At 34.0% G+C, this 71,861-nt stretch overlaps 5 protein-coding genes, 1 long non-coding RNA gene and 1 pseudogene across 12 annotated transcripts; 4 read left to right on the forward strand and 3 right to left on the reverse strand.

Annotated features, from left to right (window-relative positions):
* Nucleotides 1–2,587: 2,587 nt before the first annotated feature.
* LOC120181521 (syntaxin-71-like) lies at nt 2,588–4,960 on the reverse strand. Its single transcript, XM_039186621.1, has 9 exons — nt 4,682–4,960; nt 4,475–4,600; nt 4,205–4,373; nt 4,029–4,114; nt 3,804–3,872; nt 3,638–3,682; nt 3,271–3,333; nt 3,114–3,190; nt 2,588–2,771 (listed from the first exon to the last, which is right to left on the reverse strand). The coding sequence occupies exons 1-9, from the start codon at nt 4,838–4,840 to the stop codon at nt 2,759–2,761; spliced, it is 807 nt and encodes a 268-aa protein (XP_039042552.1). The 5' UTR covers nt 4,841–4,960; the 3' UTR covers nt 2,588–2,758.
* A 2,091-nt stretch (nt 4,961–7,051) lies between these two features.
* LOC120181524 lies at nt 7,052–11,621 on the forward strand. 3 transcript variants are annotated; one of them, XM_039186626.1, is made up of 8 exons: nt 7,052–7,612; nt 8,291–8,349; nt 8,595–8,697; nt 8,796–8,899; nt 9,175–9,243; nt 9,759–10,347; nt 11,122–11,293; nt 11,481–11,621. In XM_039186626.1, exons 1-6 carry the CDS (start codon nt 7,429–7,431, stop codon nt 10,131–10,133), a joined length of 894 nt encoding a protein of 297 aa, XP_039042557.1. In that variant the 5' UTR covers nt 7,052–7,428; the 3' UTR covers nt 10,134–10,347; nt 11,122–11,293; nt 11,481–11,621. The 3 variants fall into 3 exon arrangements, with proteins under 3 accessions (XP_039042557.1, XP_039042558.1, XP_039042556.1); XM_039186627.1 differs by lacking the exon at nt 11,481–11,621 and having other exon boundaries at nt 9,759–10,182; nt 10,286–10,347; nt 11,122–11,463; XM_039186625.1 differs by lacking the exon at nt 11,481–11,621 and having other exon boundaries at nt 11,122–11,463.
* Nucleotides 11,622–12,911: 1,290 nt separating this feature from the next.
* On the forward strand, nt 12,912–20,971 carry LOC120181525. The gene is made up of 4 exons (XR_005521766.1): nt 12,912–13,054; nt 13,146–13,272; nt 20,535–20,684; nt 20,772–20,971. It is a non-coding gene; the product is annotated as an uncharacterized LOC120181525 (long non-coding RNA).
* Nucleotides 20,972–21,234: 263 nt separating this feature from the next.
* Nucleotides 21,235–23,732, reverse strand: LOC120181535 (calmodulin-binding receptor-like cytoplasmic kinase 2). Its single transcript, XM_039186632.1, has 6 exons — nt 23,436–23,732; nt 22,774–23,006; nt 22,516–22,684; nt 22,346–22,435; nt 21,955–22,256; nt 21,235–21,696 (listed from the first exon to the last, which is right to left on the reverse strand). The coding sequence occupies exons 1-6, from the start codon at nt 23,695–23,697 to the stop codon at nt 21,436–21,438; spliced, it is 1,317 nt and encodes a 438-aa protein (XP_039042563.1). The 5' UTR covers nt 23,698–23,732; the 3' UTR covers nt 21,235–21,435.
* A 5,770-nt stretch (nt 23,733–29,502) lies between these two features.
* Nucleotides 29,503–31,509, reverse strand: LOC120181494 (annotated as a pseudogene).
* Nucleotides 31,510–31,986: 477 nt separating this feature from the next.
* Nucleotides 31,987–34,933, forward strand: LOC120181508 (probable E3 ubiquitin-protein ligase RHB1A). 3 transcript variants are annotated; one of them, XM_039186611.1, is made up of 6 exons: nt 31,988–32,123; nt 32,218–32,222; nt 33,126–33,247; nt 33,773–34,136; nt 34,301–34,410; nt 34,764–34,933. In XM_039186611.1, exons 3-6 carry the CDS (start codon nt 33,185–33,187, stop codon nt 34,794–34,796), a joined length of 570 nt encoding a protein of 189 aa, XP_039042542.1. In that variant the 5' UTR covers nt 31,988–32,123; nt 32,218–32,222; nt 33,126–33,184; the 3' UTR covers nt 34,797–34,933. The 3 variants fall into 3 exon arrangements, with proteins under 3 accessions (XP_039042543.1, XP_039042542.1, XP_039042541.1); XM_039186612.1 differs by lacking the exon at nt 32,218–32,222 and having other exon boundaries at nt 31,987–32,123; nt 33,121–33,247; XM_039186610.1 differs by lacking the exon at nt 32,218–32,222 and having other exon boundaries at nt 31,988–32,128; nt 33,128–33,247.
* A 12,520-nt stretch (nt 34,934–47,453) lies between these two features.
* Nucleotides 47,454–53,399, forward strand: LOC120181522 (AT-rich interactive domain-containing protein 2-like). 3 transcript variants are annotated; one of them, XM_039186623.1, is made up of 3 exons: nt 47,454–47,627; nt 52,396–52,963; nt 53,075–53,399. In XM_039186623.1, the coding sequence occupies exons 2-3, from the start codon at nt 52,492–52,494 to the stop codon at nt 53,290–53,292; spliced, it is 690 nt and encodes a 229-aa protein (XP_039042554.1). In that variant the 5' UTR covers nt 47,454–47,627; nt 52,396–52,491; the 3' UTR covers nt 53,293–53,399. The 3 variants fall into 3 exon arrangements, with proteins under 3 accessions (XP_039042554.1, XP_039042555.1, XP_039042553.1); XM_039186624.1 differs by lacking the exons at nt 52,396–52,963; nt 53,075–53,399 and adding exons at nt 48,416–49,018; nt 49,858–50,177; XM_039186622.1 differs by having other exon boundaries at nt 52,396–53,399.
* The last annotated feature ends 18,462 nt before the right edge of the window (nt 53,400–71,861 follow it).

Below are 71,861 nucleotides of genomic sequence, written 5' to 3' on the forward strand. Positions count from 1 at the left end.
GTGTACATACTTTGCATTCTCTTCTTCCAACATGTATGAGCTTCGCCGTTCTATCTGCTATCAGGTTACTTTCCCACTGGATGTGTTCGACACTTCCCACCTTTCCATTATCTCAAAAATGTGTGACTCCCCGATTTTAACTCTTTAGGTAAATTATACACTTAGTACTTAAACTATTAGTTTTGATCCGTTTTAGTAATTAAATTTTAATTCTTTCAAAACTATACCTAAAGTCTAATTTTTATTTCATTTTAGTACTTGCCATTAAAAATTTAGAGCGTTTTGTACATAAACTGTCAGTTTTAGTGCGCTTTAGTACCTAATCTTTCAATTTGTTTTCAAAACTTAATGTTAAATTTTGAATTGGGGTATTTAAATGAAACAAAACTAAACTTTAGGTATGATTTTGAAAAAAATTAAATATTTAAATACTAAAACAAACTAAAATTGATAGTTTATGTACTAAATGCATAATTTACTTCTTTTTTATAGCCGTTTACATACAGTAAAATATTATATGCGGTCGAAAGTTAAAAAAACATTTTGCTTTTACGATGGTTGCTGGGAGGGCTGTAAATAAATTAAGTTGTGTTTGAGTATTATTGAGTTTAATTTAATTTAAAAATTATAAAATTATGACCTAATTTAAAAATTTATGAGTTTAAAATAATTAAGATCGATTCAAACCCGAAATAAAAAAATTAAAGTTTGTCTCGAAAGCTCGCTAGTTTAGTTCAAGTCCCACTCGAAAATTAAAGCTCGATTCGAGCTCGAACATATACTTTAAGTACATGAAAGTCTTGCATTGTATTTTTTAAAAGTAATATGCAAATATTAATATTATTAATAATTTAATTTAAAAAAATCTAAAATTTTATTATATTATTTTCTTTAAATAGTTTGCAAAATTTTCGGTTTAAGTATCAAATAGTTCATTTTAACTCGTTAAGAATTCGAGTCGAATTTAAACTCAAATTAAACCTATTCAATTCAAATATTAACTCAATTTTAATTAAATTAATCTCGAATAAATCAAAATATGTTCCGCCTCATTAACGATCTATGTTTGTAGGGGTTGGCTCAAGGGGCACCAAGTGCGCATGTCCACTCCCCCGTGCACTGTTTTGACACATGACGTGTTACAGTCTACAACTAAAATGACGAGTACATGTAGAGATGGATAGAATGTGATGTCTCAAAATATAATTATATGTTTTAAAATTTTTAAATTTTATAAAATTTAAATACGTTTATACGTTTTATTAATAATTTTATTTTATATCCCTTAAAATTTTATAGTTCCACGTATTTACATTTTTTATGACTTTATAAGGTCATATATTATGACATATAATTTTCCGGTTATCCCTTATATAAATATGACACGAGACAGATTTTAATCGTTTTAATTTTAATCTAAAAATAAAAATGTGATATATAATTATAGTATGCTATTCACTTCGAACTCATTCCGAAATTTAAGATGTAAGCTATTCATGTTTTGATTCGATTCAAGCAAATGAAGAACAATAGCAAACTGTGCACAAAATAAGAAACTAAATAAAAAAAATAAGTTAATAAACACGTGTAAGAATTAAGAAAATTAAAATATTAATGAAACTTAGTATTATTTTTTAATCATATATGGAACTAAAAAAATTAAAATCATAAAGAATTTTTTTGAAAAAAAAATAAAAAATATAGAGAAAAGTGAAAATTAGTAACCCTTGACACTTGACATTAAGCAAAATAAAGCTTTGAAGCTTCAGCATTTTCTGTCATTAGTGTGGGAGAGGTCATGCATCATCGTCTATTATATTACGAAAAACAACATAATGTTACATTCCTAAACCATTCCCCCTTTCAAGACGAGTGCTTTGTTAACATAGCTGGGACAATTCAAGCAAAACCCGACATGCTAAGCAATTTCAACACACCTGTACAGCTTTGTTGCTCCAAGTGGCATCTTATCATATTAACAGGCCCGGAATAAGACATGTATTACTAATGTGAGCATGGATAAAAATAGTGTAATAAATATCATTTTGACTTTGTTCTATTCATCACATAGGTCCCTGTTACTATGGTACACCTTCACTGACACCAATTTGATTAAAATTTAAAATTCTATACAATTCTTTCTAATAAAATTATAATATTTTTATATTTTAATTTATAAGTATAACATTATTGCGGTGAAAACAATAAAATTTGACATTACGATAAAAAATAATTTTGCATTTACATTTCACAAATATTTAAAAAATTTATGCAAAAGTTGCAAAAATGTTTAAAAGATTATTTTGTTCATACTCAAAATTTTAATACTTAAAACGTGTTTAAACAAAAATATTCAAACCAACTAATAATAGCTTTAATATTTTGGATCAAAATGTTAACATTAAAAACATAAAGAGACTAAAATGTTCAATTTCAATATAGGGATTAAAATAAACTTTAAAGTATGACATAAGAACTAAAATATCTTTTATATATATATATATAAAGATTTAATACGAAAACTTCTAATAGAGTTGAACTCCCCATGTAATAACAATTGCCATGTTCATATGTACCACATACTTTATAACTACAACATTAGGTATAAATACATATAAAAATACGTACAAAAAATATCAAGTCAGATTATATAATACCGGTGTAAAGTCGAGACTCGAGAGTTTATTTAAAATCCATACAAACTCGTACGCAATAATGGAAGGAGAGTAATCCTCGTCATGTAGAAGAGACGAGTTTCTCATTTCAACACACTGCAGCAGAGAATAGTGTCAAAATACTTATGGTCATAGTAATAATATTTATGTTACTCTAACAGTCTAACTCGAATGTAACCGTCGGATATGGATATACTCGATTCATTAAAAAACAAAGTCCGAATTATACCTCCACACCTATGTCTACTTAGATGCTCGGATTTATTAGACATGTGCCCCGCACATGAAAAGCAAACTCGGAAATATATTAGCCAACGGTATTTCTATTCCCTACATGCTTTAGAGACGACGCCCGAATACTTTTCGGAACATCGAAAGGCAAAACTCAAATACTAAATGCTTAATACCATATAATTCAAGTAGATTCAGAAGACTTGCTTGTATAAAAATGCAGCGATCCCGAGAATTATACATAAGAGGATGATATCAATGCAGAAGTTGCGACTTGATCTCAGCTGAACAAAATCAAAATATGCATTAAGATATAGAAAGCATCTTCCATCCAAAATCAAAAGATATAAGGCAATAGAATTACCTTGTGCACGGTATCCTTAAGTCTCACATTCGTGCTTTTCAGATCCGAGGCTGCTCTATCTACCTGGAAGACACCAGAAAACAGTGTCAAGATTGGAATTCTAATCTGCCGAAACTTTCAGATGAAAAAGGATAAAGATCCAACCTTACCTTTTTATCTAAAAGAGACTAAACATCAATAGCTAGTAATCATCTTCGGATATTTTGAATAAGTCTTAAAGAAAATTTCCTCTTAAGGATGTATGGTTAACCATTAAAAGGCTTCATTTATGAATTTAATGTTTTCTAGAATGCTATTATCAAACTAACAGAAAAGTTGCCCATGTCCATGACAAACAAAGAAAGTTAACTTAAAACTAGAAAATCACCTTGTCATCTATTTCATCCATAAGTGGCACTTGTCTGTCCAATTCCTGTCATAAGAAAGAAATGGAATCTTAGGACACAAATAACCAAACACAACTAGCATACGATCCCAAAGTTAAAGCTATGATTTATATCAAATCGAAAAGAACAATATAGGACAAAACTAACCTCGTTCATATCGTGAGCCATGTTCTTCAATGTGTCCAAACCTTCAGCTATAACCTCCAAACCTTGATCCTTAAAAAAAAGAGTATTGCTATAAAATATAATCATTAGAAAGGAAGATGAATTACTACAATCCTCCAAATCCGATACATTACAGCCATTAGAGTTATAAATGTCAATCTCTTAGCAACAGTAAGACAAACAACAACAAAGAAAAAGAATTACTACCTGCTTCATTCTGCGCATTTCGTATTCTTGCCTGAACCGATCAGACTCTTCGGTTTGTTGAAAGTACTCACTGTCAAATCTCCCATCTGATTAATCCAATTACAGAACATTCAAAACAATTGATCATAGACGGATATCTTCAAAATAATATGATCCAAAAAATAACTTGTTATTACCTGAAGATGAATCAATTTTAATTCCAGTGTAGGAACTCGAAGTTGCCCAACCACCAGTACTTTGTTTAGTTGCAGCTGTTGATCCATCTGATATTGCTTCAATCTTATCTTTCAGTGCAAAAACCAAATCGTTTCGAGCTTCAAGCTCTTCTTTTGAAATCCCCTTTACCTATAACGCCAGAGATAAATAATAACGGTTAACGAATTCTTAGTCTAATCAAGCAAAGGAAAAATAAAATTCTTTCAAAATAATGAATGTAAAGGAAAGACCTTTTTTTGAGTGAGTCGTTGTAATTTGGGGATTTCTTCAAGCAATCGAGCTTTGGTTCTTCGAACTTCCGCGTTCATAGCAACCGCCGTAGCCCTGTTCTTTTCCGTTGCAACAGCTTCCGATTTCTAAAGGATTTTATAGAAAAAGGTAAGGACTTTCTTAACACTAAGAAGCCAAAAAAAGTCACTTGAGGAAGAAGATTACACCTGAATAATGGCGTCGACTTGGGTCTCGAAGACGCTGTAAAGGCGAGCGAAAGCGTCATCGCCGCCGGCGACGTTGGCCTCTTTCTGCTTATCGATGTCGTACTTCTCGTATTTCTTGCAAATCGCGTCGACTCTCGTGATCAAGTCTATCACCGTCATCTCCTCCCCTTTATTGCCTTTCAAACTACACCGTTTTACGCTCCTCTCTGGAAATTCCTTTATGCTTTTCGGAGCAAACTCTCTGTCACAGTTTTTGTCTTTTTGAGTTTTGAAGTGGGAGAAGAGAGACAGAAGGGACTGAAACAGTGAGAGTCAAAAGAAGAAGAAAAAAAGGAAGAGGGAAACGAATACTGCCGTTCGATTTTTGCCAACTGTGATTCAATAAGATCTGACGTTTGAAAGAAATATATTAAAATGAGATCGGATTTAGAAGATTACATCTCCCTTAATCTTCTACAAGTTCACTACCAAACATTCAGTTGAATTTTTTTTTCTGTTCTTTAAAAGGGGAATGTCTTCTTAAATGAATATTTTGTGAGCTTAACTAAAATGGTTTGAAATTTTATATTAATTTCGAATAAAATTTTATATTTTAAAATTAGAACAATTCTTTTACAATTTTAAATAACAAAATATTAAAACAACTTAAAATAATACAACAAAAATACTTGTCCTAACTTATGTAGGTCTCTAATTTTATATTAAAAAAATGATTATTCCACATTCGACGATCAATGATGAGCCCGGCCATGTGATGATGAGTACCGAAAAATTAATTTATAAAATGTTAAAATTTTAAATGACTCAACGTATAATTATAAATTAGTTGAAAAATTTAAAGGTAAATTATTTAAAATAAATGTAAACTATAACAGTGATCATCTAACTATTACCCTTTTCATTTTGACCATCATTTAAAAAAAATCAATCAAGTCACTCAAGTATTATTTAAATGCATTCAATAAAATCACTTCCGTTAATATTTAACAGAAAAATTGATGTGGAAGTTAAAAATATTTGGTATACTTACACATTTAATCATTGTTACTTATATATTTTATCAATTTGGTCCTAATTTTAATAAATTAAAATAAATTTAACCTTCAAATATGATAAAGTAGCTAGTTGAAGAGGAATCAATTTAATGTCAGACAGTACAAATTTTCTTTTCTGGTTTTTTGACTTTTATTATTTCTAATAATAAAGTAAAATAAACATGACAGTGTTTTGTGATGAGACGTTCCAACATTTTTCCATATTCTTCATTTTTTAGCTTAAAATAATATATTTTATTTTGATACACGCAAGACAATTAGTGTGACAAATTCATGTGTTTAAATTATATTTTTTAATGATTTTAGGGATTTAAATTAGATGTTTTATTCTATTTTGTAATTACTTTTAGATTGTATGTTTAAAAATATTTTTTTATTACTCATCTATCCAAGTATTGTAACTTTATTTTTACCTAATTCGTCACATTATAAGTAAAATCTAATTGTTTTGGATTAATTTTTAAGAGTTTAAATTTTGATTTTACTTAATATAGATGCATTTTTGAAATCAAAGCGTTTGATTTTTTTTTAATTTCTCAAAAATGAAATCAATTTTTGTAAGTTTTCTTTTCTTTTATTTCTTGTTTGTTTTCCTACAAATTGAAAGAATAAGATGAATAAAGACTACTTTGGCACCATTTGATTTGAGCATTAATTTTATTTTAATTTATTAAAATTAGGATAAAATTGATAGAATATATAAGTAATATGGACCAAATATGTAATAATATCAAATATTTTAACTATCACATCAGCTTTTCCATTAAATATTAACGGCAATTGGCTTAATTGAATGTATTTAAATAATTGAGTGACTTGATTGACAAAATTTCAAAAATAGTGGTCAAAATAAAAAGGAACAATAGTTAGGTAGTCATTGGTACAATTTACCTTTTATTTTATATTATTTACCTTTAAATTTTAAACTAATTTAATTATTAGAATTTGAAATTTTATAAATTAAATTAATGGTGCTCATCGAACGTTGTAGATTTTTTTTAAATAAAAAAGAAATTTATGATTTTAAATATTATATTTAATAAAGGTTAAATTCTTTTATTAATTTATATATTATATAGAATTTATAAATTTAATTAACGTGCTCTAATTTATTCATATTATTAAAGTGTAAATTCTTATATTAATAATTTAATCCACATTTCAAATAAATATCCAAAATGACAATAATCAATAAAATTAATTGATAGTTGTAAATCATCAAGTTCTTGTTTTTTTTCATTTATAATAATAATAATAAAATTCCAAACCTTAGCCTTTAATCTTGTTAAGAGAACAAATTGCTTTGCTATTTATCCTCGCTTCACTACTTGTGGCTTTCTGGATCCAATGAGTAGTGGCAAAGAGCATTGTATTCTTTTGAACGCCGGTGACGCGTGTTCCTACACGCTCCTCCAGACTGAGCGTGGCCTTGTCTTGGACGTTGCTTTTGCTGATATTGACTCGCGCCATAGGCAGCAGTCAACAGATGGCCATTTTTTGAGGATATTAATATAATTTCAGCAATATCCCACTGAATAAGGGACTTCAAAAACAGTCCGGAAATTAGATCCTTTTTAACCACCGATAAACCAAAAAAGCTTTATGCCTTTAATTTCTTCGTATAAATTTTCTCTTTATTTATTACTATTATTATTTATGTTTTAGCTCCCTATTAAGAATTACCCCCAGAAAATGGCAGAGAATTCGATTCGTTGTTGGCTTTCCAGCTCGATTCTAAGTATTTTCACCCTCTTTTCTTGTTTATTTGGACATTGTAATTCGGTTGAGCAACTTGGTAGATATGATACCTTTACGGTTTCAAGCTTCAATTACCCAGAAACCCAGATGAGACCTTTTGACATGCGTTATGTAAGAGGTATGGGAAACCGATTTCTTTTGTCATTCTAATTCTTCAATCTGGCATTTTGGTTTAATGTTTTTGATCCTTTAATTGTGCAATGCTATGAATAATGGGTTGCTTGTTTGAATTTAAACTTCACCAATAAATGCACACGAGATACGGTTGCTGTTTCTATTCTGTGATTCACCCCGGTCTTATAAATTTCGATTTTAGAATTATTATTATTCTGTTCTGTTATGTCTATTATAATGATGAAAGCAATCAGAAATTTTCCTAGTCAGTTTAACTTACACTAAAAGAAATATATTTAAAAAATAACTCAATGAATTACGTTTCAAACTGTTTCAAACTAATTTGCCTTAGTCCGCTGCTGAAACAGTGTTACAAGTAATTCTTTGATTTTTTTAACTAACAGTGGAATTTGACCTGGAAAAATTCTAATTTCTTCAACATTATAATATTTTCTCCGCCATGATGATTATTAGATTGCTTTCCTTTTATGGAAAGCTACTTCAGTACTGTTGTCCTGGAAGTTAATTTCCCTCTTCTTGTATGCAAGAGAGAAGAAAACGCTATATATTTTATGCAGTGCTTAGGTGAAGAAAAATGGCAATGAACTAGATTCTATGTGTTATTGTTTGAATCATATTAGTTTGAAGAGTCTCACTGGGTTTACTATTTGCCTTGTATCAGTTGATTTACCCCTATGGTTCTCTTCAATGTCAATAGCACTGAAGACGAGTGTCAATCTTGTAAGTATGGTTGTCCAAGTTAATTAGTCTTTTATGTCTATTAGGTTTCTGTTCTATTTTTTGGCTATCCAGAATTGCTGATTCTTGAATTTCTTTTGTTTGTTCATAGTACATTTCTACTCTTTGTTGAGACAAATCATGAAAGAAAAATCACATTTCTAATCACTGATTTCTGGAGTCTAAACTTGTAGTTTCACCACTCGCTCTTGTTCATCTCTTTTGCTGATGCTTCAAAACGCTTCCAGGATATAAACAGCATCGAAAAAATTCCTAGAAATGTGCTTCCGATGATGTGCTTCAGATATGGCAGCCTCCCGTTACCAGATGTCTTGAGCAGTTCAATGAAAGGTATCCTGCAAGCATACATCAAATCTTAGTTTCTTCTTTCAGTCACTGAATTCATTGACCAGGGTGAATCTTAGACGTTTCTATTGTTGGTGCACCAGTTGCACTATCTAACAGATCTTTTGAAGGAATACAATTACTTCAAATTTCGGAGCAGTGCTATCCTGTTCCAAGAAATCTGACAATGAAGTTGACGAACGAGCAGGTTTGATTTCATTATCAAATGAACTTTTTATGGAAGAAATGTCATCGATTATGTTCTTAAAAATCTTGCTTTGTCGTGTAGTTTGTTTAACTGAATTCTTAGGCGAGTATTACACTACACCGTCCATTTGACATTTTTTAACCCACAATCAGGGGTGTGGGGGTAAAATGTTTAATTTGGAACATAGGTTATCCCCCAACATCCTTTTTATTTTCTTTCATATTATTATTAGAAATTCAACTGTAGGCATTATAACTTGAAAATTTGCTGTTCAGATATCTGCTGGGGTTTTGTATTTTGGTCTTTTCAATGGTTTTGGGCCTACAAGAACACAGTTGAAGATGGTAAATGACTAGCTCCATTCTTTTGCACCTTATTCAGCACTTGATCTATTGCATTAGGGGTTCCATAGTTGCGTCTACTGCTCGTAATCAATTCTCTCTCTCCCCCCCCCCAAAAAAAAAACAAGTCATCTGTTTAAGCCTTTTACCATCGATATATACATGTGTGTTGTGTAATTCTCTTCTGAAGAAAATAACCATGCTCATAGATGGATATTCTAATTTTAAGATCGGCACAATGGAAACTTGTTGGTTGGTTATTAGAAAGACATATCTAGATCGGCTTTTGATCCCATACAACAAGGTTTCTCAGCAAAATGTATTTCTCACTTGCATTTAGGCTTGTGGAAATCATATGAAAATCAAACTCCTGTTTGAAGAATGTTTGTTTTTGTTCCTATTCATATCATTGTTGTTCTTCACTGTCAGCTTATTCTTTTCTAGGAGAGTTCCAAGATTTTTTTTGTACGTATGTTTAACAAATAAATTGAATTCACGGCTACTGCTCTGGACTACAGATAGTTCAGATCCCTGCTTACTCCTTTGCAGCCAATATAAGCGTGGAAGGATGTACCAACTCATTAATGCAAGGACAGTACTGCAACCAAAATATTGAAATGCTTTCTTGTGGTCGATCTGGTAATGGTTCAAGAAATGGTTCAGTATCTGTCTTCAATCAAAGCATGGTTATGTGCAGGAACAATTTTGAGACCTCTTGCCTCGGGGATGGAGAAATGAAAATCTATGCCTTAGAGAGACTACAGATAGCCGAATCCTTAACACTTTCAATACAAAATCCAAGGTTAAGGCCCCTGAACAGCACTGAGAATAGTAGCAGAGTTGACTTAATGTGCTTTGCTCGTTACGGTGCAATGGTCAGCTACCCTACATGACTATTCTGGTAACCTAAACCAGTCCCCTCTGGTTATTCGCTTCCCAAAGGTTGGTCTCTGGTATTTTTCTATTATAGCCCTCAACCTGTCAAAGGAACTTGGAGGGGCTCCCAGTAATGCTTCAAATATTTGCTATTCCCTGGAACTGAAAGAGCTTGAATGTCCTTCGGGAAAGGCTGGACCAAACTGTTCGTCTGAAAGATACATGCTTCAGGTGGGCATTGTTAACACATATTTATCTTATGTATCACTTCTTTACGGATTTCATTGATTCATTTTTCCTTTTGCATTATACTTGGTGTTTGTCAGTAAGTTTTAGTTTTATATTTTGATCCTATTAGATAATTATCTGCCTATTTGAAATTAAGTGCCTTAGATAATATGTAGCCATACACTTCCTTTTAGTTGTAAGATAATATGTAGCCATACACTTTCTTTTAGTTGTAAGATAATATGTAGCAATATAAGTTTACACATTAATAATAATTTCTTTACAGGTTTTAACATGTTCACATATTTTTGTAGTATCATGTTATTTTTGTCATATTGTTTTAATTAATTTCCATATGATTTTCATTATATGTTTGGTTCATTTTATTTGAGAAGTTTCTATGGTAATTCAATTTTGATTCTAAATGCATATAATGAGAATTAGATAACAATACAAGAGATACATTATAAATATTTGTTCAAAGCTTTGACCAGATTTTCCAAAGCATGGTGAGGGCATATTCTAGTTTCCTTAAAAACTGAGTAAATTCATGTTAAAATGCAATCCTTCTGAAACCAATAGGGTCGATTTCAGTTTGGAAATTTTGATTTTGAAGCATTCACTTACACATCGAGCAACGGGATGCAAACATAGATTTATTTTAATTTAGTTTCTTTTTTTAACTTTATGTTTTCACTCTCTTTCCTTTCTGTTGATGCTTTAAGAAACTCATTCGCAGGATTATTTTATTGACGATCTGAGAATGGTTGTCTGCAGACTGTTGTCAGGAAATATTCCGCCCCTTTTGAATCCTATTATATGCCAGATGGTGGGAACCTGATGTCAGATGCTACCAATTTTCAGCTCGAGCCCCTTTTAAGCAACTACTCAATTGGAGAACTAGATACCTGGACATATTTTCTTCTAAATGTTCCTCGAGGTGCAGCTGGTGGAAATATCCATGTTCGGCTAATGTCAGATAGAAGGATAAATTATGAAATATATGTTAGAAATGGTGGATTGCCATCACATGTTAATTGGGATTATTATTATGTAAATGAGACAAACAGTAGTAACTCCATGTTTTTTGAATTATACAATTCAAGTGATGAAAAGGTCGAATTTACATATGTTAGAGAAGGAATCTGGAGTATTGCATTAAGGCATCTAAGCGGAACTGGTGTTATTTCCGATGGCCGGACTACTATGTCTATTTCACTTGAAAGATGCCCAAAAAGATGCTCCCATCATGGTGATTGCAATTCTGCTCTTGATGCAAGTGGATTGACTTCATACAGGTATTACATTTTTCAGTCATCCTTTTTTTCTACACACACATACATATATTCTAATTCATTTTTATAATCTTTCAAAAAAATAATTTCCATTTTATAAATATTGTTTCTCAGCTTTTGCACTTGTGATCGGAACCATGGAGGTTTTGACTGTAGCATTGAGATTGTATCATATCAAGGTAAATGCCTTTTAGGAGTTGAATGCAAAAATATAGATGCCATTCCTGCTACATGTTTTCATCAACATTATTGTTTATGGTTTCAGTGTAACTATTTCTTCACTCTTTTTAGGCTCCAAATACTTTTTTGTCGGGTTTGGGGGGATTGGCAAAACTATAATCATCGGCTCGGGATATGGCCATCTAATGTTTATGATTCGGAGCTGTAACCTTCAAGTTTATTTGCATTTAAGTGATTTCTGGACTTGTTTTTATTGTAATGCTATAAAAAAACAAATTTAGGATTAGCAAATTATCTTGATACGGTTCCACTGCCAGGCAAAATCTCAATTACTTGGCCTACACAGTCCCAGTGATCTACAGGATAGGAGTTCAAGTCCCACCTTAACTGTCCTCTATGTTCTAACAATTATCAGCTCTGCCATGTTTCCTTCCCATATTTTATAGGAATTTAGCTTTGTTTTCCAACAGATAACGAAATTTTGCTTCTATCACATCTGCTTGGAAACTGATGCAGGACACGTATGGCGATCTATTGCTTTAATCGCATCTAATACAGCAGCTTTGCTTCCTTCTTTCTGGTCTCTCCACCAGAGGGTAAAGCTCCATTTTTCTCATGGATTAACTTGAAGATGTTTCTGAATGATAGCAAAGGGTGCTAACCTTTTGTGATGAAATATTAGAGGTTTCTCTAAATTTTCCAACCATGTCAATGTCAGACCTAACCATCAATCATTGATTCTGTATTTAGTTAAAAAAAACTTAATTACTAGTTTATATGTAGGCATTTGCAGAATGGGTGATCTACACATCGAGTGGAATAGCAAGTGCATTATATCATGCATGTGATTCGGTACTGGTGCATTATATCCTTTCATGTTTTGCAGGTATATGTTATGATTTATTTCTAGAAGGGTGACATTATTGGCAATGAAAAACTTGGAAAAATCATGTTGGAAATCCATATGCAAAACATGAATCCAATTTATATAAACATGTATCACCTCTATTTGTCTTTCATTGTCGCTAGAGTTCTCTTATCATATTTTCAGTTATTAGTTTGAACTAATATTTAGTAAATTCGGAAATGTTTCAGTTTATGGACTTTTGGCTCTCTTTCATGGCTTGTAGTGACCACCTTTGTATACCTCACAATGATGATGAAGCCCTTAAAAGGGCAATCCACACAGCTGCGGCTATCATTACTTCCCTGATGGCTGTAACGAAGGCAACCAGGTATATGGATCTGGCAACATTTGTGTTATTCTGAATTTATGACCCTGTTCTAGCAGCTACGGAAGGTATTTGACCAAGCTAAGCTGTGCAGCACATCCAATATTATCATTGTGTGGCAATCGGGGCAATCGGTCTTCTTCTTGGGTGGATGATAGAGTTCTCTACCAATATCGACCGCTTTCCTGTTCAACGAATTTATGTTTAAGCAGGCTCAAAAGGTGAGTTTCTTTTGTAGAAAATATAATTTACTGAAAAAAAATACTAGAATTTACTTCAATTCACGTTGAAAAATCAGAATAGTACAAGACTGTTTTATAGGTGTAGTTTAAGGAGTCCTAGTTACAAATAGAATAGAATTCTAGGTCAAGAGTTCTAACTAATCTAAAATTATTTTATCTAAAATGTAGGCCGCTAGAGTTAGCGTTAGGGTGAAACACTAATTTACAAGAAATAATCGTTATATAACTCACATCCCCCTCAACTGAGGAGTAAATATTACAAAACCTAGCTTGGATGTAATTTCGTCGAAAGTAACCCTTGGAGGTGCTTTGGTCTAGACATCTGCTAGCTGATTTTTCGAAGAGTCGTAGTTTAGTTTTGTTGTTTCACCATTCACCTTCTCAGTAATAAAATGTATGTCGATCTCCACATGTTTTCTGTCGTGATGTACTAGATCTTAGCAATGCTTATGGCTAACTTACTGTCACTCTGAAGCTCAAAATGGTTGCTATCGCACACCTCTAACTCAGTTAGAAGCCTTTGTAACCAAACTCATTCACAAATTCCTAGTGCTATTGCTCGAAACTCTTCTTCATCACTACTTCTGGAAACCACAACTTGTTTCTTGCTTCTCCAAGTCACCAAGTTTCCCCAAACAAACGAATAATAACCCGTAGTCGACCCTTGATCCATTAGCTCTTCGGTCCGGCTAGAATCTGAGAAAATCTTTATCGTCCTATCTCCATGTATTCTGAAAATCAATCTGTGTTCCAGTGTTATTTTTAAATAGCTCAAGATTTGATTCACAACCTCCAAATGTTCTTCTCTAGGATTATTCATGTATTAGCTCACAATGCTAACAAAAAAGGTTATGTCCGGCCTCGTTAGTGATAGATAAATTAATTTACCTACTAACCTTTGATATTGTTCCTCATTTATTGGACTCCCCTCTTTTCTTAACTTCATATTCGCTTCCATGAGAATTTCCAAAGGCTTGCAACCAGTCATCCCAGTCTCAAAAAGTAAGTCCAGAATATACTTCCTTTGATTTATAACAATTCTCTCTCTTGATCTTGCCACTTCCATGCCCAAAAAATACTGCAAGGTCCCTAAATCTTGGTTTAAACTCTCTTGCTAGCAATGCCTTCAATCTCTTTATTTCCACTAAGTCGTCACTCGTGATGATGATATCATCAACATAAACAATTAAGATTATTTTTTTCTTTTTTGGCGCAGTCTTTATGAATAGAGTGTGATCAGATTAACATTGCTTATAGTTGCCTAGAAAAAGTACTTTTGTGAACCTGTCGAACCAAGCCCGGGGTGACTATTTTAGTCCATATAAAGATTTCAACAGTTTGCACACTCACTGGTTTTCGAATTTCATTTGTACTCCCGGTGAAACCTGTATATAAACCTCTTCTTCGAGATTACCATTGAGGAACGCATTCTTGACATCTAGCTGATGAAGTACCCAATCTTTATTTACTGCTAAAGATAGTAATACCCTCACAATGTTGAGTTTCACAACCAGAGCAAAATTCTCTTGATATTTACTCCATAAGTCTAAGTGAACCCCTTTGCCACAAGTCTAGCCTTATACCATTCAACATTGTTATCCGCCTTGTATGTTATGGTAAAGGCCCATTTGCAACCAACTGTATCTTGTCTTTAGGAGATCGATAATAATCCAGGTTTTGGTTACTTTCAAGGCCGAAATTTCTTTTATTACTGCCTTCTTCCACTCGGGACTTTTTAAAGCTTCTTCCACTGTGTCTGGAAAGTGAATGTTGTCTATTTTAGCTGTAAAATTCTTGAAGTCAGGCATTAATTTACCATAGGCAACAGAGTTATTAATGAGATATGTTGTACACTGTCGTACTCCTTTTTTTAGCAATTGATAACTCACTAGTATCAACCAATACATCCAACTTACTCTGATAATCTTCTTCACTTTCCAAGGAATTCAAACTTGGTTCGGTTCTTGACTGTGCATAGGCGGTGTGGAGACTGGTGGGACGTGTTTTGGTCATCGTTTGTATGTAAAAAGGTCACTTTGGGAGATAAACGGTGACACAGATGAGCTTGTGTTTGAGGAGAATTCAACGAGTTTATGGTTTTTGAAGGTCTATATGGCCTTCAGGATCAGAAGTGGCAGTGGTGTTAAGTGGTCGTTGAGTTTCGGTAGTTCCAGAAAGAAATAAGGTGACTAGTAGTTTAATATTAACCGGAAAAACCTGAAATTCATACTTACTGTCCCCCAGAATTTCAGACTTAGAGAAAAAAGGGTTTATGTTCAAGGAAGGTAACATTCATTGAATAAAAAACTTTCTTAGTAGAAGGAGAGTAACACTTATAACCCTTTTGAAGATAACAGTATCCAACGAAGACACATCGGATTGTCTTTGGATCAAGCTTAGACCTAGAGTTGGTATGATCATGAAAAAAAGCAGTACAGCCAAAGATACGAAGAGGAACACTAGGAAATAATGGTTGAAAACGAGGAGAATTCAACGAGTTTATGGTTTTTGTAGGTCTATTTGGCCTTCAGGATCAGAAGTGGCAGTGATGTTAAGTGGTTGTTGAGTTTCGGTAGTTTCAGAAGTAAATAAGGTGACTAGTAGTTTAATATTAACCGAAAAAACTTGAAATTCACACTTACTCTCCCCGAGAATTTCAGACTTAGAGAAAAAAGGTTTTTGTTCAAGGAAGGTAACGTCCATTGAATAGAAAACTTTATTTTTTTTATAGGAATAGGAAGCCTCGTTAAAAACCTCCCTCATAGTTGACCCTTTCCTAACAGAAAGGATCAAGTAGTGGAGGGAGGAAAAGAGTGCCTCATTTTATTACCAAACCGGAATTACATAAGACTTAACAATGCAGCAGATGATTTTACATAAGACTTAACAACTTCAGCTACTTCAAAAACCTACAGCCACAGAAAAATAAACTATAACTAAAACATACAATCAACCGATCCCATGCTTTGCTAAACTATCTGCCTCCCCATTACAAGACCTTGGAATTAACCTAATTAAAACCACCTTTTCAGAAAGGATCAACAAAATTTCTTTAACAAGAGGCAACATGAAAACTGGTGCCAAAGACGGGGAATGAATCCACTCCACTGCTGACTTACAATCACTCTCAACAACCAATCTACTGGCAGCAGACCAACTTGAAGCTAAAAATATTTCGATGCCTCTTTTTATAGCCTTTAACTCTGCAACTGGTGGGGGACCTTGACCAATATTCTCTGAAAAAGTCAAAAGAGTGCAGCAAATACAGTCCTTAAAATGCCTCCAATACCTCCAATCGAGTCATTTAACCTCACAGCTCCATCAACATTCATCTTTAAGAAATCAACAGGTGGAGGAAGCCAACCAATAACAGAATGATCCTTAGGTTTAGGAACAGAAATACCATTAGCAAGTGATGGATCCCCAATTAGCAGATCTTCCTGAATAGGGAATTTAGGATACTTGGCTAGGAACCATTTAGATAACCTAAATCTCACAAGGAAAAAGAGAGACAGCTTATCAAGGTTTAAACCTTCAAACACAATCGCATTCCTTGCTTTCCAAATAGACCAAAAAACGACTCCCGGGATAAACTTCCAAATCAATGAATTCAACCTCAAACTTCCCCACGAATTATGTAAGGAAGGAGGGTCCTGTGGTAGCACAATAGACAAATCCCAGAAGCTTGTCAGTTTATTCCATAGTTCCCAAATTACAAAACACGAAATGAACAAGTGTTGCACAGATTCCTCATGTTCCTTGCAGAAAGGACAGAGAATATCTTCTTCTAAGGACATTCCTCTTTTCACTAACTCCATTTTAACTGCAACTTTCTGGTGAGCTAACTACCATAGGAAAGCTTCTACACGAGGCGGAGACAAACCCAACCACACCCCTTTTGACCACAAATCAATACCCCCAACTTCCTTACCAAGAGCTTTCATGTACGATTTTACTGAGAATAACCCATCACCACTTGCAGACCAAGAGAGAAAATCTTCAACCGAATCAGTGAGTTTTATTTCCTTTAATTTCATCATCAAATCCAACCATTGTTCCAATTCCCAATCAGATAAATTCCTCCTAGTAATAATGTTCACTGCCAACCATTCAACTCAAAGCTTCCAAAATCAGCAACCTTACCCCATTTGTTAGTAGAGAGTGCAAAAATTCTAGGGAACAGAATTTTTAAAGGAACCTCATCAACCCATGGATCAGTCCAAAAAGATATGGACTTACCATTGCCTACTTGCAACTTCGAAAATGATCTAAGACACTCACCCTCCGAATCATTCTTCAAAAAATTATTAGCAACACTTCTCAAATTCCAACAAGATTTTGGAGAAATGACCTTACTAATAGACATAGTATTACTACTAATATTTTGCTTACTACATAACACTCTTTTCCATATGGATTCCTTTTCATTTGCGAACTTCCACACCCATTTCCCCAATAATGCCCGATTAGAAAGATTCAAGTCAAGAACCCCAAGGCCACCACTGTTCATTGGTTTGCATACTGTACCCCAGCTAACCCAGTGGATCTTCCTTTTATCCGCACTGTCACCCCATAAAAATCTGGCCATTAAGGAGTTTAATTTATTCCCAACTTTGCAAGGCATTTTAAAGAAAGATAGGAAAAATATTGGCAGGGAAGTCAACACTGACTTTAATAAAACTGTCCTGCCAGCCAAGGACAGAGAAGAAGCTTTCCACCCAACTAGTTTTGAATTAAAATTTTTAAGGACAGGATCCCGTAAAGCTTCAGAATTCTTCTTAGCACCGATTGGAAGACCCAAATAATCTGTGGGAAAACGATCAACAGAACAACCCACTTCCAATGCCCAGTCTGATAAAATATCCTCATCAACATTTACACCAAAAAGTTTACTCTTCTTTAAGTTTAGATGCAACCCCGCCATTATACTGAAAATCCTCAACACCTTTTTGACATTTTTAATCTGAGTAAGTGAAGCTTGGCAAAAAATGATGAGATCGTCGGCAAATTGAAGATGAGATAACCGAAGTGAATCTGCAGAATTCCCAATCACAAAACCTTGGAAAAGTCCTTTGTCAACTGCTTTATCTAGCATCAAATGCAGCAACTCACCTACAATATTGAATAGGAGCGGAGAGAGACTACAACCTTGTCTTAGTCCTTTAGCCATAGTAAACTCTTCCGATGGGGAACCGTTCACCAGAACCGAAATTGAAGCAGAAGAGAGACACTATGAGATCCACGAATAGAAAACTTTATTAGTAAAAGGAGAGTAACACCTATAACCCTTTTGAAGAGAAGAGTACCCAACGAAGACACATTGGATTGTCTTTGGATCAAGCTTAGACCTAGAGTTGGTATGATCATGAACAAAAGCAGTACAACCAAAGATACAAAGAGGAACATTAGGAGTTTTTTTTTTTAAAATAAACATTAGGAGTTCATAGTTGAAAATGAGGAAAAATTGAGTAAGAACATCCCGTGGACACTGAAATCGTAGAACTTTACTAAGCTTGTGATTAATGAGATAAATAGTAGTTAAGATAGCCTTACCCCAAAGATACTTAGGAACATGAGTAGAAAAAAGAAGTGACCTGGTAACCTCAAGAAAATGTCGGTTTTTATGCTCAGCCCCGTTTTGTTGAGGTGTATTGACACATGAAGCGAGATGGACAATTCTTTTATCCAGAAAGAAAGATCCAGAGGATTGAGACAAATATTCACTACCATTATTAGACTTAAAAATCCCAACAAAACTCTGATATTGGTTCTCAATCATTTTATGGAATCACTTAAAAATGTCACCAGCCCCAGATTTATCGCGTATGAGAAAAGTCCATGTCGTACGAGAATGGTCATCAATAAAAGAAACAAACCAACTAACTCCATTCAAACTTTTTACACTAGATGGACCCCAAATATAACTGTGTACAATCGCAAAAGGTTTACAAGAGCGATATGGGGAAGGATTATATGTACTGTGAATTTGTTTGGCAAGATGACAAATATCACAAGAGAAAGATGTAGGATTTTTTTTATTAATGAAGAGTTTGGGAAACAACTTTGCAAGATAGAAAAAAATTATGATGACCTAACCTAAAATGCCATAAAACAATCTTAGCAGAAACATCATTAGGTGATGGAGATATCAAAACAATAGAAGACACAATACTAGAGTTTGCTTGGGTATGAACTGGAGGGTGGGCTTCAAGGATGTAAAGTCCACCACGACGCCTAGCACTGTCAATCACCATCATGAGTTCGAATCATGAAATTCGCAAATATCAGAGTTAAAGTTGATCGTGCAACACAATTCCGCAGACAATTTACTAATCGAAAGAAGATTGCAAGCTGAATTCAGAACATAAAAAAGCAGAAGATAAAACAATATGTGGATTGATTCGAATAGATCCATTGCTAGCAATAGCCGAAAGCGAACCATTAATAGTTCGGACACTAAGTAAGAATGTTTTCTGAAAATTCTAAAATAGTGTGAAATCACCCGTCATATGATTACTAGCCCCGGAATCAACAATCCAAGAAATAGAACCAGGCGAAGAAGATAATGCAACATCAACCGTAGCAAAATTACCAGTGTCGGCAGGATTCGGGTGAGAAACAGAGGTCGCAGCCTCAGAAAGAAGCTCAAAAGAGGTGGGGAAACTATCGTAGTCAGAATCTAACCTAATTGATACCATGTAGAAAATATAATTTACTGGAAAAAAATACTAGGAATTTACTTCAATTCACGTTGAAAAAACAGAATGGTACATGACTGTTTTTATAGGTGTAGTTCAAGAAATCCTAGTTACAAATAGAATAGAGTTTTAAGTCAAGAATTCTAACTAATCTAAAATTATTTTTATCTAGAAATTAAGCTGCTAGAGTTAGTGTTAGGATGAAACACTAATATTTACAAAGTAATAACCGGAATATAACCCACATTTTTCTGTACCATCATGAAGTACTCAGGGTTTTTGAATAGCAGTGCATAAACCGCTTTTAGTACCGTAAGAATCCAACTATTATTATTATCTTGATTTAGCATCTAATATTTAAGTTCATGATTTCACCTGAAAGCTTACACAGGAAGCTATGCTTTGTCATTAGAGAAACATGACCCTGTAGAAGCACATCCTATTAGATATGTTGTAGATTCAAACTAAGATAATGCATTAGTATTTAGATGAATTGTTAAACTTGCTCTTCTAAGAAATCTGACTAAGTAATTTTTACTGTAGATGGCCGAGCACGGAATGGGTGCTGAATATTGTGAACACTGTAAAGAAACAATATCGATTGGATTTCATGTTTGCTGGTTTTATTGGATTAGCCATGGCAGCACTAAGCTGGAACCTCGAAAGCAGTGAAACTTACTGGATTTGGCACAGGTTGGAATTCTTTCCCTTCTTTTGGTATATAATATTGTTTGATTGCTGTCGCTCTCAGTCTCTCATAATTGTAAAATTCCCGTGCAGTATTTGGCATCTCACCATATATTCGTGTTCTTTCTTCTTCCTCCGTTCAAAAGTAACAGCCGTAAATAGCAGGAATGAAACACCGACCAACAGAAACTACCAGTTAACTCGGCGGGATTCTTTCTCTCGAGGTATAGGAAGAGGGAAGAATTCTCATAGAATTGAAGTTCAAATAAGAATGAAATAAGTTCTTTTCTAGACATGTAGAGTAACATCATTATCTTCCAAGATTATATTCTCTCTTTTGTAAATAATGTATACCCCAACAGGTAGAGTGAAGAGCTGTGACCTTTTTAGAGTTCAGAGAAAGCAGAGCAAAATGAGAACAACAGATGCAGGTATTTCCATTTTCCATCATGTAATTGTAAACGGTATTTGGATTTTTTTCAATGATTATTTTTTATTTATCAATATGATCTATTCTGCACTTTAGATGGAGGGGTATATGCATATCTTCTAAAATTATAAAAAATAATTAAAGAAATATATAAATTTTAGATACACAGTTTTACACTAATCAAAACTCACAAAACACATTTTCTACAATAATCTTGCAAAAAATCTAACCTCCCTTGAAGGCCCTTACAGATGTAACATTAAAAAAAACACTGATACAAGCAGACAACAGGACTTGTACTAGGTTTTGTGCAAATCATACCCGGGTTTATTCTTCTTTAACTGACACACTCCTTTGAGAAGACGAAAGAGAGCGAAAGCCTAAAGCTGATTGTTCTCTGTAATCCTTACGGATGCTCCATAACACCTCCCCACAGCTCCTCATACTCGGCCGACTTTGCCTACGGGGAGCCAGGCATTGTAAGGCTAGCTCGAGGATCTTTTCGAGGGCTAAATTAGTTCTGGCAGCCGGTTCTAGACAAGGGTCCAAAGCTGAAATGGCATCACCATCAGTGAACTTCTTCATTGCCTGCAATTGCAAAAACAGGCAGGTATCAGTAACTTACATTTTCACTACAGAATCCGAGTTCTTCATTCAAGTTTAGTTCTCTAAAAAAAATAAAGAATCGTTGCATCTAACCGATGAATAATTATGCTGTTGGTTTACCTATGGTATAAAAAAATTTTGTTCATTTTAAAAGTTGAGGATCAAAATGCACTCTTTAATACAACGCAAGGATCAAAATGAACAAATGAAGTGAGACTGGAAAAGAATTTCAATGCATACCCATCTTGGCGTTATCCGCTCCTTGTGTTCCCTTTTAGATTCAATAGGGCGCCTGCCTGTGACTAGTTCAACTAATAATACTCCAAATGAATAAACATCACTCTTTTCTGTAAGTTGATAGGTCCTGAGGTATTCTGGGTCCAGGTAGCCGGCGGTTCCTTTAACCTGCGTCGACACATGGGTTGCGCCGGAGTCCATATCAGCAGCCAGCCTAGCAAAACCGAAGTCGGCAACCTTGGCTCGAAGCTTTTCAGTAAGGAGAATGTTGGAAGACTTTATGTCTCTGTGGATAATTGGGTGATCTACACAAAATTCAGTTCCATGATCTAATTAAATTCTCTCAAAGAACATCAAATCACTTGAATTTTAAACCCCCAAAACAAAAACAAACCTGCATACATATGAAGATAGGTGATTGCATGGGCAATATCAATGGCTATATCAAGCCGCGCGGCAAAGTCAAGTTCTTTCCCATGAACACCTGCAGCAAAATTTTCTATTTTTTTATCAATTGAAGTCTTAAATATTCCAGCAAAAGAAGAAGAAACAACAATAACTCACCATCCAAGTGCTCCCTAAGAGTACCATTGGTGACATATTCCACAACCAATATTCTTTCATCTCCCTGCTCTAAATACCCATAAAATTTAACCAAATTCAGATGCTCCACTTGTGCTAGTGTCGTCACTTCACTTTGGAACTCCGCACCCAAATGCTTATCATACACACACTGCAAAAACAATCCCACAAATTTTTTTTCCATCAAAAATCAAAAGAAGAAACCATGTTAAAATTAACTTGATTGTTCGAGATCCGTACACTTTTGGCACGTTTGATAGCAACAAGGGATCCATCATCAAGTCTTCCCTTGTAAACTGTTCCGAAACCACCCTGCCCGACCTTGAAAGCAGGGGAGAAGTTCCTCGTGGCCTTGAGAATTTCGTCCATTGTGAATTTCATGTTCCCAGGCCCACTCTCCTTTCGTGCATTGGAATAAATCCCTCCATTCGAACCCCGCCTCCCGCTAGTTGTTCTTGACACTTCCGATGAAACTACGAGTTCATCAAATTATAAGTTTAAGTGGTTTCTTTTACGTTACTTGATTATCGGAAGGTCGACCAACAATGTGGATTTCATCATGAGTGAAATTTCTATTACTTATGACTAAATCAAAAACTAACCCTGCATTCTTTCTAAAAATCGATCAAATAGAAAATTCTGGGTTTTTTGTTCGGTACGAAACTTTTAACATGTAAATTAGTAGAAGCAGAGCCTGATTGCCGGGATGTTGTTCGGTTGTCGAGAAAATTTCAAAACAAGGAAATAAAAAAGCACCAGTAAGAAAAAAAACAGAGCAAGAACAACATTCACGTATAAGAAAAACACTGAAAGATCTTCAAATAACACTCGAAAACTGGGTTTTTATGGATTTCTCAGATCCGAGGATCGTTTTTAAACTAAAAAAGAGAAACTGGACATACCAGAAGGAGTCCGAGACTCATTGGAAACTATTAAGTTCTTCCTTTCAGCTGTCTCAGGCGGCGTAAAACACGAGATAAAAGCTCCAGCAATGGACCGGACAGCAACCGTTAGTGGATTCCGACCTGAATCGGGTTTCCGAGAGTCGGACTCAGGTGGTGCAGAGTTGGAAGAAAAGCTAGAAGAGTTAGCAAATCGATCCGGCGTTGATCGTGGGCCGGAGCTAGGATTCCGGCTTCTTGAGCTGCTGGTAGAGCTGGTCATCACGAAAAATAAGACGAGGTAAAAAGAAAAAAGATTGTGTACGTAATGACTTGGTAATGGCGGGTAGTTGATGGGATGGAGATAGTATTAAAGAGACTACTTTTTTGAATTCATTATTGTATAAAAGTAGGTTACGCTAACATGCGCCGTGTATGTTCAGTTTGCTAAATACAACTTCAAACGAGGAGGATTGTAACAAATGATTAGTAGGGCTACGGATTAATAATAAGAAACAAATATTGGTTTCATTTAAAGTATTTTCGCAATAATTTGATGTGATGTTTTAGGGTAAAATACACAAATGGTCTACCAACTATAGGATGTTGCTTTGTTGAGTCTATCGACTATTAAAAGTTACAGGCTGATCACTCAACTATTTGTTATGTTCTAACCTCGTCCTTTTTCATCAAAAAATTGACGGTCATCTGAATTAAATGTTAACATGATGACTGAAATATGATAGTTGCTTGAGATTTTTGACTCATATTTCATTATATCACAGTTAATAGATTAACGTTCAACTTAAAATGTCATCAATTTTTTAACGAAAATGATGGGTTTGGAATACAATGAATACTCGAGTGACTATATTGTAAACTTTAATAGTCGAACGACTTAACAAAGTAACATTCTACAGTCAAATGATTATGTTAGGATTTTCGGAAGCTCGAATCGATAACCGGAACGGTTTGTAAAGAGGGGTCGGAACGGTTTTGTGTTTAGGGAGTAAGGAGATTGAAAAATTGAAAGTAATTGCACAGCGATTTAGAGTGGTTCGATTTTCTCAATCAAAGTCTACGTCCACTACCTTAGCTATCCACACTAAGGATTTTCCAACAAATTCACTAATTTGTTCTTTCTTTTGAGGCCAAAGAGATAACCTTACAACACCCTCAAGAATATACCCCAATTCTTGAGAACACTCTTTCCCAAAGAGAAGATTACAAATTTGCAAACTTACAAGGAAAACCTCACAAGGTAAGATGTTTGCACAATTCTAGAACAAGAAAAGAACACTCAAAGATAATTACAAATGAGCACAAATGGTGTTCTTGAAAGCAAAATGAATATTGAAAGGAAAATTGGCTTGATTTGCACAAACTTGGTGTTTGATGCTTTCTCTCTTGTTTCTCTATAATTTCTGCTTGATCAAGGGCTTCAGAACTTGTTTAAATACACCTTGAATCACTTCTGAACGTTGGGGATAATTAATGAAGATAATATAGCCGTTTAAGTGTGAAAACATTTAATAAAAATGCTTGGAGCGTGGGGGGAATCGGTTCCCCCTCATAGGGGATCGGTTCCCTAAGTGTAAAATTCAAATATTTTGACCGTTAAACAGGGGGGAATCGGTACCCCCTATGGGGGAATCGGTTCCCTCCGAGCATTCTGGAAATCTCGGAGCCAAACCATTCAGGGGGGAATCGGTACCCCCTTGGGGGGGGGGAATCGGTTCCCTCTGAGCAATCTGGAATTTTTGGCTTTGAAATGGTCCGAAATACTTTGAAAGATTATTTTGAAATTGTTTAAAGATTAAAACTTAATTTTACACTTAAGTAAGAATTAAAAATGATTTTTGAAATATTTGGAGTAATGTTTTGATATTCGAATAATTATATCGAACGGTTTGCAAAGAGGGGTAGGAACGGTTTTGTGTTTAGGGAGTAAGGAGATTGAAAAATAGAGAATTGCACAGTGATTTATAGTGGTTCGACTTTCTCAATCAAAGTCTACGTCCACTACCTTAGCTCCTCACCAAGGATTTTCCAACAAATTCACTAATTTGTTCTTTCTTTTGAGGATAAAGAGTAACCTTACAAACTCCCTAGTTTTTCCGGGCTAAACTAGAACCTTTCCCTAGCTTTTACACGGGCTAAGCTAAAACCTTTCCCCTTTACAAAAGGATAAGAAATGTAAACAAAAAAACCTCTCTAAGGTAGGTGTTTACAAGATTGAGCTCACAAGAACAAAATATATACAAGAGAAAGATGAAATAAGAATGAAAAATTCTTCTCTTGTGTTTGATTGCTTGGATAGTTGTTCTATTACTTCTTCAAGTGTCCTTAGCTTGTATTTATAGCTTGGAATGTGTTTGAAGTCATATCTAGCCATTGGGGATGTTTTGGAGCCGTTTGGGAATGATTTTTCTGCAAAAATAGACTGCCCAGAATGAGGGGAATCGGTACCCCTTCATAGGGAATCGATACCCCTTCATAATATTCAAATATTATGACCGTTGGGCTGATGAACAGTGAGGGAATCGGTACCCTCAAGGGGGGAATCGGTTCCCTCCGAGTAATCTGTTATTTCTCAGAGCCAAACCATGCAGGGGGAATCTGTACCCGAGGAATCGATACCCCTGGGGGAATCTGTTTCCGGGGAATCGATACCCCCTGGGGGGAATCTGTTCCCCCTTGGGGGGAATCTGTAGCCCCTGGACAATCTGATTTTTCTTGAAACCCTTTAAAAAGAAAATTTTTTGCCTCGATTAAGGCTCGAAATACTTTGTAATTTTTTTTAAAATAGTTTAAGTATAAAACACAATTTTACACTTTAGTAAGGATTAAAATGAACTTTGAAAGACTTGGAGTAATATTTTGATATTCAAATAATTATATCGAATATACTTAGAAAATCATTTGGAAAATCTTAAAATTCATTTAACTTAATTTGTTATATCGAAATATCAAAATGTTTTCAACATATTATTTTATAAATTTTAATAGTCAAGAGATTTAATAAAGCAACACCTTATAGTTGTGGGACCATTTGTATACTTTACCCATATTTTTATTACTCATATTTTTCTTTATTCATAAATAAAAAAAATCAAATGTTAGATTTTACATTTATTATGTATCATATTAACGACAATATTAATTGAATTAAATTTAATCAATAATTGTATTAAAATTTAAATATTACAAAAAATAATACTATAATTAAACTTGTTTAAATTAGTATAAGTTAATATAAATATTATACACGTGTCAAAACAATATTAATGATTGAAAATAAAAAAATTTGATTAATCTATGATGATTACAAGTGATAATATGTCTTAGAAACTCGCAACTATTTAATAACGAATATTCAAATATCCTACAGTCACGGGTAGGAGTGTTCAAATTCGAGTATTCACATTTTTGGGTACCTAAAATATAGGGTACCTGAGATATTCGGGGACTAAAATGTCGGCTTGTGCCCCGACCCGTTAAATTCGAGAATCTGTAAGTCGAGTACTCATAAAACCCAAATATCCTATTTTCGGGTCACAAGTGTCCAATTTATATTTATATTTTATTTTTTAAAAAATTATATTATTTATTAAGAAAAATTACATAGAAAGAAATCTAAAATTTAAAATTTAAACGTTTACAATATATAATTCACTCATAAAATTTAATAAATTAAATTACATAAATTAAAAGATAAAACTTAAATATAAAATTAAATAAATATAATTATATTTAAAATATTTTGAAGTTAAAAGAAATAATTTAAATTGTTGGGGTGAAATAAACTAAGAAATTAATAATTTAGTATGTTGTGGTGAAATAATTTAAGAAAATAAAAATTTAGAATGTTAGAGTGAAATAACTTTAGAATTAGGAGTAGAAAATCTGATAAAAATAAAATAAAAAATAAAAAAATACATAAGAAACCAAGTATCGAGTCAGTGGTACCCTGTTAAGCATTATTTTATGACCCGGACCCGACCTAAAAACCCGCCAAAAATAATTGGTCGAGTACTCGACCTGAAAGTTCAATTATTTTTACATAAATACCTGGCTAAACGGGTCAACATGCGAGATCATTCGGGTTGTGTTTTTTTTAACATCACTAATGCTTGAATCAAAATTTTTAAAGATAACAACCATTCCGTAAACTATTGAGGTTGTTTGATTAGTACAAAATATCAAAATTTTAAACACTAATAAAATATGTTTAAATTTAATATATCTCTACTTGTTAATTCTTTTTTTTCCCATACCGTATTCAGAAGTGTAAAATTTGTAATTAAAATATAATTTATAAATTAACGTATGCGATAAATTTAAAAAAATGATATGCTGATTCAAATTTATTTAACTAATAATAATAAATATTATATTTAAAAGGATTTATGAGTATTTGACTAAAAAAAAGGTTGCCCGTTGTGGAAGTGCACTTTATACGGTCAAAGTCAAGCAATACTCACAAGAAGAGTAAAAGAAATAAAATTCTTCAAAATTGAATACTATTTCCTATTTGATTATTGAATACTTTCATCTGTATTAGTCATTGATTTTTTTTTTCATTTTAGCTATTTTAATGACATGGTGCACTCTTCAACAGGGACAAACACATCAACTTATGCTAAAAGATGGGCTCCTAAAATTTTAAGAGATGACGAATTTATAAAATTATAAAGAGACAAAAATAAATCATCAATAAAAAATTAAAAAAAAAACAAAATATACAGTAATTTAAAATTTTCAAAGAACAACTATCCTTAAGATATCACATCATCAAAATAACAAAAAATTCACATTCATGGACTATCCATAACTCTTAAGATATTACGTCATCAAAATAATAAAAGATACACCTTCATGGACTACTATGGACAAAAGAATTTAAGTGATCAAATTTAAAAAATTACCAAATTCAAGGACCAAACTTTAACGGGTTTAAAATAATTGACAGGTGTCAGTTAATGACAACGGAACTTGGCTCAAACGTAACATAATAGTTTGATTTGATCAAGTCAGAAATTTATTTTTCGACCAAATGAAGTATGAGGGTAGGTTTGAACAGGGAATTCTTTCTTGCAAACTGCTACTGTTACGACCTTTAAACAGCAATGTCCGAACAAAAACGAGGTTGGCACTTGCACAGGTTGCTTTGCTCAAACTCAACCAAGGGTTTAACATTGGTGTTCCACTCCATGTATGAAATTAAAGAAAAAATAATTTATATGATATTGAAAAAATGGGTATAATACACGTACCAAATATACAATTAACTTAATGGAAATAAGCATTTTCGAGGCTCACCTTAGATCTCGCTGGTTCTTCTAACGTCACTGCTTTAAAAAATAAATTACGTATTTAATCATTCAATTATTCTTGTAATCTCGTTTTAGCCACTTAACTATTTTTTTTAAATCATACTTAAATTTATGTTTTGGTAACATGCCATTAAAATATAAACATTACTACTCACATGAATTTTTTTTTCAATGATGAAATGACATTATATTATGGTGACACATCAGTATCACCATTAATTTTTTAACGGCGAGGAACCAAAACGTAAATTTTGATATGATTTTTAAAAAAATAATTGAGTAACAAAAACGGAGTCGCGAAAGACATAGTTTACCCTAAAACTGATATGATAAGTTCGAGATCTTAGGTTCCATACCGACTTGCAAGCAGTTCATCAACATACGACGTAGAAAAATCGAGTGTCGTTCCTCAGTTCCACTAGGAGTAAGGCATTTCCCCTTGGATTAAAAGTCAATCAACTGTGATATGTAGTGAGGATAAAAATTCAGTGTTTAAACTTTAAACCAATGATTAGTGGCATGGTTGGAAAGAAGATTGGCATGGTTCTCTAGTTAGTTGAAACTTGAAAGTTGCCAGACTTTCAAGCAAACCTTCAAATCAGCTTAGAGGACACTAAAATAGACTAGTATTAGACCTATTGTTATCACTAAAAGCCATTGGCATCTATCACAACCAGCATAACTTTGTTCTTCAATTGGATAAAAAAATGCCATATAGATGATTCAAAACCATATAGTAAGAGTTGTTCTTGCTATCGGAACTCTTGGCTTGGGGTTAATTGGGCATGCAGATTCATTTGGAGTGTGCAAACCCTTAACTGAAAACAATAAGAAAAGAGTGAAAGAGCACAGTCATCCACACTGCTGAAGAACATATCCCGAGCAGTCGGTGCATTGTATCCCTGCTTCGTTGGACCAGGTGACATAGTTTCTATGTCCAAAGCTTCGGGTGAGATTATCATCTGAGGCGAACACATTACATCGGCAGCAACCTCCACCCGACTACAACCAGGAATGTTGTAATCACAATGGTCTGTCATCATTTTCCTCACACTTCTTCCTTTGCAAGCATACCTGTTAGAGATAAAGAGTATAATTAATGGGTTTGTTGGGCTCCAAGGCAAGGAGCTTTTTCTTCTGCCCACTTGACCAATATCATGTTGCAATGGATGCTACATTGCCCTACAAATCCTCCCAAGGTGTCTGGTGTACATGCAACCGGCTGAGATGTTGAAAATTCAAGCCTCATCAGCAAGGCCAGCTCGTCCAAGCAGATCGTCAAGGCAAGTATAATGCTCTGAATCTGGAATAATTAGATATCATATTGAAATAACAAAGCCCCTCATTCACTGCAGCCCCCCCCCACGGCTACATGCAGAAAGAATATCAAGAAAGGCAAACTGATCTGGATATACACCAGTTGCTAACGTTTTCTCAAAAACTATAATACTTTCTTTTGATAGACCAAGCGATGTCCAAGTAACAAGATCAGGCTCTGAAACTGAAACAAAACATTACAATGCACCATAAATGTGACCGCACGACCGATAAAAAGAACTCAAACTAATTTTGACTACATAACTTGCAACAATTCAGCAGATGTGGATAAACTTCACAAGATTGAAATTTGCTTGACACAATTAATTAATCTGAACAGAACTTCTGTACCTCATTTCACTAAGAAGCTATATAACCTTCTTCACATCTCCATGTTGTGCATAACCCACGATCAGAGTGTTCCAAGACACAACATTTCTAGCAGTCATTCCATCAAAGGCATTTCGAGCATCATAAAAATTTCCGTTCTTTACATACTTATCAACAAGTGCACTCACCACGTGAACATCTAAATCAAAACCAAGTTTAATAATGAGATAATGAATCTGCTTATCTGCCATCCCGGTTCATAAAATCCGCAACTACAGCAAGATTTAAGCAAAGAATAAAACGTATAACCGTCCCCTTTAACACCTTCCTTCTTCATCAAATCAAAAACCTCAAAAGTCTCTCGTGTTAACGAATCCGAAGCATCATAAGAAACCATCACATTCCACAACGCCAAATCTCTACAAGACACTTGATCGAAATCCCATCTCGCTTCTTCAACTAGACTGCACTTCCCATATAAATTAACAAGAGCACTGCTAACAAAAGAATCATATAAAAACGCCAATTTCACGATAAAGCAATGCAATTCTATGCTAAAACGATGTTATTTAGCTTAGGGGAATCACGGAGCAAAGAATTCAAAGTTATGTGATCAAAACCTACGATGTGTAGTGTATCAACATTTTCTTGAAATAAGAAAAACCAGAAGAATATTGGACTTACAAATCATTGTGTTCTACGCCACCAAGTTTCTAACACGCATTTCATCGAACAATTTCCCTAACAATTTCCCTACATTGGAAAATTGTTCGCATTTAACATATAAACGTTGCATTTGAGTTTGCAAATGCAGTACGTTGTTCAACCGTTTTTTTTATTATGCGTTTTTTTATTATGCGCGAATGGAGTTGTTTCCCTTCGTTAAGGAGACCTATTTTGGATGAGATTTTGAGGGCGTGAGAATAGAAGCTGGTCGACTCGGGATGCAGTGCCGACGCCGTGTTTCTGAGTGTACTCGACGAGAGAGTTGGATTGGGTTTCAGACTCGGCGCGCGTAACTACGAGGTTTCTCCGGAGAGTGTTGAAGAAGAAGATAACTGTCGTTTGAAATGGACGGTAGAGATCAGAGGAGCACGGCATTTAGAATGCATAGGATCAGAGATGAACGATGTGCGATGCTTTTATATATATATATATATATTATTTACATTAAAATTTTAAATACGTATTATTATCAATTTTATATTTGATTATTAAACAATTTGTATTATTATTTTATAAAAATAAAGTTGAAATATAATAATTAATGATATTTTTATATTTAGTATTTAGATGGTAAGATGGGCTTGCAATTCACAAAAAATAAGCTTTATTTATTTCACAATCATTTTTATTTTACTTTTGATTTATAAAGTATTTTGTTAAAATTTGATTTAATCTAATTAGAAGCTTTATTTTATTATCTACATAAAGATAGTAAACAGAAAAATCTTATGCGGTTTTGGCGCAATTGAAATCATTGCACTCTACAATATCAATAAACAAACAAATAAATATTGAAAGAGGGAGGAGCTAAGTGGAGCGCATACTGGTGAAGAAACCATAAAACAACAGACAAGAATTAAAATAAAATAAAAGGGGAAAACCATAAAGCTTCTTTCTCTCTTTTTCTCAGAGCCAAGTTTCTTCTTCAATTTCTTCCGACTTTTCCAAGTTGGAATTTTTTGGCTTGAAATCCTTCGCCTGTTCTCTCCGCCGACGCTTCAAAAGGTAAAATTTGTAAATTTTTGCCTTTTTTGTACACGTTGAACTTCCTTTTTATTCATTATAAATCGTTTACTTTTTTATTCCCCCCTCCTTTCATCTATTCCGTTCTTCTCTAATTAGGGTTTATGAAATTGATACGACTTTCTTTTTTTCCGTTATATGGATTGTTTCGTCGTATGTTGTTATTCGAGCTAATTAGTGATTGATATCGGATTTTTTAATCTGAACTGTATTGCGATGTACTTTTGACTTTTAGGTTTCCTCGTTAGCTTCTGATGGTTCTATGTTGGATTGCCTTTATTGAAGATTTCAAAAGTGTGAATATTGGAAATTCAAGTTCTTTAGTGTCTTCTTTATTGGTTATTTTCAATACCTTTTTATATTCTGTTTTTGGATAATCTGGGCATGTGGTTCTAAGAGGCTGCTTATTATAATAAAGGTTTGAGCCATCCTCTGTTTGCATGTCATCATTTTCTTATCTTTTGTTTTCTTTCTTTAATTGTATATTGTCTGCTAATGCATACACCTGCCATTATGAACTGTATGGTTGTGATGCATGCATAGAAAGCTGGTAACTTGCTATCCTCAGCTAACCGAAGAATTTGTTTGAACCAAAATTATGATTGACCGAAACTTTTTACTTCTCGACATGATCTTCAACATCTGCTTATAATGTTTGTCAGATAGTAACGATAATCATCTTGACAATACTTTTATGAAGCTTTATACTGAGCTCGTTATGATCCTGGTCTTTTTTAGTGTATTTGTATTTGGTTTCCCTATATATGGGGATAGTTAAATTGTTTGTATTCCACCTTGCTTATTTCACATTTCTGTTTGGCATGATTAGTAAGGATATATTCTCTTTTCTTGTTCATGTTTGTTAAAGCTTGATTCTATTTTGTTATTATGTTACATGTTTTTTTTTCTGGCTTGTAAGTTGTTTTTTCTCCTTATGTTTAAAAGTATTGCATTCTACTTGACCTTTGATGTCAATAACAGGAGAAAATGCACCAAACTACCTTTGCGTTGAGTGGATGACAAATATAACTGTGGGATATGGGAGGCTGCTGTTGTTCTTCTCGGAAGCCTCATCTGCATGGGACACCTGTATATTATTATGTTAGTAATATGTTCATCTTGTGAATATGTCTAATGCCTTTATATTCTTATAGGACTTTTTTCTTCTTCAGACATAAGAAATTGAAGGTGTTTTTTTGAAAATATTGGAGTATTCACTCACCGCTATCCACAATAACAAATTGGAAAAGGAAGAGGCAAATGAGAAAGAAAACTGAATATTTTTAATACCCTTAGTTCACTCTTTTTGTAATTGATTATTCCACAAAATCAATCCCATTCATTCCTTCTTCTTCACTGGAACTGGTTGTAGAACCTGTAATCTGCAACTGTTCTTTTGACTGGATAAATGTTGGAAGTTCTATCATGGGATATAGAATGTGTATATATGTGTGAACATGAAGCTCTTGTTTGTTTTTCGCCATTATGCTTATATGGTAGCTTACCTGGTGATTTCTAATTTGTTTAAGTAGAGATATCCTTTTAACTACTATCTTGATAAAAATGTTCTTTAGAGTCTCTGACTTTTATGTATCATTCTTTGAATTTTAAAATGCCTTTCCACAGTGTCCGCCTACATTGGAAGAGAACGAGTCTTTAAGAGCTCACGATGGGTCAGCCTCTACAATGGCTGCAGTTCTGGTTAATTTGAATCTAGAAGTACCTGACACATTTAGGCCACCTCCAGCACCTTTGCCATATGATGGGGTCTTAGGGTGTCCAAATTCAGCTGATTCAGAGTCTTTCAAGGAAACTGTCAGTGGGGACAGTTTTCAGGCACTGCCTACATGTGAAGATCTTGAGGAATCGGACTGTAGAACACATTCTAATTCTTTACTTCTTTCACCAAGAAAACCAGAAGCCACAACATTAATTGAATCTAATAAAACAGCAACGGAAGAAGAGGATACATGTCCTATTTGTCTTGAAGGTGGGTCTACTCCTATTGCCTAAGGCATTAATTGCTAGTGTAAGATCTAAAAACCATGTTTGCTGCTACCTGATTACTGTATGTTGAAAACTGTGCCAATTTCTTAATTTAATAACTTTAGCAGCTCATAAATGATAGCTTTTATATGGTACCTGGACATGCAGAGTATGAAGAAGAGAATCCGAAGCTTGTAACGAAATGTGAACATCATTTTCACCTCTCATGCATTTTGGAATGGATGGAAAGAAGTGACACCTGCCCTTTATGTGATCAGGTTTTTTCTCTTTCAAATTACTATAAATTTTACACTCCTCGTTGGTTAGCTGCATGAGATTAGATAATAGTCACACTCGTAGTAGAGGGATTAACTTGAGACAAGGCTTATAGTCACACTTGTTGGTTGCAATTTACTGTGCTGACAAATGAACTCAAGTTTTGTCTATCTAGTGGATGGTGCAAGAAAAGAAACGGGAATTATAGTGTGCTGTTTTAAGAGTAAATTGAATAATCTACAGACTTCTAATTCCTGTGCCAAAACTCGCACTTTACATAACCTTGCAGGTATATGTTTATGGTGATGTCTACAAACTAGTGATAACTGATATGTTATACTATTTTATGTCACAGGAAATTATATTTGATCAGACTTTTGATCAATAACTCTTTATTCAAGATGGAATTCTTTTGTTGTTTAAGAGTAAAGCTTTCCACTAAGGACATTGCAGATGCATATTAGGTTTTCGTTCTGCAGCTGGTCAGGCGTGTTCCCACATAATCGACTTTTACCTTTGTTATATGAAAGGTTGCATGTATTTAGGCTGCCAATCTTTTCATCAATTCTTCAAGGCGCTTTGACTCGGGAGAAATAAGAATCTAGTTGACACAATCTTTTCATCAACTCTGGATGTTGACGCTCCTCTTCTGTTGAATATTTTCTCGTCAGATTTTAGATCAGCGGGAGAAAAACGGTGTAAGCTACGAGGTATTGAAGGGGTCGGAATCACTTTCTGAAATTGAATGTTGTATGCTACCTTTCTTGTTTGCAGAACAGGATGAGTTTACTTGTTTATATTTTCCGTCATTTCCCGGGTTTTCTTCTCCTATTTCTGAAATTGAATACCGTGTGCTACCTTTCTTTTATATGGTTTTGTAAATATATATATGTTTTGGTATTTAAATGAATCTATGATTTCGGATGCTCGACGTGTTAATTGAAATATACACCTCATGTGAATAAAATTGTCAACTATCAATGTTAATATCATATTAATTAGCTTTTATTTATCATTTTTAATGTATTGAATATTAGTATTATTATTAAATGTTTTCAGAATGCCATCAAACAAAATAGTCTACAGGTATAGTTTTCTCTGAATGAAGACCGAGAATAGTCTGCAGAATGTTGTAAATATTTAGAATACAGTTGTTTTGAAACTTTTAAGGGGTGTGGTGTTAGGGTTGGGGGGGGGGGGGGGAAGGGTCTGCTTAAATGCTTTGCATAGCGGAGTTTTTGCACTTTGGAAACATTCACATCCCTTCCAGTTTGTTGATTATTTCCTAATCGAAGTTGGTTTATGTTAAAGTGTTAGCTGAAGATCCATGGATTGGACATGGAAAAAGTACCTTATGGTTCAGGCCTGATTCATAGGCTCTCTGTGTCTTGGAACCATACGAAGAACATTCATTATCTCTTGGATTAGATTACCGAGTCTTCCATGGTAATTGTACAAGAAGAACGTGCTAAAGGAGATTGGAGAAACAATGAGACAAGTTATTAAGATGGATTATAATACCGACAATGGCTACCGGAGAAAGTTTGCTCGAATGACAGTTTTCATTAGGAAAGCGACTAATAGTACCGACAATGGCTACAGAAGAAGGCTTTCTCTTCCTTTTTCCCTATAATTTACGTTTTCTCCATATTTCGTTATGATGATGCTACCTAAACTTTTTGTTTGGAATTGTCCGGTGTAAAGTTTGTCACACATGATTACTCGCAGGATCACCTAGTTGACTTCGCAATTTTTCTTTATTAGTGTAAATGTTGTTTGGTCGAGATACCAATGAACTTGTGGAAACCTTGAAGCCAGTCACCTTCTCTCGTTCGAAGCACTCCACCGACTGAGCCAAGACTAGAGAGAATATAACCGAAGCATCAACGTTGAGACAACTTTGCACATGCATGGGAGGCCGCCACATAATCATTGTTTTGATGTCTAATCCCTAAAGGAGCATTGGGCTGACGAAAAGATTTAACATGAGCTAACCAGGAAATCTTACACCGGAGATTGTCATAGATGCCGGAACTAGAGTCGTTGAAAACAAACAATTTCTTCCTTTTGCATATCTGCCAAATGAAAGTTGAAAAGAAAACAACCCAAGAAATGACCGTACCTGGGAAACTGTCTTTGTTCATTAAATTTGATATAATCCAGTCAGACAAAGAAGTCATGAAGAAGTTTTGAGTGAGATCGGGGGGAATGACTTTTAACCAGGCATCCTTCATCGGAGGGTAATCTCTCATCACATGGAGGATGGATTCTTTGTTGGCAGAAGAGGGGACAAGTTGGAGATGTGAGCAGCCCACGACGACATCGTTCTTGATTGGTAAGGAGCCGGTCTTTGAGAGTCAACCATAAGAAAACACGGAAGCTTTGGTGGTTCGGTAACGACCAAACAAGCTTCCACCTCGGATCCACAGGGTCCTGAAGATGTTCAACCAGTTTAAAGTAAGCAGAGTCAATGGTGAATTGATGGGTTGGGTGCCATTGCCAAATGCAACAATCCTCATCGCTCATGGGGTCATGAGAAATAATTCTCATAATATGGGAAACAACATTATGGGGGAAAACACGGTAGAGTTCATTAGTGTCCCAAAAACCACTCTGGTTAATGAAATCTTGAAACTCGGTATGGATAGTGGCATGGCGAGAGCTTGAAAGGTGGCTTAAGGGACCCAAAGTGGGGATCCAACAGTCATCCCCAAAACTAACACTTCTACCATTGCAAGACAGCTAACAGAGGTTAGAGTGAAAGTTATCCCATGTCTGGGATAAAGCTCGCTAAAGGGGAGAGCAACAAGATCTAGAGATAGAAGTCGGGCAAAGATTCGATCATGCGATACTTTTGGCGAATTGCTTGGATCCACTAGGCGTTTGGTCTAATGATTAAGACATAGCCAAGCTTCTAAATAAAAGGAAGTATGGGTGTTTACATAAAATAGATGGAAATCGCTGCTATAAGTGATTTGGCAAGGGTGATGCGACCAACCATAGAGAGGGTACGAGCAACCCAACCATTTAAACAAGCCCTCATTCTGTCCAAAACAAATTCATATTGAGAACGGAGGAGACGATCATGTATGATTGGGACCGCAAATATTTCCCCAAAATATCAACCAGTTGGTAACACAAAAGAGAGCATATTCAATTCTGTAGGTTCCTATCCATATTTGGAGAAAAATAAATGTGAGTTTTTCGGTTGCTGACTCTGTGACAAGAGAAATGCCCGAACGCGATCAAAGTTGAGGCAATGAGACGAACTTATCAAGATCGACCTTACAGTAGAGAATTGAGGTCATCGTGAAAACAAATAGGAAATAGGCAAGCCATTACGAGCCAACGAGAAAGGCTTGATACCTCGTTCAGGTCTAAAAGAGAGGGTGAGAGAGTCGTTCCACTGGATTTGCAAGGAAGAGGTAAAAATGCAACGCATAATAGTCTGAGTGATCCGAGGAGGGAAACCTGCTTCAAGAAGAGTTTCATGGATGAATTCTCCTTTAACTCTATCGAAAGCCTTCTTTAAGTCGACCTTCATTGCCATCCACCCCTGTTTTGATTTCTTGTTATGTATGGAGTGGCTAATTTCTTGGTTGAGAATGATGTTTTCCGTGATAGACCTCACAGAGGTAAAACTAGTTTGGGTCGGGTGAATGTGGCGGGGTTTAATGTGCTGCAATTTTTGAACAATGTCTTAGTAATTAGCTTATAGAGAATTGAGCACAGGCTAATAGGGCGAAAGTCAACCATAGTTTGCGGAGCATCAATCTTATGGATGAGAATGGTGGTGGCTCTATTGAGAGAAGGCTCAATTGGATTACCATTGAACACGTCTTGGACCATACGACAGACATCAGGACCAACAATGTGCCAGTTTTTTTTATAGAACTCTACATGAAGCCCATCAGTGCCAGGGGCATTTAACGAAAACATGTCAAAGAATGTAGCAAAGATCTCATCGTCATCAGGAATAGTTTCAAGGCCAAAAAAATTCTCCAGGTCCAATGAAGGGAAGCATCCCGAGAGGCGAAAGGGGTCACTACTTGCCTCAGTGTCAGCATAAAGATTCTAAAAGAAGTTCAATGCCTCAGCTTGAAGCCTCTCTTCATTATATACCAATCATTATCACCAAGTTTAAGAGAGGTTATACGATTCTTAACCTTGCGACGAATAGCCTTTTGATAGAAATACTTAGTATTTCTATCACCATTAGTGATCCAGCCAGAACGAGGCTTTTGTTTCCAGAGGTTTCCTCCTGATTGAGCAATGACTCCAGCTCAGATTAGAGACTGAATTCAAGAGAGGAAACAAAAAAAGTATGTCCACGGGCAAGAGCTTTTTGAACTCCGCTAAGACGAGCCATGATAGCACGCTTCTTAGCATTAATGAAACTATAAACGGTCATGTTCCAAGTATCGATCGCAACAGTGAAGTTGGAGATAGTATGAGATATATTAGAGGCTGTTTCTAGTTATCAAGAACCATCATTTCAAAATCATCATGCAGAAGCCACCTCGAGAAATACTTAAATTATGGGGTAGAAGAGTGTCTGGGGGCTGCTCAGTACAAAAGAGAAAAGGGTGGTTATCCGAACGAACTCGAAGATGGTGGACGAAGGCTTTAGGAAAGAGTTCATCCCAATGAGAATTACAGAGGGCACGATCGAGGCGAGCATAAACATAACCCCAATTCCAAGTATAGTCAGGACCTTGATAACCCAAATCTCTAAAACCAGAATTAAAGACAAAACGCTGGAAATCCTTACTTGATCTAGTAGAGGTTGCATAGCCCTTGCGATTAGAGGAGAATAAGGTGGCGTTAAAATCCCCGGAAAAAAATCCAAGGAGAATTGATAGTCGAGGCCAGAGAGTCGAGGTGATACCAAAGGATATTCGCATTAACATTGTTGTTAATTTTTTAATTATCAATGATCGAAATAAAAATAATAACATTAACGACAATTTTACCAGAAAAATAGTTTAATGGTCATTTAACTTTAATTTAAGCTTTGATTGCAGCATTGGATCGTTAAATCCAAAAATGACATGGGAATAATTTTTTGTCTCGATAATGACGTGAAGATTAAAGGATGCAAAACAACATGATATTGATAGAGGTTGAAGGGTACAAAACATTATAGTATTAGTGGTTGTATAAATATTGTTATTATTAATATTTTGATTAAGAAGAGATATTATGCTTTAAGATAAATATTAAGATTCAAATTTATAAAAAATAGATAATATAAGCATCCTTGATCACTTGACCAACTAATAGATCTCATTATTATTAGGGTAAATTATAAATTTTCTCACTAAACTTTACTCTCTCTTTCTCTCTCCTATTTTGTTCACTAAATTTAAAAAAAAAATCAATTTCATCATTAAACTTTAGACATTGAATTTTTTTAATCACTCAATCGTTATTTTCTCTAACGGTATGATGATCTGATATTTTTATTATTACTTTGATTGACATAGCATATGTTTATTAATTTTTTAGATCTATAAACACTAACTCGGATCTCGATCAATGTTCTTTGTAACGGACCGAAGTGTTGACAGCCCAACGCGCGTTATACTCAAAATTTTCAACTGATTTATTTCAATTTCATGAATCAAAATTTTAAAGAGATTCCTTGCTTCGATCACTTCATTTGTTTTTCACAGCCCATTTTCATTTCCGAAACTCAAATATTACAACAAATCTAAAAATTAAAAGTATGGAGCTGCAGTAAGAATTTTTTTTTACAAAAACATGGTGCTGCAATTTCCTTTTTAATGGTGATGTTATGGTTTTCTCAATTTGTAAAAGTAATGAAAAAAATACGAAAGTGAGAATTGTAAGTTCATCGGCATTTTTAATGATTGTTTTTATTTGACGTAAAAATAAATAACTTACAAATAATAGAAGCAAGCAACAAAGGAAGTATGAATTAAGGCCCCTGCAACTCACTTGAATACAAATATTTTTGGAATTGGGCAAAAAAATAAATACCTTTTAGGTTGAATCTTGATGGTATCTTTTACAATTCAATCTCGACTTTTGGGTTCATGAAGAAGCACATGCTTTAAAATCGGAATCATCCAACGGATAAACGGTATAGATGGAAAAAAAAGAAGCCAAAGTGTTCTAGATTTGTGAAGTTTGAGATATTTTTCTGGTTAAACATACAATGGATTTGAATTCAGAAGGAAAAAATGGGTTTGGTGAAAAATTAGGAGTCTCATCAATCGTCGTTGAAGGTGATCGACGGTGGTCGGCGCTGCAGCCGATCATAATGAGTGGTGGCCGAATTTGGGGAAAATGGAGAGAACATGAGAGGGGAGGAAAAAATAAAAGAAAGAAAAAAGTATAAGAGAAAATATGATTCTATATGGCGATCAAAACTACACTGTTTTGATGAAAGATAATCGATTCAAAAGTGCATTCGGAAATTGATGGTAGTAGCTCAACTTCACAGCGAAGGGGCGACTGACTGTCAACAAACAATTTTTCAGTTTTATTCAGAGTCAATTTCAACTTCACAGCGAAGGATATTGGACTCGAGACAACACAAGCTCAACTTCACAGCGAATGGGCGACTGGCTGTCAACAAACAATTTTCCAGTTTCAGAGTCAATTTCAACTTAACGGTGAAGGATATTGGCCTTGAAATAATATATATGTTTGGATTTCAACTTCACGACGAAGGATATCCAATTCGAGGCTCAACTTCACAACGAATGGGCCATCCACGATTTCAACTTCACGACGAAGGGAATTGTGCCCACCAAAGACCTTCGAGTTCAACTACGCTCAGCTCAAAGGCACAACATTTGCAGCATAGCTTAAGTCGAGAAGGCCTATCTACCAACCAAAAGACCTTCGAGTTCGACTACGCTCAGCTCCAAGGCATATCATTTGCAGCATAACTTAAGTCGATAAGGGTTATCTGTCAACCAAAGACCTTCGAGTTCGACTACGCTCAGCTTCAAGGCACATCATTTGCAGCATAGCTTAAGTCGAGAATGGCTATCTACCAACCAAAAGACCTTCGAGTTCGACTACGCTCAGCTCCAAGGCATATCATTTGCAACATAACTTAAGTCGAGAAGGGTTATCTTCCAACCAAAGACCTTCGAGTTCGACTACGCTCAGCTCCAAGGCACATCATTTGCAGCATAGCTTAAGTCAAGAAGGGCTATCTGCCAAAGATCATCGAGTTCGATTACCCCCAGCTTCGAGGGCACATAATTAACAAATAACTCAAGGCTAGAAGGGTTATCTATCACCAAAGACCTTCGAGTTCGATTCCATTCAGCTCGAGGGCGTATCAACCGCGTTGCATCAGTAAGAAACTACTTTCCGGCCAAATTTTTACACCCAGGTCTTTAAATCGAGAAGAAGACCAAGGTTGACCAAGATTGGCAACAAAGAGTCACTTTCCGATTCACCCACGATTTCAACTTCAAGAAGAAGGATATCGTGCTTAATGGATCGACTTAGTGTCACAACAAACACTATCAAGTCTCAAATCAAAGAGAACCGGACAAAAACTGGTTGTCTTTTTCATCTTTGCCCTATTCTTGTTAACACAAAATGTGCAAAAAGGAGCAGCTGTAGACACCCGTTTTTGTCCGGGTCTACAAAAATATTATATTATATTATATTTATTTATTATTATTATTTTATTTTTGTAGGCCCACACTCAACAATCCTGATTCAGTGAGATTCAAAAAATAAATCAACATATTTGAGTCCTATTGAAATACTAAAACCAAAGTATTTGAGTCCTATTGAAACACTAAAACCGAAGCATTTTGAGTTCAAGTAGGACTCTAAATCTGAGCTAAAAATAGGTTTCTTTAGACTATAAATAGACTCAAGCATCAAGAGGAAATGACAGAGAAAAACGTGGAAGCAAAATCAGAGGAAGAGGCAACAATTTGGAAAAACTAAGGGAAGAAAATGACAAAAAATAAGCGTGGAAGATCCAAAGTCAGTATCTAAAAGCACAAGGAGTGGCAGAGCATTTTCATTGCAAATCCAGTTTCTCTACATGCAAAACATGGGAGATGTAACAACTTTTAACTTATTCTTTTTATTTCATTATTTATTTATTTACTTTATATATATTTTTCATTTTCTCCTAATTTTAATATTTTTTATTTCTTTTTACATTGTTATATATATATATACATTTATTTTTTTTTTCATTTTTTATTAATATTATAATATTAATATTTTTTATTATTCTTTTCTCATGTTTATTTTCATTTTTACGATCCAAAACTTTTGACTTTTTAGGGATATTTTCAATCGATCAAAGATAATTAATTTGAATTGAATTTTTTAAATTTCAATTTAAATTTTGATTTTCGTGATTAAGATAACCGATAAATTAATTGGTATCGAAAGGGCGGTTCAAGGGTGCTAATCCTGCCTTGACCATAATCGACTCCCGAACCCGACACGTTTCTGGTACAACGCATATAAGGTAAGATGGTGTCCGACCTACCTAAATTCGTTTTAAATGGTTGGTGGCGACTCCAATTCATTTAATCCAAGTCGAAGCCTAATTCAGGGCCCAACCGAAAGACGGTTCTGATAATATATATATATATATATATATAATACCATACACGTACTATGATATTAGAATATATATATATATATATATTATAGTATAAAAAATGACAAATAATATAAATATAAAAATGGAGTAAAATATAAAACACTTCAAACAGAGAATTCTAAATAAGAACTTTAGTAGCTCATGGACAAAAAAAAATAAACAACAAAAGCAATGGCCAAATAGGAAATAATGTATTTAAATTAGAGACTAAATCAGAAGAAACTAAAGTAACATGGGTTAAATATGTAAATAATACATAAAATATAAAGCAATGAATAAAATGAATAAATGACGAAATTACAGCGGCCAAAAGCATAAATCGAGAATATTCTAACATGCAATAATCATAGAGGACTAATATGCAATATATCGTAAACCGCTAGTGAAAATCAGTAACCAAACCAAAAACATTTAAGAGTAAACAAATGACTAAAATATAAGCAGAATAAATATGTAGCTCAAAATCAGAAAAAAAGAAAGTTGCATTTAGTGACTAAAGTAAAGAGGTACAAACATTGGATGACTCCCCGCATGATTATCCCACGACAAGGCGCGCAAAACCTTCCCCTCTAAATGGTGTCGCCCCATTTATGATATTTCTTTCTAGTTTTAGGCTTAATACAAAAATAAGTGTTGGAACTATGCCTTGAAAAATATTTTAGTGCCTAAAGATTTTTTTGCAAAAAATAAGTGTCTAATGTTTCAAACAATATATTTTTAGGTGTCTGGACGTTAATCGCTGTTAAATATCTTCGTTAAATGACACGTGTCACTTTTTGGTGATTTTGAGAATTTTTTAAAAAGTTAAAAATAAAAATATTTTTTAAGAACAACTCCCACCCCCACGTGCTCTCCCCCTTTTCCCTTCCCCTTTCCCCTTTCATTATTCCAAAAGTCGTCAGTCGGCCAGCAGTGACAGTCACCACCACCGTCATCATCATTGGCGTCGACCTCCGATCAAACTCTCGTTGGTCTTTCGTCCTAATATGTTACCGTTTGTTGTGGAGAAACTTTTAAAGATTCGTTGGATTTTAAGTCACTGTTGTCGTTTTTTTGCCGATTTTAGACGATTCTGACGTCCATAAGTCGTACCGTTGCCACCATTCGAACCACCGTGCTATTTCGATCTAAACCCAACTGTTTGACGATGATGATGATGGCCGGAGATGGTCGGCGACGGTTTTGGTTAAGAAATTGAAATTGGGAATTAGGTATTTTGATATTGGGGATTTTACATTTAGGGATTTTGGGTGACGGTAAGAACAACGATTGATCAACGGGTGGGTGACCATTTGACGATAACGATGGTGGTCGGAGATGGCTGGCGATGGTTGGTAATGAGGGTTGAAATGAGAAATTTTAGTTTTTTTAGGGGTTTTTTTTTATAATTTCAGTAAAAAGTTGGGTTTTTTTATAAATAATTTTTTTCTTTTTAATTAATTTTTTGATTATTAAAAAATAAAAAATAAATGGTAGGCACCTAAAAGTATAACCGAGAAAATGTTAGACGCTTATTTTTAGAGAAAAATCTTTAGATACTAAAACGTTTTCAAGACATAGCTCGGGCACTTATTTTGTATTAAGCCTTTTTTTTATTTTCTTCTCTCTCCCCCTTTAAACTATCATATCTCTTAGAGAAAATTGATGAAAGTTCATCGCTGACCACCATGTTGGTTAACTTCAGCCACTGTCTCTGTTATTGTCGGTAACTATTCCGCTCCAAATCTCATGGGAAGCCTCGTCTTGACGTCAAGACCATAGATCCGGGATCTAAACTGCCGGGAGTGACCTCAAAATGTACGAAATAACTAAAAATCGTTTGGCTTCTTTGTCTTCTATCCGTCATCGTCCATCGTTAGATGGAGCTCAGACGATAGTATATAGGTCCCCTCGTCCCCTCGCATCTCCTTATCATCCGAATCAACGATCTGACACTCTGAACACTGACAAGGAACCTCAGTTGAAGGTGAACCCCTTTTCCTCTTTTTTCAGTTTCCTCTTTGAAGGGTTATTCTTCATGTTCTTCTCTCTTGTTTGAACCATCTCTTTCTATTGTTTATTGTGTTCGAATCCCTTTTTTTTATTCTCACTCATTTCTCTTCTTCGGGTTCCTCTTTTTATTGTGGTTGTTTCATTGAGTTTGGTGGATTTGTTATTATTATAATAGATTTGTTTTTGATTGATTTGATTTTTAGTGATTTTTTGAATTAGGGTTTCTGTCCGGTAAAGTAACAGGCGACAGTTCTTGCTAGGCGGTGATAGCTCTAGCTAGGCTATGGCGAAGGTAGAAGCATGATGGGGTTAGGGTAGGTTAGATAGGGTTTAAGTTAGATTTGGTTTTGGGTTGTTGTGCTTGATGTGATTTGGGCTCGGGGTTGGGTTATTTTGTAAAAGGGCTTGGATATTGTATTTGGACCTGCAAATAAAATAAATAATAATAATAATAATAATAATAATAATAAAACCCATATGAAAATGGGTGTTAACACACTTATTATTATTAATTATTAACTTTTATGATTGTTTAAATATAATTGACATACATGAGTCAATCTACCTTGCTGATTAATAAATTATTGTTATTCCTTAAAGTATTTGGTTCGTGCACTATGTAATCAGGGGTATGAGCATTCATTGTCAAATGATTGAGAGTGATTATATTTTTATAATCGAGTGATCAAGGCTAAGGCTCACATAAGTGAACCAGTGTGGCCCTCCAACTCATAAAATAAGTTCAATGTGGCCCTTTGACTAATGTTTTTCGTCATTTGACCGTTACGGTGATGACATGATAATTAACGATGTTGATGTGGCATTCCACAATACTGACGTGATAGTCCATCTACTATGTTTGAGTTATCAATTTAGCCTATTTTCCATGTTATCCGCCATGTTATCAACCACTGTGAATTGTCATATCAACACTGTGGACCGTCACGTTAGCACCGTGAACTACCACATCATCATCGTAATGGTCAATGACAAAAAAATTGGTCAAAGGGCCACATTAGGCTTATTTTTTAAGTTAGAGTGACATATTGAGAGAAAAATAATAGGCTTAAGGGTCACCTTTGCCCCTGTAGTAGATCAAATTTATCATTTTCTCCCCTATCGTATTTTTGCATGAATATAGCCCTCAAATTTGTTTAATTACATCATTCTATGTCTTTTTCCTAAATTAAAACCCTAAATTATAAAACATAAGTTAGTGTTTAGAGATAATAGGGTTATGGTTTAGTGTTTAAGGATTATAACTTAGGGTTTTAAGTTAGAGGTAGGGTTATAGAATGATACAATTGAGTAACTTCGAGGGCTAAATTGATGCAAAAATAAGATAAGGGTGAAAGTGATAAATTAAATCTACCACAAGGGCAAATATTACCCTCTTGGCAAAATAATATGAAATAGACATTGATTTGTTTTTTAAAGTACAAGGACCTCTGATGACTTCTCACCTAAAATTTATCATAATCTTATTTCATTTAATGCACCATATTTTATTATAAAAAATTAAACTTCAACAATAATTATTATTTAATTATATTATATTTTATATTATATGTGTGTGTTCCATGTCAAATGATTGAGAGTTATCTTTAAATATATATTATCTTGCACTTACCTCATATTCATAAAAATAATAATGTGCTGAATTTTTTATATTTATTTTTAGGGTAAAATACAAAAATGATCCCTCGACTATAAGATGTTGTTTTGTTGAGTCTCCAGACTATTAAAAATTACAAAATGATCCTTTGACTATTCATGTGTTCTAAACTCGTACTTTTTCGTTAAAAATTAACGATAATCTGAGCTAGGCGTTAACATGCTGACTAAGAAGTGATAGTCGTTTGAGATTCTGAGATCAAATTTTATCATATCTCAGTCAACATATTAACATCTAGTTCAATATGTCATCATTTTTTACGAAAAATGACGAGTCTAGAATAAACGAATAGTTGAGTGACTATTTTGTAACTTTTAATGGTTGATGGACTCAATAAAACAATATCCTATAATGGAGGATTATTTTGTTACTTTTAATAATCGATAGACTCAACAAAGTATCACTCTATAGTCTAAAAACCATTTGTATAATTTACCCTATTTTTTATAACTACTTTTATTTTATAATTAATTTTAAACTTATAGAAGTTTTATAATTTTTTAAAAAAGTATCCAAACAAAAATATTCATGTGTTTTAAAAATACAAATATTTGAAAAAAAAATCTTCAAAATTTAAAACTTTTTCATCCAAACGCACACTATATTTCTTCCTCTAAACCAAAAAATTTCAAATTTTATTATGACACAACCATGGTTAATAATTACCTAGGTTAAGACATCATGGCATGGCAGCTAGTATAAATTAATGGGTTTGGAGGATTCTTGAATCCTTATAAAGCCTTTTCATTCTCCAACCCTCCTTTTACTAATACCAAAGAGCTCATCGAAGGTAAGATGAGAGAATGGGTTGAGGGCACCAAAAGAGGCTTACAAATAAAACCCTAAAATATAAGGGTAGAAATTTAGGCAAAATCAAAGGTGCAAAAAGAGGACTGAGAAGGAAAATAAAGTCTCATCAAAATTTCTAGGTATGTTTTCCTCCTTTTTTTTAACTTTCTAAGCTTATAATTTTTTAATTAATTTGAATAATTATAAAGTAATATTTATTCGAAAGATTTTTTATTATTTGATTATAACTTGTAGATATTATGTTTGAACTTAGGACTTTTATGAATAATAATCATCCTTTAATCATTACAGCGACTTAATTCGTGCAATTTATATTTTTTAAGTCTTTTTTATTATAAAAGATAGAAATTAAAATAACTATTTATTCAAATATTAATATTAGTGATATTTTTTTTGATGTTATGTTTATTTTAAAATGTTTGACTTAAATTTTTGAAATAGAAGTTCTTGAATGGAATTTAAACAACAAGAATCAAACCACATCCGTGGTTAATGTATTTATTGTTATTTCTGGTTCCAACGTCATATATATTAGGAAAATAAGTGTTTATTGTCAAATGGTTGAAAGTATTTGAACTGTTTTGTCTTGTATACATCTTAGATTTATCAAGAAAAAAATTTATTTTCAAACAAGGGTATGCATCTGTCCAAGATTTGTAGTTTAACCCTTCCAAATTATAATCTTTTATGCATCTATCTTCAAAGGAGGGAGGGATGGCGGCCGGTAGACAAAATGAAAGAATTTTCTTTTCTCAGGAAAAGAAAATCTTAGATTAGCTCATTTCTCACCCGAATCCATTTCCTAACTTAAAAAAACCTTGATGTCTAAATGAATCACTGATGACTTTCTATTGATTTTTTAATTGTTTATCATTTTGGTCCCAATTTTCTTATTTGTTATGTATAGCCCTGGTTTTTTTTAAGGGTTTGAACTCGAAATCCAAGGGTAACCGATGAGGGAATAGCCCAGAAAAGCTTGACTCAGCTGGTTCCTAGATCGACCTTGGTTTCATTAGAGAGAGTGTTGAAGAGATTTGTTCAAAGGGAGGAGCTGAAGCACGAAATGAACTTCGGTGGTCATTTGATGGAGTTGAAAGCTGAGCTTAACGGGTTTTTATTGGAATCAAAGAAGAAAGATATGCAGTATTCTCACGTGGGAGAGAAATGGGTAAAAAATGAAGAATCTAAGCATAGAGATGAAAAATTGCAGAATGAAGATGACATAAAGTGCATTAATGACGATAATGATGATGATGATGATGTGATTATGGATCTGAATGTTGGCACAAATGAAAAGTTATCGATTCGTAAGAGGAAGCGTGATTCTACATGGGGAATGCTTAACTGGGTTACTGAGATTGCAAAGGATCCATGCGATTCTGGGATTGGTTTGTTACCAGAGAGGTCAAGGTGGAAATCTTATGGGAGTCATAATCTTTGGAAACAGATTTTATTGTTTCGAGAAGCCGCTTTTCTTAGAAATTATGATTTTCCAAGCTCCGATTGCCAGGTACATATCAATTGCAATCCCCTTTTCAAGTTTATTGTTAATACCGGGGTAAATAGGAAATGCTCACGTACTTTAATATACTGTTAAAAAAAGTACTATCGGTTTTGTTATAAAATCGATGAAAATTATCGGAAACATTATTATTTCTATCAATTTTATTATTATTGAGCGTTTTACCGGATTTGGTAAAGCGCTATTGGTTTTGTTATTTTTTCTACCGATTTTGTTATTATTGGTCACTTTTACCGGAAATGTTAAAAAAATTGATGTTTTAAGTAAAATAATAATGTTTTAGGTAATTTTTTACCCGTTTTGATATTTAAATAATAACAAAACCGATAACTAGGGATGGCAACGGGTCGGGTTCGGGTCGGGTATTGGTCCCCCCGTCCCCGTCTCCGTCCCCGTTTAAAAAATCAGTACCCGTCCCCGTTTAAAAAACTGCGGGGATTTAAACGGGGATCCTCATCGGGTAATCGGGGAAAACCGCGGGGAAACGGGTATCCCCATTTAGGATAAACGTTTATTTAAACGGGTATCGGTAGGGTTGTTCATTCGGTTAATTCGGTGGCCGAACCGACCGAACTACTATTAATCGAATTAACCGATTTTTTTTTCTTTAAACGTTAATCGAATCAATTTTTTTTTCGAAAATATTAACCGAACCGAATAAATTTCGGTTAATTCGGTTAATTTTTGAAATAACCGGAATTTTTTAGAATTTTCGAATTTAATACTAGAGAGCAGCTGTTGTTTCATTTGTTAGGGAAGAATGTGATGTTGGTATAGGTCCCGAGGCTGATTTTAATATGGCTAATTCACATGCTTCGCTTTGTCAGAGGAACATTAAAGTTTGTGTAATGGAGACAACTTGTATGAGGTTATTGGATTGCGAGGTGAAAATGAGGGTTGCTGTCGAAGAGACGAAGACAATATGCAAGTTGCATTGATTTTAAATTCTGCTGGACATAAGTTCCAGCTTGCCAATGCTAGTGGTGGGCTTCAGGTGTGTAATGGTGTACTGGACGAGGACCCTGCAGCAAGTACACGTTCGTTGGAAGTGGCACAATACCACCAAACCAACCAGACTTTTCCCATTTAACTAGACAATGTTTGTCTATTAAAAGATATTAAAGGTTCACACGTGATTGCAAACAAGAAGTGTAAGCACTATTTTCATGATTAAAAGAAAAAAAGAATATTATGAGACAGCGAAAATTGAGGTAAATTCTAGAAATTGAAGCGGAGACGATATTTTAAAGTGGGGCAGTATGGGGTGAAAAAAATAATAAAAAATATTTAAGGGTTAATTTAAAATATGTTATTAATATTATATATAAAAAAATAATTATTTTTAATATTTATTGGGTCGGGTATCGGGCCGGGTAATCGGGGCCGGGATTACCAAACTCGTCCCCGTCCCCGTTTAACATAAACGGGTTTTCCCCGTCCTCGTCCCCGTCCCCGTTTATCATCCCTGAACCCGACCTGTTAAATTCGATTTTCGGTTTTCCCCATCGGGTTCGGATTTTTTTGCCATCCCTACCGATAACACATTATTTTAGTCTTATATTAAGGTATCGCACTGTAGAACTTTCTAGGATAAATGCATAATTTGAGAGTACAATTTTGAGGTACTGTTTATGCTCACACATGACAGTGAAGTTATGTTGTATGGCAAATTAATTTAAAACTATGAAACCGTAGGAAGGAAATGGACAAAATCGAAAACGTTTAAAAAAATATATATTTTCAGTTTAGTGCAACAGAAAATGCTACGAAGAAATTGATAATGTTATGAAAACGGTGTGCAACCGTAAAATGTTAAGAAAAAAATTAATATTTTAGATTGTGTTTAACTAGAAATGGTATGTTTTTTATAATATTTTCGATTCCGTCCCTTTCCTACTATTCTTTAATCTTAAATTATGTTGTCGTCCCTTAGACATTCCTTACGAGACCAAATCTTTCAAAGTAGATAAATAAGAATTGAGCTTAATTATCAAATTCTTTAGGTTGTCTGATGAACTGTACAGAAAATTAGTAGGATTGAAAATCGAAGTAGAAAAATAGTAAGATGGAATATTTTTTCCTTTTTATTGATGTGTTTTGTTGAAACGGTAAAAAAATTTAAAAGGAAATGTAATTTCTTTTTCTTACTAAACACCACAAAATTTATTTATTTTTTTCATTTTCATCTCCGATCTCTTCACTTTTCCAATACTTAGCAAAGTCACTTTCATTTTTCCGCTCAATCAAGTTAAATCTTACAATTCTTCTTGGATCAGCTAACAAAAATAGAACTAAGGTTTATGGTAATTATGTTGTATTTTTTTAATTAATCACTGGTATCCGATCTATTGACCGATTAATCCAGATCGGGTAATTATGTTGTATTTCTTTAGTTATAATGGTGTGAAGAAAATCAAACATGTATGCTTTACCACAGCATGATGGGTAATTGTAATAATACTTCATGGGTTAAGATCTACTTAAATCGTTTTAGACTTTTTTAAGATGGTTGGATGAGTGAAAATAAAAGGATGAGATTATATCGTTATTTTATTCGGTGAATATTTTCTCATTTCTACTGGTAATTTTAACGTTCTATTCTCACTCATCTAATGATCTCAAAAGTATGAAACTAAACATTTTATACGGTGCAGATAGATTGGTCTCATATTTTATTGATCATTATATGTAGAATGGTTTATCTTAGTTCTTATTAGAGCATATCTAAAATGTTTTGGTGTTTATTTACTACTTTAAAATGTTTGATCTTTTGCAATCATGATCTCAAAATTTTAGACCCAAATTAAGGATTTAGCCTTTATATTATTGTCTGTTTACCGGACGAGCGCATAATTTTATGTTAGAGAGCTAGTCCCTAAAATTTTAAGAGGAGATAAATTTATAAAATTATATGAGAAACAAATTTTTAATATAAAATACATAGAGAATTTAAAATGTATAGTAATTTTAAATTTTTAGGGGGTGACTATCCCACCTACCCCTTTGATCTATCCTTGTTTAGTTGCTATCTGAGGTGTAATTATCATTCAATCAAGTTTACTATTGTTGTTTTGTGATGCCTGAGGCAAGCAAAATATTTTGTTTTGCTAAACATCTAGGATTAAAGAATTGAGATGACTTGAAAACTTTACCTATAATTTCTAGTTGGTTTTGTATTATGCTACCCAGAGATGGACAGAGGAGTGGGACTTTTGATTTTTTTAATATAAATTTTTATGTTCGCATTCCTAATATAAATTCTGCATCCGTCTCTGAATGACGGTCTCCATACACATGCTTCTGTGTTTTTGTTTCTTTCCTCTTTGTTCATGTTATAAAGATTGCATGATGTTTACACATTGTAGAAAAACCATAAGGTGCATCCATGTGATGATCACACTAAATTGGAGTACAATCTCAGAGAGAGGTTGAGTAGCACAAAGCAACTCCATTTGGGGAAAATGGCATCGAAGGGGCTTGATCGGTCACCGTCTTCTTCCTCCGGGATTCATAATGATTTGTGCAGTTCTGTGTTGAGTACATATTGTGACTCTGCAACTCTAGGTTTAGTGTTAAACTATAATGTCAACATTCATGTTCCTATTGGACCACTTTTTCAAGTTGAGGTACCAGAGTGGACTGGTGGAGCTTCAGAAAGCGATCCGAAATGGTTAGGGACTCGTGTTTGGCCATCGGAAAAAAAGGAAAACAAATTCATGATCGAAAGGGATCGGATCGGAAAGGGAAGACAAGATTCATGTGGCTGCCATATTCGAGATTCGATACAATGTGTAAGGTCTCATGTCGCTGAGAAAAGGTTGAAAGCAAAGCTCGAGCTCGGTTTCGCTTTCTACCGGTGGAAATTCGATAAGATGGGCGAAGAGGTTGCATTTTCTTGGAAAGAGGAAGAAGAGAAGATGTTTTCGTGTATAGGTAAGTCGAATCCTTTATCACTATGGGATGGAAGCTGCAAACATTTTCATAACAAAAGTAGGGAACAACTAGTTTGCTACTATTTCAATGTCTTTCTTTTGCAACATAAAGCATATCGGAATAGGGTCACTCTGAGGAACAATAATGACGACGACGAGGAGGAAATAGGAGCTGAAGAAGAGGCGATAAGAAAAGGCATTGGGCATAAACCTACTAACTCCTACACCTCCATCTTAATTTCCCCAAAGAAGAAGGAAAAGAAGTCAAGATACTCTCCTCAATTCAGTGTGCAACACTTTGCCAATATAAAAAAGGTGAAATTCCTATGAAAATGATAGTTGAAAACGAATCTTTCAGTGGCAAAGGTTTTGTTTTATGTAGCCATTTGAGAAGGAAGGGCTGAAGAACTGATCATACCTTTGGTCTATTGCAGCTTGGATGCTCTTGAAAGTGTTTTTGGTTCATGCTTTTCTATTTAATATTTTCGAATCAGTTAATATCGGATATATCAACTCATTTTCTCATTTTCAAAATTTAATGCTACATCATTTTCTGTGACATAAGTAGAGATGTATTTAACAGGAAACGCTTTCTGTTAATATAACATAAATCGATTAGAACTTTAAAGTTGGGAGCGGAAAAAAAAAAGAGGGTCACAATTTGAACAGCACAAGTGATGTGATTTAAAGACGCATATTTGCACAAGTACAAGTTAGTCGATAATGACAACGCATGTATTAACTTTTTGATTCAATAACTCGATAAAAGTACGTTTAGAAAATTATATTTAAACACTTAAAAAGTTACATAACTATACAATGCTAGATTTAAGAAGCTTATGATGGTTTTGTTAAGTTCGAATCGATCAACTGAAAACCGTTAAGAGATGTGAATTGATTAAATAAAATTTTTGGGAGCATTGAGAGAAATGATAGACAATTTGTACAATAATTTAGAGTGATTCGACTTTTCAATCAAGTTTACATTAACTACCTTATCTCTACAATAAGGATTTATAATAAATTTACTAATTTATTTTTTCTTTTCTAGGCTCAAGAGTAATTTTTTACAACTTCCTAGTTTTCATCGGCTAAACTAGAATCAAATCTCTTTTATAAAAGGATAAAGAAATGTAAAATAAAAAACTCACAAGGTAGGTGTTTACACAATTTAACTTACAAAGACACCCTATGTACAAGAGAAAAGGAAAAATAAGATTGAAAGAGATTTTCTCTTGATGTGGATTGTTTGGATAGGTGTTGTAACATTCTTCAAGTGTCATCAACTTATTTTTATATGTTTGAAGGAGTTGCTAGTCGTTTGTGACTATTGAGGATGAATTTTAGTCTTTGGAAGCATGAAAATCTACAATTCTACACAGAGGTTTCGAAATCACATGGGAGTTTTGAAACTGCCTTTAAAAATTCGACTGTTGCACCAGGGGGTTTCAAAACTGTAAGGCCAATTTTAACTATTGCCTTAGGGGTTTCGTAACCACCTAAGAGGGTTTTCGAAACCAGACCCAATATTGTCTAGTTTCACCTTTTAAAAATCTTTTTAAAAACTTGAATTATTTTTGCAATGTTTAAATTAATTCAATTAAGTCCAAAAATATTTTACCCTTATTTGTTATGTCAAAATATTGGTTCTACAATCTCCCCTTTTTATATAACCAAACCTTTGAAAAATGATTTTTGGTAAAAAAAAATCCCCTTAGCAAAACATTATTTGAAAAAGATAAAATATTTGAAAATATTTTAAGCTCCTTTTTTGCTTTGAGAAATTAATTTTTTCAAACCTTACACTTCTCCCCCTTTTTTATATAAAAAATAATTTAAACTTTTTGGTTCAAAATAACTATGTAGAGTAAGTACAGAATTTTAATTTAAAATCATTTGAGAAATTAAAGCTCCCCCTCAACAAATGCATTCCAAAAACAAATTTTAGCTTAATACTTTGACGTTTCAAATAATATTGAATTTCAATAAGATAAGAGAGAAGCAAATTAGTAGCACATGAAATTCAATAAATCCAAGTCAATTGATCTTTATACAATATAAAAAATGAGACATTATAATTCATATGCATAAAGTCTTTACAAATGTTAGGCATTGGAAACTAGATATAAATTGTTAGAGATATATCATTTTTAAATTTAAGACACATGCATAAACATTAAAATTTAAGGTCAAAAATAAGAAAAAATTGTTTAAAACAACATGAAAAACAAATTTGACCAAAAATCATTACAAAAATTTATGAAAAATCATTAAAAGCTTTAAAATGTTCACCATAACACATTTTAACATACATGAGATTTAGAAATAATAAATGATCATTTATGTTCAAAAACTCATGCATGCATAAAACAAATAGGCAACCAATAATGTAAAATAAAAAACATTAAGTTTAGAGGTTACACATTTCTCATCTTGTGTGGCTAGAGCATTTGAATTTATTCACTTTTGTTATCATTGCTCTCACACACCTTCAAGAGACATTTATTTGGATTTTGGTATCCAAATTGCTTTGGATTCTTGATTGTTACTGCTAATGTCCCTTGTTCCCTTAGGAACTCATACTTGTCTAATTTTAAAATATTTTTCTAGGTCTTAAAGGACAAGTATGTTCTATGTGAATGAAATGAAAATGTGAGCATTTTGCCATATTTAAACATGATGCATTGTTTTGAGAGATTATTTCTTTTTTCTTTTGTTAAGCATTCAAGCTTAATTTTTTAACCAATATTTACTTTTTCTAAATCATTAGTTTTAATTTTTGAAACCTCAAAATCATTTTTCAAAATTTCATTTTGATTTTCAAAATCTAATTTTACTTTTAAAAGAAAATCATTTTCAACTTTAAATTTTGAAATCAATTTCTTATATTTGGAATTCATGGTCTTAAATTCCAAATACAATTCATAATAGGCATCTTGTAACTCTTTAAATGAATAGAAATTTAAATCATTAGTTACCCTTGAATCTTCTTCGATGACCATGAGACATAGATTGACTACTTCATCTTCGTCATTGGAGTTATCTTCATCACTCCAAGCAGCTACAAATGTTTTTTTCTTGTTTGATCCATTTTTCTTCAAGAGAGGACAATCATATTTGACATGTCAGTTCTTTGGCATTCAAAGCACACTATAAACCATTTTTCTTGCTTGATTCATGTTTTTTTTTATCTTTTTTGGATGTCATGAATCCTTTGAATCTTTCGAAGAGCTTGGACATCTCTTCATCTTCATCCACATCTTCATTTGAGTCCTGATTACTGTCATTGGTGGATTTGAAGGAGATTCTCACCTCCTTCATTTTCTTGCTCTTCTATTTTATCTTTTCTTCTTCTTGCTCCTCATCTTTTACCATCAACTCATGAGTCAACAAAGAACCAATAAGCTCATCCAGGATGAGAGGCTTTAGATTCTTTGCTTCGATGATTGTCGTCTTCTTCAATTGCCAAGACTTGGGAATAGAGTAAATCATCTTCCACACAAGCTTTTCATTAGGGATACTTTCTCCATATCCCTTGAGACCATTGACAAACACGGAAAATCTATCCGTCATAGCTTTGATGTCTTCATCCGGTTTCATCTTGAAATTTTCATAGCTATGGTTGAGAAGACCGATTTTTGTTTCCCTTACTTCATCGATTCATTCATGAGTGATTTGGAGTTTGTCTCAAATCTCTCTAGATGGAGTAGAATGACCCGTCAAGATAGAGCTCCAAGCTCCTAGATCGTTAGCTTGAATGAAGAGCATCATCCTATTATTCCAATAGGCATAATTAGTTCTATTGAAATATGATGGCTTTTTGACTGGTTGTGAGTCTTCAATGTAGTAGGAGTCAAAGATTGAATCCATCTTTCTCGGTTGATAGAGGAAGTTGATAGAGCTCTTCTAGGATCTTCACAAGGTTGTTAAACCTTCGATTGTGACCGCTTTGATACCAATTGTTAGGCTCGATTTGATCAACCAAAAATGTGCCAAGAGGGGATGAATTGGCCAATTGAAAATTTTGGGTATAGAGAGAAAGGATAGGAAAATTTTCACAAGTATTTATAGTGGTTTAACTTCCTCAAATGAAGTTTATATCCACTACCTTAGTTCCATACTAAGGATTTCTAACAAATTCACTAATTTGTTCTTTTTTTATAGGCTCAAGAGTAACCTTTTACAACTCCCTAGTTTTCAATGGCTAAAGTAGAACCAAACCCTTTTTACAAAATGATAAATAAAATGTGAACAAGAAAACCTCACAAGGTAGTGTTCACATAATTTAGCTCACAAAACACTCTATGTACAAGAGAAAAGGAAAAATAAGATTGAAAGAGTTTTTCTCTTGATGTGGATTGCTTGGATAGGTGTTGTAATCTTCTTCAAGTGTCCTCAACTTATTTTCATATGTTGGAATGAGTTACTAGCCATTTGTGACCGTTGGGGATGAATTTTGGTTGTTAGAAGCATGAAAATATGCAATTCTGCACAGAGGTTTCGAAACTACCTAGGGGGTTTCGAAACTGCCTATAAAAATTTGACTGTTGCACCAGGAGTTTTCAAAACTAGCAATTGGGGTTTTGAAACCAAACCCAAAATTGCCTAGAGTCGCCTTTTAAAAATCTTTCTAAAAACTTGAATTATTTTTGCAATGTTTGAATTAATTTAAGTAAATCCAAAGACTTTTTAACCTTATTTATTATATCAAAATATTGGTTCTACACGTTTTTATAGAGTGATTGAATATAAGACTCACATATGTTATTTATGTTGTTTGATTCATGTTTGTGCTCATGCAATGTTGTTGATGTTGCTTGATTCATGTATGTGCTTATGTAACTAAGACACATATTGTGTCTTCTGCTATATCAATAAAACACACTTTTTTTCAAAATGTGTATTTACCTACGTGACAGAAAAAAGTATTAATCAAAAAATAATTGAATATAGATATTAAAATGAGAAATAATGATATGTTAGGTGATATTTTGATATATAAAAAAAGCCTCACATGCAAGGTACGTGAATATCTACATTTGTAGCTACTATTTATTTCTCATGTTTTAGTACTTGAATTAGTAATGAATTAAGTTTCGCTTGATAACTTTTAGTTATTAATATGATCTAATTTGACCAAAGAGAAAAATATATAGTGTCTATTTAGAATATGTATTATTTCTTGTTAAGTTTTCACTTATCTTTCTAGTTTTAAATTTAAATTTTTTACTAATTCTTTTTTATGTTATGACAAATAATATTAAAAGTAGTGTGATAATTAAGTCATTTCTTATATTTTTTTGAAAGGTAAAGTACAAAGTTGATTACTTTTGTTTTGTTTTTATAAAAGTATGATCACTCGATTAAAAAAAGTTAATACATGATCACTTTTATTTCATTTTAATTAAGATGCGGTCACACATAGACGGTCGTTAAACCTTTTAACGATTTTTGACGTGAAACAATAGTAAAAGGGTTTAATTTTTACTTTAACCCCTAAATTTTAGATAAAAAATACTAATTAGGGATCATTTTATAAGTTCAAAGTAATTTTAAGGATAAAGTTCTAATTTACCCTTTTTTTAATATACTTATTCTTCCCTGTCTTCCCCACTTGCGCCGCCGCACACCACTTTCTTGATCTTCCACCACCCTTCCTTTCCCTTACCTCCCAATTTCCTCAGAAGAACAACCTACCACCACCACGAGAGATAATCAGTAGAGGGATAAACTTAAAACAGATATATATAAATGCAAATCCCTAACAGCAGAACAACCCACCACCACCACCACCACCACCACCACCACCACCACCACCACCACCACCACCACCACCACCACCACCACCACCACCACCACCACCACCACCACCACCACCACCACCACTAGAGATAAACATATGCATACTCAAAGCTCAAGTACTATGATCACATGCACAACTCAAGTTTATTTTACTCAAATTAACGGTTGTGCCTTAGTCGAAGCAGTTCAGTATCCATTAAATACTAAGCTCGGATGTTGTTTAGTTTGGGAACAATCTCTTTCATATCAGGCCTCTCATCCGGCGACTCTGCTGAACATTCCAAGCCAATTTGCAGAATGGACAAGGCACAATTTTTGGCTGCTGTATGCTCTCTCCCAATAGTCCTAAGCAAATTGTTGTCTACAACTTGATTTGGTGATGGTCTTGACTCTTTCACCTAATTCTTCAGGCTTCTTTCTCCGGCGAACATTTCATCTGTCGGCTTTTTTTTCTTGCGACGGTTTCCATCACAAGAATTCCGAAACTATACACATCTCATTTGGTCGTAACAGTTTCATGTTGTTCCGTATTCTGTGCACAAATTCACATATCAATGAAATTAGTTTTTCAACCTGGTGAAGAGGGTTATCCTGGTGCTTACCAGAAAGGGGTGTGCGGCAGCGCAAGTGGGAAGCTAGGGAAGAAGAAAAGTATATTAAAAATAAGGATAAATTAGAATTTTATCTTTAAATCACTTTGAATTTATAAAATGAGGGTTAAAGTAAAAATTAAAATCTTTTACTAATGCGCCAATTCATAAAATCGATAAAGGTTTAACGGTTGTTTATGCTAAGTGTATAACACCTATAGCTCACATATGTTTCGAAATACGAATTAAAAATATCACATCAACTTTCCAAATCATTAAACATAAATATTTAAAATTTTGTTTTGTTTTAAAACTTTACTATTCTAACTTTAAAACTATTTCATTAATTTTATAAAAACATAAAATAATATTTAATCATTAAAAATAAATATGTTTCCAAGCAGAAATTAAACAATTTAATATTGTTTTCTAACTTATATAGAACTTCCTAATTACCAATTCATTTAAAAAACATTTTAGAATAAAATCATATATTTACTTAAACTATTTATTCATAGATACATATATAACTAGTTTAGTTAAAATAAAATGATCCTAGTTACTATTACAAACCATTTAACTTAATTCCAAATAAACTAATGATAATATAAATATATATGTCACTACTAGTTAAAAGTAACATGATAGATGTCTTACTGATATTAGTAGTATAGACAATCTCCAACAAAATGTTTGGGAGACTCCTCACTGCACGTCCTAATCCTTATCCGAACCTACGCATGAAAATCATTATGCGTTAAGTAAAACTTAGTAAGGCAGTAATAACTTAAGGTGAGATAAAATATATAAAATACCATGTATATATTAAAACATTCAAAGCAAATCATAATAACCAATATCAGACAGAGTGATCAGATAACATTTGTTTCCATTCATAAACTTATTAGAACTTTCATATTTCGTTTTCATAGCCCAAAGTATATTTAAGAGAATGCAAGGGACTCAAGTCAAACGAGTGTACGCAATAAGCACTTCAATGCTTTTATCAAATTAGCCTATGCACTTCAAGTGCAATCATATAATATGCACGAACGGTGCAATACAAAATATACCAATGTACTAATCAACACCTCATGGCATGCTAATTGTACCTACGACTCTCAATGTAACATACGGTAGATTTTTAATTTATATCATAATCATTTAATAATTAATATATCGATATCAAAATCATCTTAATTCATTGTTATAAAAACATAAACTTGGGTAGTTTAATACCCTAAATTATTCACAAGACTTTATAAAAATAATCCATAATTAAAAATCATACTTTAAAAAAAGTATGAGATTAACTTATCGCAAGTCATTCTCAATCAACTAATTAGATAAATAAATTGCACTCACATTTGTCTCACTACCGAAACTTTTATACGATACTCTTAATCACGTGCTTGATTTTTCCCTTTCGGGTCATTCATATTGCTAGATTTATTGTGATCTAACAATAGCACAAAGTATTCAAACTACATGTTAGTATCATACTAACATAAGCTAACTTTAATATTATAAAAGTCTATAAAAATAAATTCGATACTTAATCGATATCAAACTAAACTATATCTCTCATATAATTTCTTCAAAATTCTCAAAAAACCCAATCAAATCCATAAATAATTATTTTCATTCTTAATCCTTTATATTTTTTCAATTATGCAATTAAGCCACTAATTGTGAATTCTTTTTAGAATTCACCCTAACTTTTCAATTAAATTCATAATGATCATTCATCGTTATGATCATTGCACATTAATTACTAAATTTCCAGCACTTTAACAAATACTCAAATCAATACCTCAACATTCAAAACATTACAATTTCAACCTAAATTTTCTTAAATTTTCTTAAACATTACAATTTCCTTTGCAAAATCATAAAGAAGCCCCTAAAGTTTTGAGACCTTTCGAATTCCACCATTACAATTTAATAAAATTGCAATTTTTCCAACAAATTTTCCAACATACAATTTCAGCAGATGCTTATTAACAATGAACATTAAGTACCTCAAATTGCACATTTATACATTTAAGTCCCACAATTCTCATAACTTGCAAACTAACCTTTTTTTCTAATTCAAGCTTCCAAATTAATCCAAATTGATCTCCAACTCACATAGAATTCTTCTAATATCATTTCTAGACCATGGGAAATTTTTCAACATTTTCCCCTTAATTTCTTCTCTATGGCCAAACCTCATTAATGCACTAAGACAAGGATTTTGTTCATTTTCAAGCATGAGTTCAACCTCCTATGATTAAATTCATGCAATTCCAACAATCACAATATCAAATTGAATCAAAATCAATCAATCTCCTAAAACCCTAAGCATGACCAAATTCAATACAAGAGCCTGAACGAGATATGGAGAGAAGGCAATGATCCAACACCTTGTATTTGTGTCTCAGTAAGGTGATCCAAAAAGTATCCTGGTTATTAAGCAACGCAAAGCATATTTTCCAAAGGAGAGCCGTGTTATGAGCACGTATGGATCTGAAACCAAGACCGCCACAAGAACGTGGTTGAGTAATGGACTTCCATTTGACAAGGGGTATGTTTGACGGACCCCATAAAAACCTCCCAATTAACCGTTCAATTTCATTGCAAACTCGAACAGGGAACATGCTAGTATGCATGAAATATGTTGGGATTGTCGCAATGACAGACTTGGCTGGCGTTAATCAACCTGCCAAGGAAAGGCAGGAAGCTGGCCATTGTTGAGCTTTTTATCAATTTTGTCAAGGATGTATTGAAAAGAATCGCAAGGAACCTTTCTTATATTAATACTTACGCAACTAAACAAAACACTAATCTTTTATTACTTAAATTTTAAATTTTATATTCTCAATTCACTTTACTCTTAAAAAATCTTTCTTGTCTCCCATTATTGTTTCATTTAGCTAGGGCTATAAACGAGCCGAGTCGAGTTCGAGTATTGTTGATCTCGACTTGACTTGGAAACATTGAAATGAAGCTCGACTCGAACACTCGCGAGCCTATAATTTTCAAGTTCGACTCGAATTCGAAATCATGAACTGAAACTTGTAAAAGCTTGAAAAGACTCGAAAAGAAAAAAAAATCTTAAACTTAACTCGATTTAAGCCTCAAACTTAAACTCGAATCTAACCAACCTTGTATTGCATTTTTTTTTAAATCAACACATAAATGTTAATATTATTAATAATTTATTTTTTTAAAAATAAAATGTTAATATACAATATTTTCGAGTTGTTCACGAGCTTTTTGAGTCGAGTATCAAGTAGTTCGTTTTGGCTCGTTAATAACTCAAGCTCGAGTCGAGTTGAGTCAAGTTTTGACCGAATCGATCTCGAGTAGCTCGCGATCTGTCTCATCCGATTTACAACCCTACATTTAGCGATAACCTTTCTCTTACCTAATCCCCTATCTCTTCCCTCTTCAAAATTGTCTACTCCATTTTATTTGGTAGAGTGAAAAAAAAGTAAAAACGAAGCATTAGTTTGCTTTGTATGAAGGATGAAAAAATAGAATATATATATAATTTTCTTACCATTCATTACTGGATAGAATTGAAAATGAGAAGAGACGATCATTGTTGATCATGAATTTGGAAATGATCCATGGATTCCTAAAGATCATGATTTCTTTGATTTGTCACTTCGTGTGTGTGGTTTAGTAGGGACGAAGCGTTCTGTATATTGAGAAATAATGAGGTCCTAAATATAGAAATTTATCCTCTTATTTCCCAAACATGTTTTCCTCTGTGTATATCCATATGATGGTGGCACTTGAAGGCTAGAACGTGTTTCATTAGCTGCTGTCCAAAACCTTAGTAAATCAATTAACCTGCTAATGACGAATTTAATTGATTCATTTTGTCTTGGATTTTGGCAAAGGCTATTTATATTGTCAAACGTAAACAACCCAGAAAGGCTTTAAAACCAGTAGCTATTATTAAAAAATAGAAGAAAAAAACTGGTGTCCTGAACATCTTAAGCCAAAAATACTGAAATGGAGAGTACAACTCTTGGTGACCATGTCGCTATTGCTATTTCGTTCACACAAACAGATCTCTGCTTCTTCATTGCCATCTGCCCCATTACCTAGCTTTTCTCTCAAAATAGGTATTAGAACAAGGGCACTTATAAGTATCAGCTATTAAATTGACAATAACACCTGCGAGGTGAAGAGATACGAAAACTATTGCATCGATTGAACCACAGAAAGGCCAATAGATAATGAAGGCTCAAGGAACCTACTCTACCATAATGTTATGATCTAACTGTAATTGTACAGGCCATGAAGAGCCATAAAATACAACTCAATGATTGCAGTGAATGGCAACAACTTGTTTTTTTTCATTACCTGACATACTATACAATGTCAATGAAGGCTTGGTCTCCTTTTACCGGTGTCGGTTCTCAACTTTTTCATGGGATTGGCCCAACCAACGAGACCACCAGAAGTGTTTGATGGGTGACCAGGCTGGTTGAGCAAACCTTGCTGATGCGAGGTCTGTTGGGTCGGTCTAGAATCCTTAGAAACTGATCCTGCACCTGGGCTCCTGATGTTGCGACCTATACTCGGGGGGCGAAACAGGGCCAACTGATCCACTCCTAGGCTTAACCGTAGACTTTTCCCTGTCCTTCCTCTTCTTCTTGCAAATAACCAGCTGCCCCGGATGAGTTAGAAGAGAATTATCATTATGTTGATATTGTTCCCTGGTAATAATGATTCCTTTCCCAAGCCTTGATTCCTTTTTGGGCATATGCACTTTAACCCTTATGTCCTCACCAGCATGAGTGGATCCGCGCTGCAATGCCTTTTGAGTGAGGCTTGAATCAGACTCCACCTCGTTGATCGATTTCTGCCTCTTTCTAACTGCTACCTGTCTTGCAGAAGGACCAGAAACGGGGGTAGATACCGGGCCAGAAAAAGCAAGTGCATTTCTAGCTTCTCTGAAATCTGTATCTGGAAATGCAATCTTCAACAAGTCAAAAACCAGATCATGTACTTTCCTCGCTTCAGATCTGACCTGTGAATCCCAATTACATTTGCATAGTAAGTACAAAGAATAGGGCATTGATGGAAGCATTACAGATATAGATACAAGTTGAATTGGCCAAGTTAAAATTAGCCATCATACCTCATGTGAAAACCCATAAAAATGCATACAACTTTGGAGTGCCAACTGTACAACCGAAAAACAAGCTCCATAACTCCACTGTACTCTAATCTGTCAACGCGCTGATCAGTCTTCCGCAAATCCAAATGATTAGTCCCACTTCCACCCATGTAGCCCGAGTTTTCAACCCTCTTCCACAAATCTGTTAAAAGTGGTATAATCTGTTGGCCCTCCTTATCTATTCTCTTCTGAAGCTTGCTAATCAAATTTTTGCACTGGAAATAAGATAATTGTACAGTCAATTACTTAATTCACAAATATCATAAGATAACATGTAACACATGAGCAATTAAATTAAGTATAAACTATAAAGTCGATGCTGAAATGATTTCTTAAAAGTTAAAACGGGAGATATTTTGGGATACAAGCTTCTAATCACTCAGCAAATCCAATCCATCGAAAATACCAATGACTTTAAGGTCAAACAACATGAAGACTGAATCTAAAGAGCTCAAAAACAGATGTACATGGCAAAATAACCAGGTAGGACAAATCATAAAACCATTATAGACACGTTAAACTTCCTAAATCTCAAAAATAAATTCCAACACATCAAATGCACCTGACTTGTACAAATGCATGTCCAGCAAAATCTAAACCCAATTGATGAGAGAACATTTGGATGAAATGATGCATGCTGAAAAATTATATGCAACAGAAATTATACAAATTATGAAAGTGAAGAAATTCAGGACAATCATAGCTATGGTGACTGGTCAGAGCCTGCTACAAGCAAGATTTCTAAATCCAACTTATCACACTGACTAGGAGAAAAGAATGTGGCGATGCTTTAAACAATTATGGTAAAAATAAAAATATTCACACAATCCAAAGATAAGCATTATAGTCAGTTCAAGTATACCTTTCTTTGGATGACATCAGACATCTTCACACCAAAATTCGACAAACCACTTGTATTAACCAGTTTACTGTCCCGATTATCTCTTGAAGGTTCACCAACATTTTCCGAAGTAAAAGCCATATTCACTCTACCAGAATTGGGTGATGCATGCAATTTAGATGTATTAGCTATTTTTCTTGAAGGTAAGTTCATTTTATTTTTAGAAGAAATCTTATTTTTAGAAGAAGAATCATTTGGATCATGCCTGAAAGCATTACGCTCGCGAGTTGTGTTTGTTTCAGTATCAATCCTTAGTTGTAATTGGTACTTACGATCCAGCTGTGAAGGAAACAAAGATGATTCTCCACGTTGGAGAAGAGGCACTTCAGTGAAAGATTTCTTTGCCCTTTCCATTGTATGACGAGGTTGAACCCGGATACTATGCTTTTGTTTTATCTTGGGTTGGACAACTTATTCATCTTCACCTTCCTCCCGATCATGAATCCAACTTTCAGATTGCTGGTGGTCCACGTGAGAATCTCCAGATATCGCAATTTCACCTTCCTCATGTTCATCATGCAGCCAAGATTAACATAACATGAGAAAATAGCAGAAATCAACATATTCCATAATAACAAATCATCATAGGAAAAGATGCATACCAGCCTTCTTGCAACAGCACTCGGCCTAGCATCTAAAGCAGAGAGAGATCCAAATTTCTGAGGAGAAACAGGAGACACCATCTGTATTGGTCTTCGACTGTCTAAGGATGATCCCAAAGAACCACCTTCTTCAAGTATGCGATTGTTTCTAATGTGTTCTGTAGGCCTGTAAACGAATCGAACGCACACAAACGGAGGTATGTTTATGTTCGTTCATTTAATAAATAAACGAACATAAACGAAAAAAAAAAATTTTGTTCATGTTCGTTCATTAAGGAATATAGCTTGTTCATGTTCGTTTATTTAATAAATAAACGAACATAAACGAATACGAACGAACGAATATAAACGAAAACAATAAATGAACATAAACGAACAACACAAACACACAAAAAAACTTATTTGAACAATGTAAAAAAAAGTAAACAACAAGAACAACAACTTAAAATTCATTAATATAATCTGCAACATTAAAGTTAATTTGTTTGAATACGACAAACATATATAAATCATAAATAAACTATATGAACATGATAAAGTATTAAAGTTAATTTGTTCAACAAAACAATCTTCTTGAAATCCAAACAACTTCAATAATTTTCGTAACATATTCAATTTGTCCTCTGTTCGAACATAAACGAACATATAATCAAACGTTCACGAACGTAAATGAACGAACGAGTCATTTGTTCATGTTGGTTCATTTAATTAAACGAACGCAAAATCTTGTTCATGTTCATTCATTTAATAAATAAACGAACTTCCCGCCGCACGGTTCATGAACGGTTCACTAAACGTTCAGTTCATTTCCAGGCCTAATATTCTTAAGTCTTATCATACTCATAATCATTATCACCAAGTGGGCCATCTTCTTCTGACTGTTCCTTATTTGCAGGCCCAATGGAACCACTTAATTCATCTTCTTCAAATTCACCAGTTTCTCCCTCTTCATCATTAGCAGAATAGCCATTTCTCTCATCAGAAATTGCCTCAGAGTATTCCCCATTAGCATCTTCTCCTAGTAGTTCAGACGCTTTTTCCCCTTAGGTCGCCCCCATTTTCTCTCTGTCTCTGTTTCATTTGAGACACCAACAACACCAGCATTAAACAAAATGTTCTTTGATGGCTTTTTTGATAAAGTAGCTACAGTAGTATTCATTTCTTTTGTGCTGGCTCGAAGCCACTTAGGTATCTGTTCATGGCAAGTAATCTCCTCTATCCGATCTAGTTCTTCATCCATTTGATCAAACAACTCAACTTCTTCTTCACTTCTTGCTATCATGCGATTTACCTGGTGCAATGAAGGAACATCATGGACAGTTTCTTGATACCTCTCCTCATCATGCAATAATGTTTCCAAAGTCATGCGTCTCTCTTCGTGTGTCGTTCTCTGATCAAAACGCCCAGCATTAATTACTTCATCGGCCATATCAATTTTATACTGCTGAATCTGATTCCTTATGAGACTCTCAATAGATCCCATATATCTATCCTTACCAGCAAAATCATCCTCAAAATCAACCGTACCTCGACTCCTTAGTTCATCCTTTTTTTGCTAACTAGAAATTTTGTCAACAACTGCTTCCATGTAAATGACTTTGACTTCCCTCGTTTGCCCAATTCGGTGAGCCCTAGCAACTGCCTGTTCCTCATTTTTAGGATCTGGATCAGGATCACATATAACAACAGTGTCAGCAGACTGAAGATTTAGACCACGTCCAGCTGCTCGAATACTTAGTAAGAATATAAAGCATTCAGAGTCGGGGCTATTGAAGTCAACAATAGCTGATTCACGATCTTCCAAGCTAGTTGTTCCATTAATACGTCTGTAGACAAGCCTCCTCCACTGCAAGTATTCCTCCAAGATATCCAGAAGCTTTGTCAAGGTATTAAAGAGTAATACACGATGCCCAGTTCTATGCAGTTTTATTAGGATCCTGTCTAGTATCCACAATTTCCCACAAGATTTTATAAGGAAATCTTTTGATAAGTCGTTGAAAAATGGGTCATTAAGCAAAGGATGATTGCAAGTCTTCCGAAGTTCCATACACGGTTGTTTAAAATTTTGTACACCCTAACCTGGTATAGCGGATTTTTTGAACCCTGAGCTTCTCATCTTCAGGATCAACTCGAAGAGTCCCAGTTGACTTTATGGAATCACATATGGCACTCTGAATAGCTGACATTCTGCATTTTAAAACTATTGAGACCTGCAATTCGTCAATGAAATAACATCATTAGAAGTAGCAGTATGATAAGTATTTATTAAAATAAGACTGCAATAACACCATACCTTTGGAGGAAGGGATCCTTCCACTGTTGGAAATTAAGCATCCGGCAGCTGTTAAATTTGTCAAAAAGGGGCTGCTTTGATTTTAAAGTTAGGCAGCCCATGTATTTGAATTTGGGCAAGGGATAATTATAAAATTGAGTCATTGAACTTTAAGGTAATTATAAGATTAGTCCTTAAGCTTTAACTATAAATACTCTAGCTCATTTAGCTTCAAAATAATCTCAAATCATTTCTTTCTCCCAATACTAGAGAGATTTCTTGTGAGTGTTTTGTAAACACCTGTAAATTTTCTCTCTTAATAAAAAGATCTGCGGCAATCCGGAGACGTAAGCATAATTGGTTGAACTCCATTATCAATTTCGGATATTATTTTTCCACTTTTATTTCGCATTCTCACTAATCTGGTTATAGGGAAATTACTCGTTACTCGGTTATTTCCCAAAAACTGGTAATCAGAGCTTTTGGTTGTGAATTTTGTCAATTTTTTATAAGGTTACTATTCATTACTATTCACATGAATAGTGAATTTCATGAATAGTAAAAATTTTGTCGGCGATACGAATTTATCGACGGAGGTGTTCTAATACACGGTGGTTCGCAAGAATTGTCAGAAACGATCCAAACGAAGTCAGATTCGAGTGGAAGCGATGGTTGCAGACAAAGGAAATGTGAAAATTGAGAAGTTCGATGGTGCAGACTTTGGCTTTTGGAATATGCATATTGAAGATTTTTTGTACCAAAAAAATCTATATCAACCTCTCTCAAGAAAGCAACCAGAGGGCATGAAGAATGAAGACTGGGCTCTTCTCGACAGACAAGCCCTCGGAGTTATTCGACTGACGTTATCCCGCAATGTTGCTTTTTGTAACACCCCCAACTCGTACCCGACCCGGATACGAGTCCGAGGTGTCACATTGACTAGTCAAAGCATATACTTTTATAAAAGAAACCATAGAAAATTTAAAACTTCTATTCTATAAGAAATTCTTTTACATAAACGCGTCAAAAACCTTAACAGGCTCTATCAGAGCGTACATATTTAGTGACTTAGTTACATGCCAACATACTAAATTATATGACACGACGTACTTTACAAAAATATTTCTGATCTGAACTTTGCGCGGAGATATACTGCTTTACGGATCCCAAGCTTGATCTTCTTATTGATCCACACCTACGTATAAGGCACTTACACGCTAAGTCATAGACTTAGTGAGACATGTAAATATATAAGGTAAACTAACAATTCCATGAACATCTTATGTAATACACATTATACTTATACACCTATTGAACTCGTCACTAACATGTTTATCCTTACTTATTTCCTTGTCATTAATTCCATTCCATTATATGAGCATATATTGAACATAAACATATAATATAACTTCAACAAACAACAATACATGAGTAAGTACTATGATCATATCATGCATAACCATATAACATCTCGTATCACCATTACACATATGCACTTGTTACCATTACTATCATATGATCCTAACCTATTACTTATACATATCACATATCACATATACCTTTTCACGAGAAACACACATATCATTATATCAAATTATATTTCTTTTCAAAGCCCATGCACACTATTGAGAACTTAAATTATGTGAGTACATAGAGGTTGTGCACTATGCTCTCACCACAGCTCGTATAAATCTCACTAGGGGTACGTAGAATTTATCCCGAAGGACCACGTAGATGTCCCGAATAACCACATATGTCCCGAATGACCACATATGTCCCGAAGGACCACTATGTCCCGAAGGACCACTATGTCCCGAAGGACAGCGTAGACCCTCAACTCTTGGCATGCCAACTATACCTATAGCTCTCATAACGCATGACATGGGCATTATCTTTTACCTCATTACACATTCACATATTCATATCACATAGTTCTTTCACATAGCTCTTTATCACATTTTATATGATCACATAGTCACGTAGTTTACTTTCACGTAGCATTTTCCATGAAATTCACATTATTCATCCTTTTCACACATGGTCACATCACATATACCTTTTTCTCATATGCATATAACATATTATTTCTCATCTTTTAACTTATATTACATATTCATATAATCTTATGTCTTATTATCAATATCTCATATATCACTATTATACCACACATGTTCGCATATACATGTTCTCATACAATCCCTTCATTCAAATATAACATCCAATCTATCTTATTATACTAACCTGTATTCATGTCATTCAACAATTAAACATGTGCATTTACTCATATACCATATATCTAATACCATATCACTACATGTTTATGCTTTAGTACTTATATCATATAATATCGGAATTGGACTCATCGCAAGTCTTAATTCCTTAACATAACATACACTTACTATCATATACTCACCTGGTCTCAATGAACACTCTTAAGCTTTTGTTTTCTTTGCGTATCTTACTCTGCAGACTATCCGAACTTTGCTTTCGATCGATGTCTACATAATCATATATTTATACTATCAGTATTCCATTGATATACTATAATCTATAATTTCTTAGACTGAAAGAAAGATTTATTTCATTTCCTATTGAAGTGCATCGGTACATTATACCATGCATCGATACATCCCTTAACATGTGCATCGATGCACTACCCATGCATCGGTACATCAATCACCTTCGATAATTTCGTTTTTAAAGGGGTGCATTGATTCACTCCTTATGCATCGATGCACTAATGGCATTCGATATTTATTTATTTGAGAGTGCATCGGTACACATTGAATGTGCATCGATGCACACAACCCAGAAATTACATCTTGAGCACAATGTATAAACCTTAAAACTTATTTATACATATATAAACCTTCTTATAACACTATAACACTTTACCATCTCCCATAATCCACCATAATTCTTGAATTAAAGAATTTCATTAAATTTTCCATGTGTTCTAAATTCAATTCTATCACCTCTAACTTCTTAATTAACCCTTTGACAAGTCAAATTCATTCTTAGAACTTAAAAAACCTTTTTATAACAAAAGTTCATTTCTTAACTCTTAATAGAAATTTCTTTCTAATTCTTTCCTCTTGGTGTTTTAAGCTTATATAAGCTTTCTTTAAGCTTATTTAACACTCAAAGAATAAAACACAACTCAAATATTCAAGAATTAACCATCAAAATTAAAACTCACCTTTGAGACTTAAGCATGAACACACGGGAAGAAGAAAGAAAGAAGAAAAAGAAGAGTTCCAGATAACTCTCCAAACCCACGTGTTTCATTATTATAAAATGGAGAAAATGTCTTTTAAGCTAATGTTACCATAATAACCTTATAATCCTTTCATATTTACCCTTTCATCCAATAATGAAATATTCCTATTAAAATTCTTGAACTTTCAATTTTTCCTAAATTAATCCCCAAATTTTAAAAATTCTTATTTTTATCACTAACCCTGATTTCAGGATGTTACACTTTTAACATAGCAAAGGAAAAGACCACGGCGGGACTTATGGCGACTCTCTTCAGTATGTATGAGAAGCCATC

Source organism: Hibiscus syriacus, unplaced genomic scaffold (genome assembly GCF_006381635.1).
Source record: "Hibiscus syriacus cultivar Baekdansim isolate YM2019G1 unplaced genomic scaffold, ASM638163v2 tig00112528_pilon, whole genome shotgun sequence".
In the NCBI taxonomy this organism is placed as follows: Eukaryota; Viridiplantae; Streptophyta; class Magnoliopsida; order Malvales; family Malvaceae; genus Hibiscus; species Hibiscus syriacus.

Coding starts and splice junctions, on each gene's coding strand:
- LOC120181521 (XM_039186621.1), bottom strand. CDS start 4,840: ATGACGGTGATAGACTTGATCACGAGAGTCGACGCGATTTGCAAGAAA. Junction 4,374..4,474: donor AACGACTCACTCAAAAAAAG/GTCTTTCCTTTA, acceptor CTGGCGTTATAG/GTAAAGGGGATTTCAAAAGA. Junction 3,683..3,803: donor TGGCTCACGATATGAACGAG/GTTAGTTTTGTC, acceptor TTCTTATGACAG/GAATTGGACAGACAAGTGCC.
- LOC120181524 (XM_039186626.1), top strand. CDS start 7,429: ATGGCAGAGAATTCGATTCGTTGTTGGCTTTCCAGCTCGATTCTAAGT. Junction 7,613..8,290: donor TGACATGCGTTATGTAAGAG/GTATGGGAAACC, acceptor GCCTTGTATCAG/TTGATTTACCCCTATGGTTC. Junction 8,900..9,174: donor TGAAGTTGACGAACGAGCAG/GTTTGATTTCAT, acceptor TTTGCTGTTCAG/ATATCTGCTGGGGTTTTGTA.
- LOC120181535 (XM_039186632.1), bottom strand. CDS start 23,697: ATGACCAGCTCTACCAGCAGCTCAAGAAGCCGGAATCCTAGCTCCGGC. Junction 22,257..22,345: donor CTATCTTCATATGTATGCAG/GTTTGTTTTTGT, acceptor AATTTTGTGTAG/ATCACCCAATTATCCACAGA. Junction 21,697..21,954: donor AGCGGATAACGCCAAGATGG/GTATGCATTGAA, acceptor TTGCAATTGCAG/GCAATGAAGAAGTTCACTGA.
- LOC120181508 (XM_039186612.1), top strand. CDS start 33,185: ATGGGAGGCTGCTGTTGTTCTTCTCGGAAGCCTCATCTGCATGGGACA. Junction 33,248..33,772: donor GGACACCTGTATATTATTAT/GTTAGTAATATG, acceptor GCCTTTCCACAG/TGTCCGCCTACATTGGAAGA. Junction 34,137..34,300: donor ATGTCCTATTTGTCTTGAAG/GTGGGTCTACTC, acceptor CTGGACATGCAG/AGTATGAAGAAGAGAATCCG.
- LOC120181522 (XM_039186622.1), top strand. CDS start 52,492: ATGGCATCGAAGGGGCTTGATCGGTCACCGTCTTCTTCCTCCGGGATT.